The sequence below is a fragment of the Pinus tabuliformis genome, chromosome 2_2 (genome assembly GCF_031772625.1).
Source record: "Pinus tabuliformis cultivar Carrire ecotype Pingquan chromosome 2_2, CPIR1, whole genome shotgun sequence".
Lineage (NCBI taxonomy): Eukaryota > Viridiplantae > Streptophyta > Pinopsida > Pinales > Pinaceae > Pinus > Pinus tabuliformis.
In genome coordinates, this window is record NC_142300.1 from 510,254,662 (window position 1) to 510,326,750 (window position 72,089).

A 72,089-nucleotide genomic window follows, 5' to 3' on the forward strand; every position below is an offset into this window, starting at 1 on the left:
GCCAGTTATCAGTGAATTCCAAGATGTTTTTCCAGAGGAAATCCTAGGTTTACCTCCCCAAAGAGACATAGATTTCTCCATCAATTTAGTACTAGGTGCCACCCCAATGTCTAGAGATCCTTACCAAATGAGTATACTAGAGTTACTAGAACTGAAAATGCACTTACAGGAACTCTTAGACAAATGTTACATCAGACCCATTATCTCACCATGGGGGGGGGCTCTACTATTTGTCAAGAAAAAGGATGGAACATTTAGAATGTTAAATGATTATCTCCAATTAAATAAGTTAACCATAAAAAATAAATACTTGCTGCCTCGAATTGATGATCTGTTCTATCAAGTGAGGGGAGCAACTATATTTTCAAAGATTGATTTCAGGACCATCTATCAGTAAATGTAGATAGAAGATGAATATATTGTTAATAAAACTTTTAGAACTGAATATGGTCACTATGAGTTCATAGTGTTGCCCTTTGGTCTCACTAATGCACCAAAAAACTTATGTGCTTAATGAACAATGTACTCCACACATATCTTGATAGGGTTGTGATAGTTTTCATAGATGACATTTTAGTGTATTCCATAAATGTAGAAGAACACAAAGAACATTTGAAATTGGTATTAAAAACTTTAAAATAACGTCATCTATATGCTAAACTTAGCAAATGTGAGTTTTATAAAGAGAAAACACAATATTTGGGTCACGTCATTTCCAAGGAGGGACTGTTTGTTGATCTTGAGAATGTTAGGGCTATTATGAATTGACCCATACCTAAGGATGTGTTAGCAGTTTGTTCATTTATGGGAATCACATGATATTATCAAATATTTATAGAGGGCTTCTCAAAATTGTCTTATCCCATTACTTCCTTACAGAAGAAAGGAACAAAATTTGAATGGACAACTAAATGCCAGGAAATTTTTTACAAGTTGAAACAAATTCTAGCAGTAGATCCTATACTGAAAATTGCAAACCTAGATAAGGAATTTATAGTTTGTACTAATTCCTGTCTGGAAGGCCTTAGGGGAGTGTTGACATAGGAAAATGTTGTAGTGGCCTATGAGTCTACAAAACTAAAAACACACAAGAAGAATTATGTTATATATGATTTAGAATTGGTTGCAGTGATACATGCTCTCAAAAAGTGGAGACACTATTTGTTGTGAAATTTCTTTACCTTGGTGACAGATCACATTAGTCTGAAATATTTTTTTGTCCAACCTAATCTAAATTATAAACAAGTAAGGTGGCTAGTTTTCCTTAGTGAGTTTGGATATTAAACAAATGGAAAGAAAAGAAAATAGCATATGCTTTAAGTAGGAAGGCACATGATTTGATGGGAGTATCTATTAGCATAATTAGTACTGATTTTGTGGAACAAATAAAAAATTCAATAAAAAAAGATAAAAAATACTTGGAAATTCAATAGAAATTACAGCAAGTGGATGTTCCAGGATATGCTGAAAATTTTGAAAATTTTCTAACCTACCGAACTAGATTGTATATTCCTAATGTGAGTGTTTTAAAATAAATGATATTGGATGAATATCACAAGAAACCACATGCAGGCCATCCAGGATACCAAAATATGATAACAACATTAAGGAAATAATTATTTTGGCCATGCATGAAGAAGCAGGTGGAAGAATACTTAGAAAAATGTATAGAATGTCAACAGGTAAAGGTGGAACACCAACATCCTACTCAATTGCTCAACCCATTTCCCATTCTTGAATGGAAGTGGGAATTATTTCATTGGATTTTCGTGCCGGATTACCAATGACAAAAAGACAACATGATTCCATCATCATGGTGGTGGACACTTTGAGTATAGAAACGTGTCAGAGATAGATGCTAAGTTTATTTCCAAGTTTTGGAAAACCCTATTTTGGGGCATGGGGACTCAATTAAATTTCAACACTGCATATCATCCTCAAATGGATGGACAGACAGAAAGGACCAATTGAATCTTGGAGGATATGTTGTGAATGTACGTCATGGAAATGCCTACTAAATGGGAGGATTTTCTGCATTTAGAAGACTTTTCATATAACAATAACTACTAAAATTCAATAAGAATGAGCCCTTTTGAAGCTTTATATGGCATAAAATGTCATACACCACTCAATTGGAGTCAACCAAAAGATAGTTTGATATTAGGATCAGATGATTTGTAGGAAATTGAATAGGTGGTACGGAAGATTAGACATAATGTCAAAACTACATAGGAAAGAAGAAAAGTTACACAGAAAAGAAAAGAAGCCATATATAATTTAAGATTGGAGACCATGTTTACTTAAGAGTAAAGCTGAGGAAGAGTACCTTAATAACCAGGATGTGTGCAAAATTGGCACCACAATTCTCTGGGCCTTCTGAAATCTTGCACAACATTAGTCCAATAGCATATCTACTGGCTTTTCCTAGGCATATTGAAGTTCACAATGTCTTTCATGTGTCTTTATTCAAGAAATATTTCCATTATAATTCTCACGTGATTGATTGGAATTTGATACAAGTGGAACCCGAAGGTGATTTCCTTCGAGAGCCACTTTGCATCTTGGATCTAAAAGAGACCTTACTTTGGAATCGAGTCATCGCTCAGGTTAAATTGTAGTGTAGACACTTTACACCCAAGGATGCTACATGGGAGTCAGAGGATATAATGAAAGAATATTACCCAACATTGTTCAAATAATGAATAAAATGAACAATCAACACCAAGGATGGTATTAATTTAAAAAGAGGGGGAAGATGTAATACCCCTCCATTTCTATGTAAGTATTTTTTTGTTTTAGAATGAACTATTTTTAGTGGTGACAAATACAAATACATGATGGACTTGACTTAAAATGAACAATAAATTATGATGATGTAATAAATGAATTTTACTAATGAAAAGGAGAACTGGAAATTACTTGGGAAAGAAACACTTGAGTTAAGAGATTCTTGCCAAGATCAGGAAACCATTATTGGTGGATAAGATCAAGACAATATTCCCTTAAATCATTCCTAAAATATCCGTAGGGGTTGATTAATAAGATTTAATACAATGGGAGAGAAAATCAATTAAATTACTGAGTTATAGAAAAGCATTGAGTAAGGGTGAATGAAATGTCGTGGGAGAAAAAAGTGGGCTTCAAAGTAAAAGGAAAAAGAAAAAATACATTTTTCGAAAAAAGAGGGAAAGCCTAGGCCAGTGGGTTGTAAGATCAATTAAAGGCAGGACATCGCTAAGGAAAAATATGTCAGTGAAGTAATGTATTTTATACATTACCTACAATCACGAGAGGTTGTTGATTCCTTGGCAAGCACATCTCAGATCGATGGGAACTGGAGGCTTCAGTTCAAGGTTGGGAGGAAAGTGGTTCACCCAGGTGCAAATCTAGATCTAGTTACGATTAGAAATTCTGGAGGATTATTACTCGTTGGTTTATGAAAATTGTGAGCATATTATTTATTTTCTAAGCATGCAGTAGAATTTATAACACTCATAATTGTTCTAGTAGATTTACATTTTTTACAGAATTGGTTATGGACACGATTGTACATGGAAGTAGGGGGTGGTTATAGAATTATGTGCAATTCTATGTGTATATAAAATAAATAAATTAAGTAAAAATATATGGATATTTAGTTGGTTGTGAGCGCTTACATGGGCATGTTTTAATTTACAGAGATTCAAGAAGAGGAGAAAGAGTAATAGGGAAAAATTCTAAAGCCACTAGAAACTCTTATTTTTAATTACTATATTCAGGAATTGTCTTTAATTTCTATTGAATTTCTGGATGCCTTTATGTGCACAAACCGATTTGGGATGTAGCCAATTTCACATAATTTTTGTCTTTGGGAATAGTAGGATTCACTAAGCAAATGGTGAATTATTTATACTCTTCATTCATGACTATACAGTTAGACTAAAAGAAATAGAATCTATAGAGGCTAATGAGAAATCTCCAAAATAGATATGGTGGCCAGCTTGATTCTTGATTTCAAGTTAGAGGGTGAATTGAAGCTCTACAAATTTTATTAGGGAATTCTTAATTCTATGCCACCTGAAGGTTACTATTAGCAATATCGTCTTAGATGTTCTCCAAAGAAGAATAATCATACTAAGTTACCAGTAGTGGTATACCCAACTGAATCAAACTAATAATACACAGTAATAGGATTAAATGAAAAAAATAATAAAATATATCGCTCAACATAGACAACATTAAACTCTAAAATAGGAATTTGACTAGTAGGATTATATATAAATAACTTGGAAGAGGAGCATTTTCTCGCAAATGATTGATAGAGATAAAGAAGGTAGGGGGAAGACTACTATACAATTCTTCTAGTGTAGATGTTGAATTCTTTCTTCAATATGAAGAAAGGATTGATATAAAGGTATAAGAAAGGGATAGGAGTTATCTTAGTACAATGTTAGCATCAACACCATACGAGGTTGTGGACGATGGTATCATAAAATCGAAACCACAAAAGACTTGGCACAAATTGCTAGGAATGAAAACTATTGATACAAAACCGCCTAGTTGGAGAGTTCCATAGTGTATATATATATATATATATATATATATATATATATATATATATATATATAGATATAGATATATATATATATATATATATATTCTTTGATTAAGTAGGAAAATAAACTAGAAACTAGACTATATATTTCCTTATTCACATAATTAAATGGTTTTGTGAGATTTACTATTCATTACGTGTGTACATATACATAAATAAAAGGATAAATTTCATAATAGTAGTATTAAACACTATTTCCAAATTGAATTCAAAATTTACAAGAATTTTCACCATAATGCATCACTAGAAGTATTATCCAAACAAAATTCAAATAGAGAAAGAATATTGAAATCACATGATAAGACTAGAATGAATCTTCTGTAATACATGAAATTAAGGATCTATATTAATATAATCATAATTATGCGAAAAGTCAAAGTTTTCATCTCTTAAAAGAATTAAGTTCACTGAGACTTTCCAGTGGAAGTATGAGTCATGTTCTAGTTAGAAGGGTGATTATCTCTTAATATTTACATACACGAAGTAGATAAGAACAAACCCAATAAAAATAAAGGGTTTCCATTCTCAAATATGTGGCTAGATCTGAAATAACTAAAGGAAACCTGTAATGACCCTAGCATGGAAGAAACTACAATCAATAGAGAAAGAACACCATTATTTTCGTATGTGTGAAACAATCTATTGTGAAGCAAACGTTATGTAGATAACTGACATGGGTGTGAGTAAGAGCAGTTAGCCAAAGAATGAAAACATCTGAAGCATCATTGAAACTTGCATGAGAAAAAAACCCCTTGAATCTACAGGTGCTGGAGGTAACTACATAAGAGGAACCTAGGATTAGTGCCAACATTGCTAGAGAAACAAAGTAATAAAATAAGTAGAAAATGAAAAATAAAAACATCCGAAATAAATTGGTTACTTGCTAAAGGATAGTCTACTATTGTGAACCCATTATCTTTCCTAGAATGTGCAACGTAGGAAGAAAAAAATAAAATTTTTACTATGATTACAACTACTCTATAACTTCATAGAAAAACCAAGAATTCATACCGAAACTGAGGTGAAGAAAATTACTAAAAATAGAGTACTAGTGCCATGCTAAGGAAAACCAAAAAGCACACCTAGAAGGTTTACCCAATTTTATGCATAATGAAAAGATACGGGTAGAATTGTCAAAATAAGAATAGACAATAGATTGTATGTGTAACCCTAAAAAACTTCAATAAATCACTATGGGGATCCTTGTAAGCCGAACCAGGAAATACAAAAATACTTACCGCTATAAAACTAAGAGATAGAGTTAACCTAATCCTGGTTAAATTCATGAGATGAGAGAGAGAATCTATCTGATTTCCTATAGGGACATAGTCAACGTAGAAAAACCCTAGTGAGCATTTAGATGTAGACCAAATTAGGGCATTTAAATGAATTTGAAACCTAGCTTTGTTGAACAAATTACCTTCTTCAGTGAGTGGTGGAGGCATAGGAGTCCTAATGGATGCCACAACACTTTGAGAGAAACCCAACAATGTGTTTCTCTTTCTCCATCATGGCAGTGTTATAGGAGTCGACACCACAAAGCAAGATAGGACACTTCTTGAATGAGGCAAGTTACGGACCCTATCACTAGGGTACGATAAGGAGAAACCACAGTAGTCATCGGATAAATGCGCATCAAATACAATTGTAGAAGGGAGGAGAGTACAACAAGCCATGTGAAAATCATATGTGCCTGGCCTAGGTGGTGCAAGATCATTCCACGCAAGAATCAAAGTTCAACATACAAACGTTATCGTAGCGAGATAGGTAAATTGCAATAAAGTCTAAGTGTTAATTGAGAAGGGGGGCATTACTTCTTTCAACATTAATATACTTTCTATCAATACACAGTTTAAAACACCAAGGTTAAAAGTCATAACGCGCACCCAATTACACATAAATATATATCTATAATATATATATATATATATATATATATATATATATATATATATATATATATATATATATATATATATATATATATATATATATATATATATATATATATACATTCATACCTCATCATGTATATCCAGGTCATCAGTATTAACATTAGGGAATGAAACCATCCAACAGTATCATAAAGGAAATGGTATGTTGACAACATATACTTCTTCCTAACCATGCCTAATACATCACATAATAACCAAATTGATCAAGATTTGTTAACACCAAGATTTTATAGGTATACATAGCAAAAGTAGACCACATGATGTTCTCATAAACTAAGGAAGTGATTAATGTTGCCATGAAAAGTAAATCAACAAGGGAAGTAAGGGTAGGATTTGAGAATACATTTTAAGGGAATGTTCAAATACTGTTTATAAAAAAAAAATAATGTAGATGGAGGACTATTACAGATTCCTCTTTGTTTGGGATAGGATCAGATATTAAATCATTGTAATAGCGAAGACGTTCAAGCTCCATCTTCCTATGATCTTGAATTTTTGTGCTTGTGGAACATTTTAGAGATGCATTCTAATTATTGTGCTAGTATTGGAGCATAGATTTATGAAAGAATGATATATTTTTTCCACTTATTGAACCCATTATATACAATACTTTTGATTCCATAGGATTTTTTCTTACTTGTATATATATTCCAATTGACTTAATAGAGTGGTTTCTTATTGAATGAGTTCTTCCAATTTTACCTTGAGGATAGTTGTTTATTGAAGAGAGGCCATTTTTTCCTTTAAATATTTCTTGGGTTGGAAAATATTGCCAAAATACTTGTGGTTCCATTTTTTTACTTGGTTATTCACATTCTTGAGGTTCTTTTTATAGTTGACACATAATAAATCTTGCATGTTAATCATTTCATTTCACCATTCTTGCACCTTTTCTATGAAGGATGGGTGTCAAATCCATCATTTCTCAAATTTGAAAGGGTGATTTTTAGGGCTAGCTCTGATATCTAGGTCTATGATAATGGGTCAGTGATATGATCCTCTGTATGGTAAAAACTTCCATGAAAATGTATTTTTACATTAGAGATTCCAAGATTAAGAATCTATTTGATATAGAAGAAATTTCTTGCATGTCTCTTCATGGATGAATGCATGAATATGGGTTACACATTTGGGTCAAATGTGGCAATGAAATTTCAAAATTTTACTCTTTTATGAAATTGAAGCCCTAAAATTCATATAAGCATTGTGAATTTTCATTCAGAGTAAAAAGACAATTTGTGGAGAATTATGTTGTTGTTGTCCTAATAATATTTTTTGAAAAAAACTTTAGTGTTGTATAATCTGTCAATTTTCCATTAAATGAAATGCATGTCCTTGCAAATTTTCACATATCTTAAGATATATGTGTGTGTTCATGTAGCATAACTTTGATATATATATATATATATATATATAATAATATATATATATATATATATATATATATATTTTATATATATATATTTTTATTATATATATATAAGCATGATCTACATGAAGAGAACTAAGTTTTTCATATTATTATATTTTTTATTTATGTAAAATTATATATATATATTTTTTTTTATATTTTCGTAGTTGGCGAAATAATATTTCAATTGCATTTTGTAGACACATATGTCCATGTAATATATTTTCCAACTACTTCAATAAATTGAAAAACCAAGAATACCCATTTGAAGAATACCCGTAGACGAAGATAGTGGTGTTTTCTGAATTTTTTTCCTTGTGTATATTTTATGTTATTGATTTTTTATTCAACCCCTTTGGAACTATCTAAAAAAAAATTCAAAAATTATGTTTAAAATAAATTACATGAAAAATATTGTTTGAATTTGAAAGTGTCAAACTCATATGCCATTGGATATAGGATTCTTTCACAATTCCAACATGATCAATTCTACCACTTAGGGACAAATTTGTCCCTAAATCTGCTAGGGTACAAAATAGACTAGCTTTATCGAGCACTTAAAAAAATTGATCGAGTGCTTTAGTTCTAAATTCAAATAGCTTGATTGAGGGTTAAAGAAACCCTCGATTGATCCATGAATGCAGTGGCTCGATCAAGCTTATCACTCGATCGAGCCATTTAAAAAGTAACTATGCGACAACCGTGACTAGGTTCTGAATAATAAATAAGAGCTTGATTGAGCCCTAATGCTTGATCTAGCCCTAACTCCTGATCAATCCATAAATCTTGATGAATCACTAACTCTCAATCCAGCTCCTAACTCGAGTTACACATGATATTGGTAGAGGGTTGGTTTAAACACCCGATCAAGCTATGTTTAAGCCCTTAAGAAACTCGATCAAGATCTTAAAAATTTCTCAATGAAGCACTTAAAATGGCTCGATCAAGCTTTATTTTTCCACCAAAGCACACCCTCACTTTGTGAAAAAAGGTAACCGAACTCCATGCATAAACCCTCTTTTTTTGTTATAAGTGTGAGTACCATTGATGGTATTAATGTCCAAGAGATCAAGGTTGAATCATTTCTCCAAAGAGATGAGATTCATTTTATTCTCTTCTAATAGGTACCTTATTTTATAAGAGATATTTGATTAAAGCCCCCATCCATAATCCATGGACTTTCTTCTATAATGAGAGATATTGTTGATTGAATTCAAAAAACTACCTTTATCCCTCATAAGGGTTGGTCCATAGACATTGTTAGGTCCCTATAATACTAGTGATTCTACCATTAATATTGTCCTTGTATCCCATATTATTATGGTTGTGCCCCTATTGTCTCCATATTGTTATTATTGTGCCCCATAGAATCCCTCTATTGTTATTTATGTGGCTTTATATTATTATTGTTAGGTTGGCTTGGTTATATTGTGACGCCTTAGACTCCTTTATATAGAAAGGAGGTTTTTTCATTTGAATCATCAAATAATTGTTCATTTGTGTAATGTAAAGGAGGTTGCCCCCTCGAAGAGGCTGAATTCTAAGGACTTGATCTATCTTTTGTATCTTTTTGTGAGCTGGTTTCATAACACTTGGTATCAGAGCTTTGGATTCTAAGGTTTCACTACTCCAAACAAGTTAACGTGGCATTTGTGCTAAAAAAAAATTCTGTGATGTTTCAGACGCTAAAAAAAACCCATTTGGTTTGAAATATTCTAAACCTCGGGTCCAAATTTCAGAGCTTTTTGCGTTATATTTGCGGAGATATGTTTGAGGAATTTGGCCTTTTTGCAGCCTCCTGAATTACATTCCAAACAGGTGACCTGGGGAAATCATCATAACTTTTGTTTTGAGCATCAGATTGAAATTTTCTAAGTTACAAAAAGAGGACGGACTGTAGTTTCTTGTGTCTATTTTTCTGATACTAAGGTAAAAAAAGTGACACGTGGCACTTCATACAATTTCGCTCTTTTGAAAAGACATATAATTAGGTCATCTTGGGAGATTGTGCATAACTTTTTCTTGGAGAATCTAAATTGGATCAGACTGGTGGCATTGGAGAGAGGATGCAGAGGGCTACTATAGGATGGAATTTTAGAACTGGAAGATCCAAAATTACAGAGATACATTAGATGCAATATCGAGCTCCTACAAAGTGAAAAAAGGTGTGTATATTTTTTAAATTTTTGCATAAGCTTGGTTTGAAAGATTAGTTTGAAGGAATTCAAAGGGAATAGTGAAGAATTATTAGCATTAATTAATGCCCCGAAGAAAGAAAATGGAAACACCTAGTAAGGAACCTGAAAGCTCTAGCATGACTTGTGAAGAAGAGGAATAAATGCAACATGATATATCAAAATTACAAGACCAAGTACAACAAATTTCACTCTCACTAAAGGTAAATGAAGTCAAGATGAATGGCATGGAACCTAATATGAATGGCATGAAAATTAAGATGAATGGCGTGGAAGATAAGATGGATGGCATGGATGATAAGATGGAAGAATTGAAGATAAATTTGAATAAGTTGCTACAAGAAATGGTCACTAATGGTGAAAGGGTAGTAAAGAAAACTCATGATGAGAACAAAAGAAATGTTAATCATGATTTCATAGACTCTAATGTTGGATTGAAGACACACCATATTCCAAAAATTGATATGAGGAAGTTTGATGGCAAGGATCCGGAACATGGATACTACAGATGGAGCAATTTTTTGATCTCCATAATGTACACAACACACAAAAGGTACGTATTGCAACTTTATATTTGGAACAAAATCAGTTTGTATGGTATCGATGGCTTTGCTCTCATAAACAAATTGTCAATTGGGCAATTTTTACAGAAGAAATGACAGCACATTATGAGGATACAAAAAGCAACACCTTTTTTAGCCAATTGATAAGTCTCAAACAAAAGGGTTCAATGATGGAGCACATTGAGGAGTTCCAAAAATTGAACATAAGGGTAAAATATATTCCAAAGGAGCATAGGATTGATGTGTTCATAGGGACTTTAAAGGATAATATCCAACATGAGGTTCACCTTTGGGAACATGATTCATTGGAGAAGGCATTCAAGTTAGCAAGAAAAATGGAAAGCAAAATTATGGCAACCAGGAAGCCTACCACTCACAACTATAAAGATGGAAGTGTTGTTGCCCCTAGCCTTCCACAACCTATAAAGTTGACACCACAACAATTGGAAGAAAATAGAGCAAAAGGGCTTTGCTACAGTTGTGATAGAAAATACACTAAAGGTCATAAGTGTGTTGAGAAGAAATTATTCTACATAGATTGTGAAGAGGAGGAAGAAAAGGAACAAGAAATGTCAAAAGAAGAGGATATACTCCAGGAAAAAGCCCTAGATAAAGAAGAAATGAATCCAACCATATCTTGTAATGCATTGGCTAGAATTACCACTCCTAAAACTATCAAGATAGAAGGACATATCAAGAAGAAAAAGGTATAGTGTTGATTGATTCAGGAAGTACCACAATTTTATTCATTGTAAGATAGCAAAAGAATTGAATTGCTTCCTATATCCAACACCAAGGTGTCAAGTGATGGTTGCAAGTGGAGGAACCATAAATTTCTCTGGAAAGTGCCATAATATCAAGCTATCGATGGGAGAATATGTATTGAATAACCCAATGCTTTCCATTCCAATGGGAGGTGCTGATGTTGTACTAGGAGTCCAATGGCTACAATCATTGGGTACAATAGCTTTTAATTTTCAAGAACTTTTCATTAAATTTTCTGCAGAAGGAAAGGAAGTTGAATTAAGGGGTATTGCAGGGAAACCAGGAAAGATAATCAGCTCTAACAGTATGACAAAGTTTCTAAAAAAGGAACAACAAGGAGTAATTGCACAATTATATTCACTAGATATTTCCACATCGAAATCATCTATTTCTCCAGATCTCCAAAAAGTCTTGGACAATCATTCCAAGGTATTTGAGACTCCCAAAGGTCTCCCACCTATTTGTGATCATGATCATGCTATTCATTTGATTCCAGGAAGTGTTCCTCCAAACATCAGGCCGTACAGATATCCCTATGCCCAAAAGAGTGAAATTGAACGTATTGTTGCAGAAATGCTAGAGGCTGGTATAATTCAACCTAGTCAAAGTTATTTCTCTGCTCTAGTAGTATTGGTGCACAAGAAGGATGGATCATGGCGCATGTGTCCGGATTATAGGGAGCTCAACAAGCTCACTATTAATGATAAATTTCCCATTCATGTCATTGATGAATTATTGGATGAATTGAATGGATCAATTTACTTTACCAAGTTGGATCTTCATTCAGGATATCATCAAATCAGAATGAAGACTGAAGACATTCTGAAAACAGCATTTAGAACTCATGAGGGTCATTATGAATTTTTGGTCATGCCTTTTGGCCTTACCAATGCACCTTCTACATTTCAAGGTTTGATGAATTCCATTTTCAAACCCTTAGAAAATTTGTGTTAGTATTTTTTGATGATATACTAACTTACAGCAAGTCTTGGAAGGATCATGTTGAACATGTTAACGGGGTTCTACAACTACTAGAGGAGAAACAATTATATGCAAAAATCTCCAAATGTTTCTTTGGAGTACAAGAGGTGGAATATGTGGATCATATTGTATCTCATGAAGGTGTTAAGGTAGACCCTAGCAAAATTAAAGCCATTAAGGAATGGAAAATCCCCACATCCATAAAGCATCTGAGAGGATTTCTTGGGTTGATAGGGTATTATCGCAAGTTTGTTAAGAATTATGGGAGAATAGCAACACCTCTAACAACATTATTGAAGAAAGATGAATTTTCATGGACTCCAGAAGCAACAAAGGCCTTTGAACATCTTAAAGAGGCAATGTGCCAAGCACCGGTCTTAGCTACACCAAACTTCACAAAAACCTTTATCGTGGAATGTGATGCTTCAGGAAATGGAATTGGTGTTGTTTTAATGCAAGATGAAAGACCCATTGCTTTCAAAAGTCATCCAATCAAGGGAAAGTATTTACACAAAGCTATTTATGAGAAGGAAATGTTTGCAATACTACATGCACTTAAGAAATGGCGACCCTACCTAATGGGAGGACACTTCAAGGTAAAAACATATCATGATAGCCTTAAATACTTTTTCGAACAAAGATTATCCTCTGAAGAGCAATAAAAATGGGTCACAAACATGTTGGATTATGACTTTGAAATCATCTACAAAAAAGGGAAGCAAAATGTTGTGGCAGATGCACTGTCAAGAAAGGATGAGGATGTGGAAGCATTGTTGCGTGCCATTTCTATTTCCCAACCAGATTGGATAAACATAGCAAGGGAGGAATGGAAAAATGATGAAGAAGTGTGGGAACTTATTCGAAAGTTACAACAAGATTCCAATACATATGATACATTTAGCTAGAAAAATGATTCGTTATGGTACAAAGATTGCTTATACCTTTGTAAGAAATCCCAACTCAAACAAAATATTCTTATGGAATTGCACACTTCTCCCTTAGGAGGGCACTCAGGATTTTTAAAAATTTACCACAGGGTTAAGAAGGAATTTTTTGGGATGGCCTTAAATCAGATATTCAAAAGTTTGTGGCAGAATGTTTGGTTTGCCAACAAAATAAAGTTGAAACAATTAAGACCCCAGGTCTATTACAACCTTTATCCATTCCAAGCCAACGTTGGGAGGATGTTTCAATGGATTTTATCACAGGTTTACCCAAGTTTGAAGGAAAGAGTGTCATCATGGTGGTAATTGATAGACTTACCAAGTATGCACACGTTTTTGCATTATCACATCCATTTAAATCCAGTACAGTTTCTATTGCATGTATGGAAAAAATTCAAAAGCTACATGGAAACCCAAAGATTATTGTAAGTGACAGAGATCCCATTTTCACTGGAAATTTTTGGACAAAATTATTTTTTTTGTCTTGGTACTCAGTTAGCTCATAGCTCATCTTATCATCCTAAATCTGATGGGAAAACTGAGATAGTAAACAAATGTTTGGAAGGATATCTTCGTTGCATTGTATCTGATAAACAGACACAATGGGTCAAATGGTTGTCTCTAGCTAAATGGTGGTATAACACTTCCTTCCATACTGCAACAAAAATGACCCCATTTATGGCACTTTATGGATATCAGCCACCATCCATCACATCATATTTAAGAGAAAATTCTAAGGTTCAAGAAGTGTAACATCACATTGAGCATCAACAACAAGTTCTGCAACTCTTAAAGGATAACCTCGTGTTGGCACAGAATAGAATGAAACAACAGGCAGATCAACATCGCAGCGAAAGAAGTTTTGATGTAGGTGATTGGGTATTCCTACGGCTACAACCATATAAACAAATGTCCCTCAAGCAAGCTAAGAAGGATAATAAATTATCACCAAAGTATTATGGTCCGTACAAGGTGTTGCAAAAGATTGCTACTATGGCATACAAATTGGAGCTTCCTGCAGCTTCTCGAGTGCACCCAGTATTCCATGTTTCATGTTTAAAGAAGGTTACAAGCGACAAGCTCCCAATTCAAACAATATTGCCAAAACTTGACGAGGAAGGAAAAATTATATTGGAACCAGAAGCAGTCACAGAGACAAGAACTTGACAGCTATGAAATTGATCAATTTCGGAGTATCTCATCAAGTGGAAGAACTTATCTGCTGAAGATTCCACATGGGAGGATGAGAATTCTATACAGAAGCATCCAGAACTACTCAAGCATTGAGGACAACACTTTTTTGAAGGAGAGGGGCATGTTAGGTCCCTGTAATACTAGTGATTCCACCATTACTATTGTCGTTGTATCCCTTATTATTATTGTTGTGCCTCTATTGTCCCCATATTCTTATTATTGTGCCCCATAGAATCCCTCTATTGTTATTTTTGTGGCTTTATATTATTATTGTTAGGTCGGCTTCGTTATATTGTGACCCCTTAGACTCCTTTATATAGAAAGGAGGTTTTTTCATTTGAATCATCAAAGAATTGTTCATTTATGTAATGTAAAGGAGGTTGCCCCTTGAAGAGGCTGAATTCTAAGGCGTTGATCTATCTTTTATATCTTTTTGTGAGCTCGCTTTCACAATGGACATTCGAGAGGTAACCTATCTCAATTGACCCAATGAGTTGGAATGTCATTGTTATAATTCTATAAGTTTCTAACATGTCCAGTACTAGAAATTCCAAGAGTTCCAGAAGGTTGTCAAGCCACCATCTTGTCCTTAGGTATCTACGATCACTCATTGACAATTCTTCCATTTATCTAAAATTATTATGGAAATATATTCACTGGAGCATTTTATTTCTTATATAATCATCAAAGGAATGTTCCCTTCATCTATTTTTGAGGAGCCTTTGTTTGAATTTTTAGTTTAGGCCCTTATAATGCATGAGATAAGTGTCATTGAGAATAGGGGTTGCTGGAGGGTAAACCTTTGAGCTTAGCTTGATTATGCCCGAATGGACTAGTACCTCTCCTATTTATTCAAAAATTTTGATTAGATTTCCTTCCTTTTTTATTTTAATTTGTATTTGGTTTGAGAGGATCCTTAAGGCCTTGAGTATGGAATCAAAGTTTAGAGAGAGAGGCTGATATACCTAGAGTGTTGTTCAGAGCTTGAAGCTTTGCTTTGAGGCAGGACTTTTTTGACATTTCGCCTAATGTTCTAGGATAGAGGTAGGATTATTTCCCCTCCCATACTTGACCATACTCATGATTTCAAGGGAACCAAAGTCCATTTTCTTATTGGTATTAAAGTCCAAACCATTCTCTTCGTCTTCCATGTTAATCTCATAAAGTACCAACTCTATAACTATTTGTAGGATGGCTATAGATCCCTTTGCTTCTTGTGAAGCATAAAATTCCAAATCTTTCTCATACATGGTTTCATTTTTTTCTTAACTTGCATCAAGTTTTCTTAGATATGGGGGATCTATGAGATCGATGTTTACTAAAGAATCAAAGCTATTTCTACTTTTAGTTTTTTTCTATAGGGTGAAGGTGGAGGGGATTGTGACTCCTACACCTCAATTGGGGCCCAGTAAATCCCTCTTCTTCTTTTCAATCTTGTTGTGAATGGGTGTTGCAAGGTAGTAATAGGGGGAATTCATTAAAAAAATGACCATATTCATAGAAATGATGATAATGGAAAAGGATATCCTCATATTTCATTGTAAAAACCCTACTGAAAATTCCAAGTAATAAAAGTTAAAAAAAATAACCACAGATGAATGGGACACTTATTGCAAGCTAAATGTTGGGCAAGGCATCCTAGGGGGTGTTCATTTGGTTGTTTATGGCTAAGGAAATTGAAAAAGGAAATGACTAAGGCTTTGGAAAGGCAAAATGGAATTTTTGGCACAATTATTTATGAAAATAATGGAAATTAGGAGAAAAGGGAGGTGAAAGGTCACAGGTTGCATGCGATGAGGAAAATTAAGGAAAATAATGGAAAATGAAGAAAATATAGGCTTGATTCATAAAAATTCTTTTGAGGATCAGTTGGTAACATTTTTTCATTTTAGTTTTGGAGCGCTCTCATTATCTCTCTCTCTCTCTCTCTCTCTCTCTCTCTCTCTCTCTCACTCTAGTATACTTCGAGTTTTTTTGGGAGAACTTCGCATTGGAGCGAGAAAGGAAAATAAGGCAAGAGGAACAAAATATCAAGCAGAGGAAAGGCGGGATCAAGCAGCTACAATAGGGTTCATTGTAGGTATCGACTTGCATGTGTGTTTTCCTCACTCAATTTGGCATGCATAGTATTTCATGTGGTTCTTTTCTATCATGGCATGGGTTTTGCCAGGTGTAACAATGTTTTTCATCCTAGCCTTGCCATTTCTTTATAACCATAGTGTGATGGGATTCTCCTATTTGGTTGAGATGGATTACTAGATGGATTTGAGGCTAAGTGAGATGGATCTCCGAAATGATAGAGAACATGGCCTAGTGGTCCCTGAACCAGATTGTGGATTATGGTAAATCCACTGGCCTAGTGACCACTGAGCTAGACTGTGTGTGTGCAATAAATCTAGGATTGTGTTGCCTCGCTGGGCTTAGGAATCCTTGCCAATGAATTTAAGGATATATGATAATGCCAAGAGGTGTATTTCTCTCTTTTGGGCCTAGTAATACTGGGTTTGGAATATGTGGTAAAGTCTGGAGAGTGGGTCTGAGTTTGGGGCCTAGTGAGACAGGTTTGGATTGCGATAAAGCCTGAGAGACTGGGAGACAGGAAATTTCCTCACAATGCAGGTGGTGAAATCTGGTGGCATCCATGCTTGTTTGGCCTAGTGATTGGGTGGAGATCACGATAAAGCCTGTTATGATGTGTTCAATAAGTTGGCCTAGTGATTTAGGATGGATTACGGTAAAGATTGGCTTCTATTGATGAGGGTGTTGTGGTTTAGCCTAGGTATGCCCTGATTGAGTTCTTTTGGTTTGAGCCCCACACTCATGCTTGGAATATGGTATGGGGGTGAATGGTTGAAGAGAGATTTGGCTAAGCCATTCTATGGTCAGGTGGAATGTGGTAGTCCCATCTCTGGTTGGTTCATTGCATTGATTAATGAGAAATTCATTCCCTTGATTTTCATGAGACAATGTACTAATGTATATATGGATTTTGATGGCTGATATGTTTATGGTATTTATGTTACTATTATGATGGTTATATGTACATTTTGTGACAACAACTATATATGGATCTCAACATGTTTTTTGGATATTGTGTCTATGACCTAATAGATGAATATGCAACAAATGACATGAGGGAACAATGGTTTATAGCAATTCTCAAATAAGTATGAGATCCCTACATTTAGTTCTACTATTTACACCTGTAGGTTACATGTCGATGATATGTTTGACGAAATGTCTGTCATGGCTAGTACCAGTTTGGTTAAGGTCTTGCTGAGCTTAGTGATTTTGCTGCACTGTTTCCCTGTACTTTTGTTCACTTCAAGCTATTATTCCATTTTGGCTAGGGGCCTGGGCTTTGGGCCTAAAAAGAGTGGATTAAATCTGAGGGTCACTAGCACAGAACTGGTACTTATGGTCCACAGTCGCTAGCAGGTAGGCCTATGAGAGCGATTTTGGGTTTCTGTTCTCTCCCTTGCCCATAACATGAGAACGACTATGGCCTATGAGGTCCAGAACAACAATGGGACCCAAGGATAAGTTGTTTGAGTGGTTGGCTTGTTTCTTGAGGGTTTTGTTGATGATGTTGGATGAGGGTGTGTGATGTTCCATCAATTCTACTTCCTTAAGGTCACCTAAGAGGTCAAATTTGACCATAGTAGCCTCTCGTCTAATGTTTACCCCTATTGCAAAGGTTACTTGTGTGGATGTGGGAGGAGGGTGTTACATCCATGGTTTGTTCCTAGGGCTTGTCTCAGTAGTAGATATCTATTGATTCAGGAAATGGCTTAGAAATATTCATATGAACATAGATCTAGGCATATGAAATGAACCTTGCTTTTTTGGTGGCTCCAGAGACCTTGACAAAGTGTTCCAGGGCATTACCTATGCTAATGAGTATCTCCTCTTCCCACAATTCCATGGCGTGGAATACAAGTAGATCCATATTTGTGCTACTCAACAATCTTCTTTACCAGGGATGAATCTCTCTATCTAGTAATAAAGGTAGAGATTAACTAAGTTGAAGAAATACGAGGCACCTTAAAAAATTCTAATTTTGTCATCTAGACTTGTGATGATTACTACATAAATAATTCTTTTGCTCCTAGCTCTAGTGTGATTTGTTCTTTCGGCTGCCATTTTTTATGGATTCACCATGAAAGAGGTTTTCTAAAGGCTAGATCCCTAGAAATTTGTTGGTCAAGGCATAATCTTTCATATATTGAATGTAATTTCCTATATGGTTTGATTTAACCTCAAATTTTAGATCAACTGTTATTTTTGGCTAGCAATTTCTTGAAGAGTGCATTTGTAAATAAGGATTTGGGAGTGTGGTTACCCCTTTGTTTGTTCTTTCATTTGCTTTTGAGTGATTCTAGATTGATTTTCCTAGCTCTTGCTTGCAATCCCAATGATTGAGGTTGTCACCAAACACAATGTCACGAAAAAAGACAGAAGTGCTCCTTCCTACAACTTTGGCCACTATAATTTGTAAATATAATAAAAACTAAATTAAAAGCTCCCCAAATCAACTAACCATATTTCATTGATATAAATAAAATATTAGATAAATAATTTAATATACATATTCATATAAATCTATATAAATATAGATTTAATTTCAAATTTTATTTTATTAATTTTTTAATTTTTTAAATATTATATATATATATATATATATATATATATATATATATATATAGATAAATTTAAAGGAAAAAAACAAACGTGAACCTTTGAAATGCATTTTAACCGGTTGAGAAGAAGAATTAAAAACTATTATTATAGTTTCATAAGTTTAGTTTGCTATTTAACATTCTTTTATATTTTAAAATTACATATTGTATACCTTTTATATGGATAACATTTTAGGATAATTTATAGATTTAATTTTAGATTATTTTTTTTTAATTTAAATTTTATTTAATTATTTGTTAAATAATTTTAAAGTAAACTAATCTTTATCGAAATAAAATTTGTAATTAAATATTATTAATAATATATTTATAATTTTACTATAAAATAAATTTATAAAAAATTTAATTTATGAATTTAATAAATTAAATACTTTAACGATGGCTCGCAAAACTTTGAACAAAGAGTAATAGACTATATTAGTGAACCATCCGTTGATGTTAAAATGACCCAATCGTATTATGTAGAAAGTCTCACCCAATACCTATTATAAACCCTCACAATAAATAAATGAAACGAATATATTGAAACATAAGTTTATTTATTGAAAGTTAAGTTTATTTAAATAGTGATTTCTTAAAAATATTGAAAGATAAGTTTATTTAAATAGTGATCTTTTAATAATACTGAAAGATAAGTTTATTTAAATAGTGATTTTTGTTATTTAGTATGTTTTTTTTTATGACATATAGAGATGTAATACTCAATTTTTTTTATGTATTTAGATTGTAAAGAGTTTATTTATTAAATTTGTGATTTTAATGAATTTTTGGTTGATTTTAGACAAATTGGATTGGAAAATAAATCAGATTTTTTTTAGAAAGTTTTATTTATGGACAATTCTCATTTTTATTAGTGATTGCTTTTTAAGAAATTTAATCCAGAGAGTGTTTAAAATGTTTTTTATAGTGAAAATGGATCCAACATTATCAAGAACCTTGGAGCACCCAAAATCCTGAAACTCGATAGCTGTAAACAAGATTTCCAAAAAATTTACTAGATTTTATAAAAAAGCTTCCAAAATTTCGATTATTTCCTTAAAAAATAATGGCTATTAACGTTTTCCAGTCTGCTTGGCTTTGTGGGTTATGAAATTCAGTGCAAACATGTCCTTCCTGATGAGCTGTGATCTGGTTACTTTCAAGAGGCAAGGTCCACTACAATTATGTGAAAAAGGATTTTGCTGTACTTATGAGGGGGTGGCTCGTGAGTTTAAAATGCAGAGGTTTATAATCAAGAAGCAATCCCAACATGCAAGAAAGAGAAGAAAGGTCACCGTAATGATGACGTCGTCATTTCAAATGCGAGGGATACGCATAGATTAAACCAAACTTATTGTGCAACTTGTTTCAATGTGAAAGATATGGCGACGAATATGTATAATAATTCCAAGTTGCGAGAGGTTGGTATGCCTTATGCGCGTTTTAATCGCTTTGTTGTTGGTAGAACGAAATAACAATATACGATGACTTCCAGAAATAATATATAAATACGTATAATAATCCAACTTGCAAGAAGTAGGTAATCACATGCACCGAGTCCGTCTTTGTAGCGTTTGAATCACATTGTTGCTGGTAGAAGCAAATAAAAACATTAAAACTCCTTGCAACTTGCCCTGTTGCTCACCATGGCGTTATATATGCACATATATGCATCCGTGAGCATCGAATTATAAAACATAGAAATAGGGATAAAGTAGATGACATAATTTTGTAGTTAATATTATTAATAGGTCTTGTAGTTAACATCAGCAGTTCAATATATAACATGGAATGTTATGTTAGATGATATATAAATATTTAAATTGAAGAGAGTAAAATATATATTAAACATGTTGTTTCTAGTGGATTTTCTCAAAAAAAAATTCGTGGATTTATCCGGTTTAATTTCTTTAAAATCTTGCAAGAATTTATTGAAATCACAAGTTTGATGGGTAACCTTGCACAATCGAAGTGTCTTAAGAGTTTTTCAAGGCGCTGCTGAATCCGTATATACAATGAAAAAACTAGTTTAAATAACACAAATCAAGATTTCACCTCAATTTTTTCCGTGGAATTCTGACACCAAAAAGTCCAAAAAATCGCACTAAAGACAAGTCCTATATTAAAAACCAAACATAATTTAAAGGTAAGTGATCTTAACTTTACAAGTTTGAACTTTTCATGTGAAGTGAAACAACAAAGAAAGAAGTTGCCAAAGCCCGCATTGGAGTTTTACTTGTCAAAATTGAAGAACATGGGGGAAGAATAGGAACCTAGGGGAACCCAATTTGGGCTGGTCGTCCTAAATGGTAGTTCAATTGCCACATTTAGTGGAGATTTTCCATTTTAAACAATTATATAATACATATATAATTGGATTAGGTTTGGAGTATGTCTTAAAATTGCTTTTGTTTGGGTAATAGCTTGTTTCTTTAGGAGGTGAAGAAATAGGTTATCACCATAAGACCTAGAGGTTTTTGGTAGGAGTGAAAGTCTTCCCCCTTACAAACCACCAACGAGGTAGTTCTAAGTGACATGGTTTTCCTTAAATAAAGATGATGAGTTAGATTACATTCATAATAATTGTCTTGATAATGGTTTGACAACTAAGTTGTGATCAATGGCATGATTTTCCTTAAATAAAGATGATGACTTAGCTTACATTCATGATAGTTGTCTTGATAATGGTTTGAAAACTATGTTATGATAGATTTTCTCATGATATTATATATAAATATGTGGATAAAATTATTAACTCTAATTAAAAATTGTGTGCAATATATATATATTTTTAATAAAGTATATATGTTAATTATGAGTTAAAGTTGTTTTTTAGTGGGAAAATCAAATGGTTGGAACAATTGGATTTTATTCACCACTTATCGCCACTTAGTTCTAAATTACATGGAGAACATTTTTTATATTTAGAAATAAATATGTGGCCAAGTTATTAACTCTAATTTAAAGGTTTCAAACTTTAATTTAAAGATTTCCAAGTTTAATTTAAAGATTTGCACATGATATAATTTACATCCCTATATTTATATATGTGTGTTATATTCTCTACAAATTAAAAAAGTGTATATGTTAATTATGAGTTAAGTTGTTTTTTAGTGGGAAAATCAAATAGTAACTAGAATAATTGGATTTTATATTTAAAATGTGCACATGATATAATAACTAAGTTATGATAAATTTTCTTACAATATTTATATATAAATATGTGAGAAAAGTTATTAACTTTAATTTAAAAATATGCACATGATATAATTTATATATAAATATATATTCTGCACATTAAAAAAGTATATATGTTAATTATGAGTTAAAGATGTTTTTTAGCGGGAAAATCAAATGGTGGGAACAATTGGATTTTATAGATCGCTTAGTTTTAAATTGTGTGGAGAACATTTTTTATTTTTATATGTAAATATGTGGGGAAGTTATTAACTGTAATTTAAAGGTGTGCATTATATATATATATATATATATATATATATATGCTCTACAAATTAAAAAAGTGTGTATGTTAATTATGAGTTAAAGTTGTTTTTTAGTGGGAAAATCAAATGGTTGGAACAATTGGATTTTATCCACCACTTAGTTTTAAATTGCATGGAGAACATTTTTGGCCCTTTGTAATAAGGCTGAAGGAGTAACTTTATATATATATATATATATATATATATATATATATATATATATATAGATTCTCTAAAAATTGGAAAAATGTATATGTTAATTATCAGTTAAAGTTGTTTTTAAGTGGGAAAATCAAATGGTTGGAACAATTGGATTTTATCTACCACTTAGTTTTAAATTGCACGGAGAACATTTTTGGCCCTTTGTAATAAGGCTCAAGGAGTAGCCTCCTCCACCTTTGTCTTGGGTTGTTGGATATACTCTTGGTGTTATAGTGGCAACCGCTAGTTTTGATCTTAAGCCTAGCCTAGATTACTCCAACCAGTTACCCATTAATTAAAAAAATAAAGAATATAAAAAGGATAAAAATCAAAATTGATATATAAATAAATTGAATATATACATCAATTTAATATATAACTAATTTTAATTTTAAGTTAAGTTATGGAAATTAATTGGAAAAAAGGAAAGATAAAACGTAATATTATTTATAGATGTAAATTTTCAATTTTTAAAATGTGTTTTTCTAGTCCTTTTAAAGGCTATTAATTTTAAATTTAAAACTTGAATACAAAATTGTGTACATACTAATTAAATAGATGAGAAATATTTATTTTTTTATTTTTATTTAAATCAATGAGAAAATTGATCATAATTTAGTTGTCAAATCATTATTGGAGATCAGTATTCCTCATTACTATGACTTGATTCATCACTATTATTAAAGGAAAACCACATGATTTGAAATAATTTCTTAATCCATAAGAATAAAAGAAAAATAAACTCTTTTTATGAAAAAAAAAAAAAACATATAATAGATCAATTTGATATAAGATTGTACTTTAAATGAACCACTGGGACTTCATTGGATGAACAATATACTAACAAGTTTTTTCATATAGGGATTTCATAAAAATTTTCTTAATTATACATAACAATATATGTATTTTAGATGGAGGTTAACATTTTTTGCAATTGGGGGATTTAGTGGTATTCCATCTATAATTCCATGCCTCGACCATCCTTTCCATATTTAAAAAGCTATGAAATTAAAATGCATGTGGTAGGGAGTTAATATTGAAATATATTGGGTGGAGCATGGGAGGAGGTCAATAGGGGGGCTGCGATGGGGATGCAAGCCTAAACCACTTAGAATATATCAATGGACCAGAGTTACTGTGGGACCACTCCTTTGGAAAGTTCCAAATTTCCCTCTAGGGGTGTTACGAGTAGTTTGACAGAATTGGTTTTCTGTTGTTGGTACAACCGCACAATGTAGCATGGGATTCAGTGGAGAGGCAAGTGGCCATAGTGGAGTCATGTATGCCTAGAAAAATGGATAATGATGGCATGAAAATTGATGTGGATCTACAAGTCAACATAATGTCATGGTTAGATAAGGTTGTCATTGATGTAAAAACCCTAGCGTTATTGAAGAAAACCCCTATTGAAGAAAGCAGTAATATGCCCTAAATGAAGAAGTATATGTTGATAGTGTTGAAAGCCTAGGTGCATGCAAAAATACCTAACCCTTAAGACCTAGATATTAGTTACATTATCATAATAGGAATGACAAAGGATCAACTATTCAAGGAGCCATTGTGTTGACCATTCACAACTTTAGGAGCTCAACTTTGTCTCCCATTGGTCAATGGAAATGGAAATGAGTTTATGTTGTATGCATATATGCTTTGTGATTGGATTCTATGTATTATACGTATGAGTAGAATACATCATTGGCAAAAGGACTAGCATATTTCTATCAAGGTAGCCCATGTACCATTCACTCCACTTTAGGTAATTCTAACTAATGGAATAATTAATTAAAATAATATTTTAAGTAGTTAAATTCAATAGAAAACTTGTAATTTTGGACCTCCTATATTGATTATGGATTAAAGGGATTACAAGGGATTAGAATTTGACGCAAGCAACAACAAATTTTTAAAATAAATGTAATTTTATAGCCTAACAAGTCGACCTACAAGTCAGCCCTATCCAAGAAAACAAACAAGTTAGTCCAACATGTTCAAACAAGTATAAATATCAAGTCAGGATCCTCATTCTATATATGTATTTGGTTAAGAAAACATAAAAAAATTTAGATCTCAGGTGAGAAGGAGCAAAGGAGGACGAAGTATTGTGTTGGGAAATTCTTGTTTTTAATTTTTTGTTGTTAGATTATGGACAATATCTGTAGTTGTAAAATATTACTTGAGCATTCCCTCAGTGCTAATGAAGACTGATTTAAATCCACAAAACTCATATTTACTGTCCCTCAAGGAGTTTGTAGCCGTGGCAACATCGTCGAACCTATGGCAGGCCTGTAATCTAACCTATGGTATACATGTACCTGACCCTGTGGTAGACCTGTGCTCAAATCTGTGAACAAAGATTCTTGGACCTATGGCTTAGTTCAGAACTACGCAAATATTTCTGGAAATATAAATAATATTTTATACCTTTGATCAGCTCAAACCTATGACAAAAAACTCATATTGTAGTATATGTGAAGCTCAGAATTGTGGGCAATAATTTTAGTACCTTTCACCTGTAGCACAGAAGCACGAACCTATGGCATAATCACTAGCAATGATCTCAAGGTTGGACTTATGCAACATTAGAGGTATGAAACTTTGAAGCACCATTGGCGACACCTTTTTGAACATATCTAGTGGAGCATTGTTAACGCTTGTAGCAGCCTTGTTAGAGAACCATTGAATGCAATCTTGAAGCAATTACATGTTAGAGCCTAGATTTGGCTCAGGCTGAAAAGACAAGGTTCTAGGTCCACATCAAACCACGCTCAGCCTCGTAGCTAGCCCTACGAGGATAGGAGAGGGATCTCTTCGGGTCAGTCTCGGCAAAAGGTAATCGATGAGGCTCGAGACGACTAAATTTGCAACTGATCTTAGGCTAGGTATTAAGTGCAAGGATTTGATTTGGTTTTTTGAGGGTTTTGTTTGAAAAAATGGGAAAGGCAAATTTGGGCTCGGGGATGAGGCATAGTTTCTGCAGAGTTCCAACTGGGGCAAGGAAGGCAATCATTTTGATGCTTTAAAGAAAGTGAGATGGATAGATCAGACTGGTGAGGAGCTAAGGAGAGCAAGAAAGTCTCAAGAATTCTCCTTAAACAGATGAAAACATGGAAATTTAAACAAATTCAAAGGCAGAGCATAACAATTATGGATTCCAGCTTAATCACTCATTTGTTTCAAATTCAGAAGAAGAAGCAAGAAAATGATACACATAACACTAACGAACTTACAATTACTCAGAGAAGCACACCAAATCCACATGGATCCCAAACAGTGTTGCAAAACCCTGGTCTTTCCATAGCCAAAAATACAGAGATAGAATGTACAATAGAGTGTCAAGCTTTTCCCAAGAGTCCAACCTTGAAAATGACTTAGAAAATACATGATATAGACTAGCCCAACCCATTCCCTTGCCTCTAGGGGTCGAGCTCATCATTCTAGGAGTTGTTTCAACCAATTCTACACAAAACACTAAAATCTAGGCAATCAAAACAACTTGCCTCTATAAGGTAGGAAACTGATTCATTCATTAAATTTTCACTCTTTGGTGAATGAATCCTCTAGAACAAGTAACTAAGTGCCAAAATTACATCATGTTCATTCCATTACATCAAGATAGGTCAAAAATAATATCACAATGAAAAACTAGTCAAACTGGCCGAATTTCTGAGTTGGAAGGTGAAAAATTGGTCAAAAAACCTCTGTGCGCCGCGCCAATTTCTATATGTGTCGCGACACTTCTATGCTAATTTTGAGGCACTTTATGATGTCCAAATTGAGCCCAAGTGTGCTTATTGGAAATCCCTACCTGTCTACTTTGCAACCCAAGTGGAATTTCTGAATTTGGTGCCCATTTGCCCCTCCAAAACCTAAATCTCCCAAGACTGCTTCCTATGTGTGAAATTAGGGGCAGAGAGGTCATTTTTAGGGTGTTTTTGACCTCCTGAGGACTCAAAACTAGCCCAAACTTCTTGGCCATGCACCAACAGTCATGATTTTTCATGAAAAATCCAAAACTATAAAGTTTTTTACATCTGGAGCTTCCAATCGTAAGCGTGCACCATGTGGCGTGGCGCACAGGGAGAAAAACCCTATTTTTTGTACAAAAATTTTCCAAAAATACCAAAAATGCCCAAAATTTCTTGAAATTTGGGCTGGAGCTTCTTCATTAAGTATTATGTTGGGCTAAAGAGGCTTCATCCAATATCTAAAGACGATCAAGCTCCCTTTTTCCCTTTTGCTTCTTTACTGCCTTCCTCATTTTGGCCTTCAAATTCCTGATTCGGGCCTTGCACACTTTGTTTCATGCCATGTAGTGGAAAGCCATGTGCCTCAGCAATGCATGATCTTTGTCGGCCTTGTCCAACAACCTCTCTAGGTGCATGTTAACTCTCTCAAGATTGGGTTCCTGATCCTCATTAATCTCTTGCTCCAATGACGTGAGCTCAACTCTTCTCCTTTGTTTAGCTTGGTGATGCTCACGAATGTTTTGTAGCTCCATGATCGCTTGCTGATCCTCAAGCTGTTTGTTCCTCTGCTCCAAGTATTTCATGGTCCACTTAGCCCTCTCCAAGTCAAGGGATAAGGCTTCGATCTCTGATTGCTGCTCCTGGATGATCTCTCTAAGTTTGGCGCTTTGTGGACCTGTATCTGTATCATCATCATGAAGGAGAATGAAGTCAGTCTCTTGTTCACCTGATGGCTCACCTGAAGGCCCCTCATCCTGCATTGGCCTCTTGCCTTTGTCCTGTACCTGTGATGCTGATGGAGGAAGCGAGGCCCCTTCCACCCTGGGTGGAGATAACACTTGCTTTTCCACTGCAAACAAATGTCTGGTGCCTCTCTAATATGTGATGAAAATCAGCACACTGGCAGTCTCATGGCGCTCATACTGATGAGAAGGTTCACCTTCATGCTTAACCTCTGATACTCCCCGTGAAGCTCTGAAGAAGTCACGAGAGATGAAATCATCCCAAGTGATGCCCTGCAATCCAAGCTGATGAACCACCAAAATCTTAATAAGAGAAAAATGATATACACTGTTAAGTTGCTGCTGAGGGGTTTTATGCTGTATAAAGGTGGTCATCCTCTCTATGTTCTGGAAAATGAAATAGAATGTTCATCATTCGTACCCTGGTGAAATTCATGAGCAACCAGATGTGATAAGCATAAAGACGAGAGAACCTTCCCTCACAGCTGAAATATTTCATAATCAATCTTATTAATGGAGCATATTCATCTTTTAGATATCGGAACGGGAATACTTTCTTAAGCTGCCTCAAGAAACTGGTTTTAATGTATGGCTCATAATGCTGCCGATCAATCTTCTGTTTCTTATGCCATGGTTCACGAATGTTCGGTATACCGGTTGCTAATGAGATAGATTCTGGTGTAAGTGTGAAGGTGACACCAGCCAAGATAGCTTGATATCTGTGCAAGTGCAGCACAAAAAGACGAGCCAAGTGATAATGAAATTGGACACTAGCCACCCTTTGACAAAACTCATAGCATGACTGATGCTGAAAACATTGCATAGCAAGAGGGCAGGCCTGCAATTCTGTAAGGGTGGTCGATTCTTCCGTAACATGTTTGCCACTTTTATGTGGCCTTCGGGGTGCCTGTTCTTCCAAGGGAGAGTCACTTTGAGTTTCTACCTCATAGTCCGATGAATGCTCAGATGCCATGACTATTGTACAAAATACCTTGAAGAAAAGATGCTGCTATATATGAACTGTGCTTGGACTGGCCTTTAATGATGTATAAAACTGTTGTGTTGTGATTCGGCAACCAAGGGGAAAAAACAAATGCAACTAGGGAATTTTAGGGAGGGGAAAACAGTAGGGAATTAGGGAATATTGAAATAAATTTAATTAGGGAGAGGAGGGGGATTTTATGTATGGGAATAGGGTTTAGGGTTTGGGATTGTTGAATAGGGTTGAGGAGATTTTTATAAGGGCTATGGTTTTGGGGTTCTGGGATTTGAATGTAATGTAGGATTGATGAGCTTAGTGGGGGGGTAGGAAATGAGGAAACAAGGGAGAAATGGGGAAAAATGAGAATCTTTGGTGACAAATCAAAGATTAAAGAACCTACAACAAACTTCTTTTGAAGGCACTTTAGAGGGAGGGTTTGGATTTTTGTTTCAACCGCTACCACCCATAAACCACCAACACTTATCACAAAATTTGAAGCAATGTCAAAATAGCAACCCTACCTGACAAATTCACGCAAGGAATGAGAAATTTGGAGAAGTTTGAAACACTTTCGAGATTTGAACTGTGTGCGCCGCGCCAAGAACCCAGTGCACTGTGCACTTCCTGTGCGCTGCGCTCGTTCAAAATAACACTGGGCAGAAACTCCCAGTGCGTCGCGCCACTTGTTCTGTACGCCGCGCCGGCTAGTTGCAAACGACTTCTCTCCAAAACATGCACAACTCACCCAATTCTATTACAGGGAAAAGTGTCTGGACAGAACTGCTTATCCCACTAAGGTGTGGTAGCTACCTTAGAAACAAACAAAGTAAAGCTACTTTTGTTTTTCCTTTATGAAATATAGATGAGAGAAGAACAAAGAAGACCAACCTCTGTCTTGCGCTAATCTCCTAGTTCGATTCCTCTCTCTCTTGATAGCCTTTCGCCACTTGCTCCCTTGTACGCCCAGCTTCACAGAGTACCTGTAAGGTCACAGTAGCATAGCACTATACAAGAACATGGATCTATAATCATAAAAAATCTAGGATCAGATGTAAATTGACCATACAAATGCATAAAACATAAATGACACAAGAGTATGGAGGAAAACTTGAATAGCTTTTATTGATAAACGAAAGAGCCAAGGGAGTTACAACTAGTTGTTCGAACCCAGCATCATCCTCTCAGCAAGAAAGCCCCCTCTTCACCTCATATAAAGCTTAGATCACCAAACAATCTGATGTTGTCTCAAGAAACCAACAACAATTCCTTACAATATGCAAAATTCCAGCCTCTGGATCTCTGGGATGAGGGATCCATATATAGATATCTGTAAGGGAGATGAGTCAGCTTGTGATTTGATTAGTGTCTTCCCTCTGATAGTTCTTGCTTCCACTTGGAGATTGATGATCTCTTACTCATCCTTGGTCGAATTCAGAGAGGCAAGTGTCACAGGAGAAGTTTCTGGAAGTTTCCATGCCTCTCCACCTCGCGGAATGACACTGCCATTTGTCACTTCTCACCCATCACACCTCATAGAAGGGCTTTTTAAAATGCAACGCACTGACACAGTGTATTTAGGTGAGATGCAACACACTTTGCCTATGGAGCAGTTGAAATGATCTTGTTTTAACCAGTTCTTAGAAGTTTTTCATGAAGAACTTTTGGGAGGAGCTGTAATCAGTTGACCTTGTTCCTTTAGGGGTTAGAACAACACTTTTAGGGACTTAGGAGCCCTTGGTTTATGGACATTTCATGCTTGGGGTTGTAGTGCCCAAAAATGTCTATAACAGTTGCCCCCTAAAGCATGAGGTCGTGTTGAGGCCCCGAAAATCGGGTCGACAACAAGGGGCATACCCACCCGGTCCGGACCTTGGTTGGCAGCTCCTTATCCGTTTGGTATAGCGGGTCCGACTAGGGCTAATGGGACCAGTTTCCCAATCTAAGGGGTGTGTGTGTGTGTAGAGTTGAATAATGCTGATCTAAGAGTATTTTAAGCTAATTTAATTCAAACTTCTAAGCTAACTCTATGCTATTGTAATCTAATAAAGGAAAGACAACACATCTAATCTACACTAACCTGGGGTGTATTTCTTCTATTATGCGATCTAAAAAGATTTCGAACAATAACTGGTAATAAAGATCATTCAGCTATCATAAGAATAGAAATCAATTAAGATAAACCATTCTGCATAAAAAGTTAGGCAAAACAGTTCTGAACAGCATATTGCATAATAAGTTATTCATATATCAAGCACAAATAAATGACTCCACCATACAGAAGTGCCAAATGGTAACCCACACATTCATGCATTAACGTATAAACAACTGAAAACTGCATATCACTTTAAGAATATGAACAGAAACAGGTCAAGAGATAAAAGTACCATTTATGACTGGTTCCACTCATAAGCTTCAAGAAATAACGATTTATCTCTACTTGTTCTAACGTCTACTAAGAGTACAAAAGTGCAACATCAGTAGCAGACATTAAATGCAAACATTGATAAATCTCGATCCATCCATTCACCAAAAACCCCCTCCGAGGGTGCAAAAGTGCATGTTCTGAGGACAAGTTTTTTGACAAATTTCCAGACCCTTCTCCAAATGCCTGAGAAGGGTTTAAATACTGCTAACTAATTAATCTTAATTACATAAATTTAGGACACGGTTTCAAATGACCACCCTTCTACTAAAGCAAATTATTTCTAAAAATTGAATCTAATTTCTAACCATTTCTGTATTTGCTCCTTAGTGTTGTAAGCAATGCAACATTCGCCTGGGAAGAGTCGGCTAGTTGTCTTCTCCTTTCGTTTGAGTTACGAAAATAGAAACAACAAGAGCTGGCACCGCTTTCTGACAAACTGGAAGATATTTTCCTCTGGCTTGGTGTATTCGCTCTGTGTATACTTGGTAATATCCCAAACTTCTCTCAAACTGATTGTGCTGTTGCTATTTCGGTTTCCGGCCTAGCGAATGACTGAGCAAGTTAGGGACTTTGCTCTCTGAACAATTTTCTGTATTGAAAACTGCTTCCGTTCTTTGTTCCAGGCTTTTCTGGTGCGTTTTCCTCCTTTAGCGTTTTTCTTTTTTCTTTACCCGGTCTAAGCTTCAGGATCTTTTGAAAACATGCTGCTTTTGTGTGCCTTTGACTCTAAGTCTTGGATAGTCTATTTCCATCAGTCTCTGTTGAGTGATACTCTGGAATCCGCGGTCCTACTGCATGCGGCATCTGTTTGCGAAGGCATTTCTTCTCTGTTCTCCGATTATTGATGCTTTCCCCTTTTCCTTAGATGTTTCCTGCACATTGATTTATATTAGTTGCTGTCTTACAGTTTACGCAAAGGAAAAGAGTAACGATGAAAAGATTGACATGAAAGCTTTAAGCTCTAATGAATGCATAATCATGACACTCATAATGAACTGACTCTTCGAAAAACACAACACAATCCTTCTCAGATACTTTGGCGTACAATCATTAATTTCTTTTTAAGGTGCGCGCCCAATTTTGGTCTGCAGACAGCTTTCCTTGAACGCTGTGCCGAGGAACCTTTGCGATGAGTGATTTCTGCGACTCGCATCGCAGTGTCGAGGATTGCGTCGTTTAAGATGTGTCATCGCAGGATTTGATGATCGCATTCATCGCAGATCGCAAATATCGCAGATCGCAATATCGCAGATCGCAATATCGCAGATCGCGCTTAATCATAATCATTGTGTGCTGCTTATGCGATGTTGCGATATGCGACGTCGCATATCGGCCGTCGGCGATTCCTTAAGCTTTTCATTTAACAGAGCTTCAGAACATAAGCGATGCGATGAATTTAGCGTCGCTTCTTCGCAGCTCATTATGCGCATAGGAAAACGTCTCGTTCTCTTCTTGCGATGCGATATAGCTTTAGGGAGTCAAAATACAGAAATTTTGATAAAAAATTTTTTTTTGGATTTTTTGTTAAGGGTCCCCATTTGCTTGGTGTTATTGCTAATACCAATCAAAGAGGGGGGTTGTTGGTGACCACAACAATGGCGATTCACTGTGAAGAACCAGTTATCTCTGTTTTTCTATTGAATTTCAACTTCCGAAGCAGAAAGATTTTCATATATCTAAATTTTGTTATGGACAGATAGAGTATATTATGCCTTATCCTAGCATTGATACTTCGTCTCAACCTTTTCATATTCCAATCGTTTGTTTCCTCAGGCTTAGTTCTTGTATTCACACCAGACACTACTTGGTCTTTTAAAGATAAAATAAGGTCTTCTCTGCGCGCTGGCCTTTTAAAATATGCTCATTTGTCGTAGGTAGAGCCTCTGCTGCCCGCAAGCATCCATAGCCTCGACAGGGTTACCTATTACCCAGCAATGATCCTTTATCCTGCTTGAGGTTATTTACAACATTTCAGAAGAAAACCCCTTCTTGACACTTTTTCCTTTTTTATTCTCTAAAGAACAATGTCTTGGTTTGGTGGCCAAATTATGACACAGTCATTCACTTGATTTACACTTTTGCTGAACAAGCTGGCTCGTGATGAGACCCCTTGTCTTTTGATTGCAACAATCTTGAGTCGTTGCCCTGTTTTGGTAGACAATATTGGCAAAGTCAGCAAGTTATGATATCTGTGATCATGATAAGCCGGCTCGTGATGAGACCTCTTATTCTTTGAGACATAGTGTTTTCTCAGATTGTTCTTCTGAATGCTGCAATTTCCTTTAGCAGGGAGGAAGTCATTTTTTTTCCTTAAGAAAGATCTGGACGACAATAATAGTGTTTGAAAACAGCAGCTTTACAGAGAATATTTATTTTATTATTGATACCTTTCATTGCGCTGATATAAAACAATTTTTACCAAAGGTTGCTTTCATCAAATTTTTGAAGTTGAAACTAGCATCATGTCTAGGCTAAAGTTAACTCTACCTGTCAATAATAAAAATCAGATCTTACGAAAATTTTGCTACTTGTACAAGCGAAAAGCTCAAAATCTGATAGATAATTGGTGTCTTTTTCATGAACCTTTTTAGTGACCATCTACAACTGGTTTTATTTATAAGAAAGAGAAAACAAATAAAAACTAAAACTATCCTACAAAAATAGAAGAGTGATCTTCTATGGAAAATATTTTTTAAGAATCTGTCCATTAACAGGCAAAGAATCTCTTCTACCTGCTAAATCCTGCAACACAAACGTCGATGGGCCTATGACTTCTACAATCTGAAAAGGGCCAAGCCACAGTTTCTGAAATTTCGTATGTTTGCCCTTTTCTTCATGAGCCTTATCCCATTTCAAAACTAAATCTCCCATCTGAAAAAAATTTCTGGTCATTATGCTTGAGTCAAAAGAGGATTTTATCAGCGATTGGTGATGAGCATGGGTTTTCTTAGCTTGTTCTCGTCGTTCTTCTAATTTAATTATTTCCATTTGTCTTAGTTGTATGGAGGAAGTGGATACCTCATCGATGTGTTGTACTAAAGACAAAGAGGGAATGACTAAGTGGGTTGGAAGAACCACTTCTTTTCCATAAACTAAATTAAAGGGAGAAGTGCCGATTGAAGCTTTCTTCGTTATTCTATCTGCCCATAAAGCATTTACCAACGCTTTGTGCCAATTCTTTTGGTTTTGGTCGACTGTTCTTTTAATAATTCTAATCAGGTTTTTGTTTGTTGATTCAGCCAATCCATTACCTTGCAGAGAGTAGTTGGCCGAATATTTCAGTTTGAACCCTCTTTTAAGTGCAAACTCAGTCATTGTATTTCCAGAAAAGTATGAAGCATTATCAAATATTAAGGCCGTTGGCAATCCAAACCTAGTGATTATAAATTGATCTATGAATTCAATAATGTTTTCAGAATTAGCTGTCTTGAGAGGAACTACTTCTACCCATTTAGTAAAATAATCTGTTGCCGTGAGGATGTACCTATGCTGCTTAGAAGAGTGAGGAACGATCTCACCTATTATGTCCAAGCCCCACTGGCTGAATGGTTGTTCGATGTTTACCGGCTGTAGTGGCATGGACGGTTTCTTTTGTTTCCCTACAACAGTCTGGTAGACTTGGCATTTCCTCGCGTAACTGTGTGAGTCTTTGAACAGTGTGGGCCAATAATATCCTGCACATAATATTTTATGTGCAGTAGCATCTCCAGCATAGTGTCTGCCTGCTGGTCCATCGTGGAGTTCCTGCAAAACCTTTTCGGCTTCAATTTTTTCAAGACACCTAAGAAGCACAGAATCGTAATTTCTTTTAAACAGAACATCATTTATGAGCTGGTATTGTTTAGCTTTCAACCTCAGAGCTCTTTTCTTGGTGTGATCCAGGTGTGATGGAGCATACCCATTCTTAAGATAATAAATGGTGTCAGCATATGTACCTCGTCAGATGAATTCTTAGGAATTTGTGATGCTCCAGCCAACATTTTGCAGAATCCTTGGCCTCTAACAATGTTTGCTGGTTTGATCTCAAGATCGTATTCTTGTAAAGCGGTGATCCAATTTGCTCTTTTTTCGCCCACATCCTTCTGCATCAGAAGGTTTCTTACCGCTGGAAACAGTACTATGACTTTAGTATGGGCTTTAAGTAAGAAAGGTCTGAAATGTTTGATTGCTTTGAAAACAACATACGCCTGTGTCTCTACGTCAGAATAGCTGAGTTCAACACCTTGTAAATTCGAGCTAAAAAATGCAATTGGAGCTTCCGCTTTCTCTTGATTTGTTTGAGTTAGAATCGCGGCATAAGATTTCTCTGAGGAAAATGTGTATAAGATAAAAGATTCTGAAAAATTCGGGGTTGCTAGAGATGGAGCGTTAATGATGGCTTGTTTTATCAAGTTGAATGCTTCATGCTCATCTTGACCTCATTTAAAATTTGAATTCTTTTTTATCATATTTTGCAAAGGAGAAACAATACGTGACAAATCTGGGACAAATCTCTTCACAAAATTAATTTGACCAAGGAAAGATTGCATGGCTTTTTTGTTATGAGGCATGGATATTTTAGAAATTTCTTTGATTCTGTCAGGTTCAATGTGAATGCCAGATTTTGACACTATGAATCCTAGAAGTTTTCCTTCACTTAATGCGAAAAAAGATTTCTTCGGGTTAAGTGAAATCCCATACCTTAAACATCGTTGAAATATTTGTTTCAAGTCTTTGAGATGGTCGCTTCGCTTCTTGGAGTACACTGTTATATCATCCAAGTAAATCACTACAGATTTATTGACTAAACCTTTGAATGCGATGTCCATGGCTCTCTGAAATGTAGCGCTGGCATTGATCAAACCAAATGGCATCTTCCGATATGCGTATGTGCCCCATTTAGTTCGGAATGTGGTTTTTAGTTGATCATCGGGATGCACTAGCACTTGATTGTATCCTGAAAATCCATCCAAAAAAGACATTAATTCCGAGCCTGCTACTGCCTGTAATATCTGCTCCATAGGTGGGAGGGGAAAATTGTCTTTTTGACAGGCTTTGTTGAGATTTCGGAAATCAATACAAATTAGAATATCTCCATTTTTCTTTCTAACGAGTACCATATTAGAGACCCATTTGGAATGTCTGACGGGGAAGATTATTCTGGCTCTCAACAGCTTATTTAGCTCAGTTTTTATCTGATTTTCTAAATTGGGGTGGATTTTTCTGAGCTTCTGTTGGACAGGTTTTTCATTGTCAATCATCGGGATAGTGTGTTGAATGATAGAAGTGTCGTATGTTTTCAACTCATCGTAGTTCCAGGAAAAAACATGTCTGTATTGTCTCAAAAGACGGATGTATGCTAATTTCTCTTCAGGTGCTAGGCCGTGGCCTAGATTAACATTTTGTGGTTTCTCATCGGTTCCTAGGTTTACTAAATCATAGTTCAGAGTCGAACTGTAAAGTTTAGCATTGGTAGACCTTTTAAACCGACTTTTCAAATCATATAAGTCTTCTAACTTAACCACTGACCTAGGTATAGCATTATCAGTGCTATGCTGTTGTATTTGGTGATCGTGATGGTCTTCGTCAATTATTTGATTTGAGTAGGATCCTTCAGAAGTGAGGAAATTTACAATGTCTGGATCGTCGTTGAATACTCTCCAGTTTGTAATGTTGTCAGGGATGGACGGTCTAAAATTTAATACTATTGAGAATCTATCTGGACTAAAATCTTCGGAGGGAATAAGTCTAGAGGCTACGTTAGCTAACAGGTCTGCGCTCGCATTTTGGAGTCTTGGGATTGACGAAATATTGAATGCTATGAAATGTGTAGTCAGATCTTGAACTAAAGATTGATAGTGCTTCAAATGACCTGATAGGCAATGTATGGTGTTACGTACCTGTTTGACAACAATCTCAGAGTCTCCGAAGACTTGAAGGTGCTTAACGTTCAACCTGATTGCTTTGTATAGGCCTTGCACCAAGGCCTCGTATTCCGTTGTATTGTTTGTGCAATCGAATTCAAGTCTGCACGTAAGCATGGTCTTATTTCCGTCTGGGCTAATCAGAACGCATCCTGCTCCTGCTCCCTCGTTAGATTTGGAGCCATCAAAATATAATTTCCAAAACAAAGATGTATTTACAGAGTTATCTAAAAAATTAACACACTTCGAATCATCAGTTTGGGAAAAATTTTCGACTTGGGACAAAACTGAATTTTCTAAGTAAGGTGAGGTATGAGCATTAAAATTGTCGAGGAAAGAATCTACCGAGTAGTTTCCTATGATACTGTTGTTGTATGCTATTGCTTCATTTTCTCCCTCCAATTCTGTCACTATGTACTTCTGGTGTAACTCTCGTTCAACCTTTATTTGATTCGGTTTACCATTGTAGGGTAACCACATGTGCGACCAGTCGGTTGAGAAGTATCCATGGAGTTTTTCGGGCCAATCCCTGCTAAGAATTAAGCCATAGAATTCAGGGATATCAGCTACTAGAATGTCAATAACCTGACACACCTTCGGGTTAGATGACAATCTTATGGTCACTTGATTAAGTTCACCAATCACTTCGACTTGGGATCGATCAAGCTGAACTATGCGCACTGCGGATTTTTGCGGTTGAACATTCAACTTGGCACATATTGATCTGGGTAAAATATTCGTTGAAGCACCAAAATCTACCAAACAATTGTGCACGTTTTTGTTGAAAATTTCATAAGTGAGAAGAAAAGGGGGAGTGTGAGACCTTGATCTCCCTCCAATCAAGGCGATGTCATTTGGGTCAATCTTATTGATCATGTTGGTTGGAGGTCTTCCCGTGTTGTGGGAAGCTATAGCTGTAGGCAAAGATGTAGTAGGCACGGCATGTAATTCTTTCATCATTATCTTCTGTTGATGTTTCAATTTGCTCAACTCATAAAGAGTGATATTAGCCCTAGTCGTTTTCATGTCATCAATAATGTTATACTCCATTTCATCCGACACAATTAGTGTTCTTGATGGAGGTGTTTGATCTGGTTGGACTGGGGTAGATTGAGTCGCCTTAGCGGTTGTTTTCTTTGTTGCGACTTTATCTTTTGCTGCAGGGCTTGCGCCCTTCTGCTTTGGGGTAGTTTGGGGAGGATCAAGTTGATTTTTGCTTCGTGTACTAACCGGAAATGCTTCTTGATATTCTTCTTGTGGGAGGATGAAATCCCACATTCCTTGTAGTTCCACAACTTCTTCGTCATCGGTCTGCCCTTTAGTGGTATTCTCTTCTTCTTCTCCTTCTTCGGATTCGACGTTTGAGATAGCGTTGGGCGGTTTCACCTCCATTGAAGGATTTCTTTTAAAAGCTCTGAAGGGATTTCTCGAAGAAGTTTCTGCTACTTGTTTTTTTATGTCAATCATCTCATTGGACATGGTTTTTAACACTTTTTGTAATCCTTCCAAATCGAAAGGATCTTTCGATTGTTTCTTCTTGGGGTCTTCCTGGTAGGAGACTTTCTTAGATTTGCGTTCCTCCATCGTAGATCTTTTTTCTAGGGCCACTACGCGTTTTTCTACTGCTATCGCCTCTGTCAAGTTTTCAACTAAGGTTGTCTTATTTGCCCTATCCACGAAGATTGCCAAGTTCAATGGTAAGGCAGTAATATACCATTCACTTCTCACTTCTTCGCTGGGCTGGGAAGCAGCAGGAATTTTGTTGAGGATTTTATTGATCCGTAAATTAAAGTCTTTGATGGGTTCTCTAGCCTCGGCTTTAAGATTGGATAGGTCATTTATTAACGTCGCCGTTGATCTGTCATTGCCAAATTTGGTAAGGAATTGACTTTGAAAAATGTCCCAACTTGTGATAGACTCGGAAGGTAATGAAAAGTACCATGACCCGGTTGTTCCTTGCATTGTGTAGGGAAAAATCCGGACGACAGCATCCTCGTTGGTAACTCCATTGAGATTAACAGAGAGCATGAAATTATTGATATGTTCTTCAGCTAGCATGCTTGCTTCTGGATTGAATTTGGGTAGCCATTTCTCAGGATGGGCCGGTATTAGGCTCAGAGGTGGAGGCATTAGAACTGCCCCAGGATTGTTCCATGGAGACTGGGCCATCGTTGAGCTGCTAGTGAATGCAAGGGCATAGGATGATCCCTGATGCTGGGAAGATGAAGGTATTATGATCTTTGATGATTGAAGAGGAGGGGTTGTGGAAGATGGATGAATGGTTTGAAATGAAGACGTGGGTGGCTGACTTCGCGGTGAGGGAGTTGAGATGGACGACGTAGATGAAAGAGTCTCACTGTCAGACTCTGGTGGTGTTTTCCTTGCTCTTTTCCTGGTGGGAAGAGGGAATTCAGTTGGCTGGATGCCAAATTTTTCACTCTTTAATCTGGTCAGAGGATGAGCAGGATTGTACTGCGAAGTCACGCTGCTTTGAGATTTATCAGACCTCTGAGAAAAGATAGAGAATCCCTGGAGTTTGCGAATCAGAGTTTGAACTTCAGGGGGTTCAATGATAGATTGGTCTGAAATATTAGGGTATGTAGCAGCGGTTGATACCCGAGCGACTTCTGACTCTGGATTTAATCGTACTGGAGAAGTCGGGGGAGTTGGTGAGGGCGATTTACTCTCAGAATGGTATTTAGATTTTGATTTAGATGCCATTCATAGTTCGGGCCCTCCTTCTAGCGCCAAATATGTTGAGGCCCCGAAAATCGGGTCGACAACAAGGGGGATACCCACCCGGTCCGGACCTTGGTTGGCAGCTCCTTATCCGTTTGGTATAGCGGGTCCGACTGGGGATAATGGGACCAGTTTCCCAATCTAAGGGGTGTGTGTGTGTGTAGAGTTGAATGATGTTGATCTAAGAGTATTTTAAGCTAATTTAATTCAAACTTCTAAGCTAACTCTATGCTATTGTAATCTATTAAAGGAAAGACAACGCATCTAATCTACACTAACCCGGGGTGTATTTCTTCTATTATGCGATCTAAAAAGATTTCGAACAATAACTGGTAATAAAGATCATTCAGCTATCATAAGAATAGAAATCAATTAAGATAAGCCATTCTGCATAAAAAGTTAGGCAAAACAGTTGTGAACAGCATATCGCATAATAAGTTATTCATATATCAAGCACAAATAAATGACTCCACCGTACAGAGGTGCCAAATGGTAACCCACACATTCATGCATTAACGTATAAACAACTGAAAACTGCATATCCCTTTAAGAATATGAATAGAAACAGGTCAAGAGATAAAAGTACCATTTATGACTGGTTCCACTCATAAGCTTCAAGCAATAATGATTTATCTCTACTTGTTCTAACGTCTACTAAGAGTACAAAAGTGCAACATTAGTAGCAGAAATTAAATGCAAACATTGATAAATCTCGATCCATCCATTCACCAGAAACCCCCTCCGAGGGTGCAAAAGTGCATGTTCTAAGGACAAGTTTTTTGACAAATTTCTGGAGCCTTCTCCAAATGCCTGAGAAGGGTTTAAATACTGCTAACTAATTAATCTTAATTACATAAATTTAGGACACGGTTTCAAATGACCGCCCTTCTACTAAAGCAAATTATTTCTAAAAATTGAATCTAATTTCTAATCGTTTCTGTATTTTCTCCTTAGTGCTGTAAGCAATGCAACATTCGCCTGGGAAGAGTCGGCTGGTTGTCTTCTCCTTTCGTTTGAGTTACGAAAATAGAAACAACAAGAGCTGGCACCGCTTTCTGACAAACTGGAAGATATTTTCCTCTGGCTTGGTGTATTCGTTGTGTGTATACTTGGTAATATCCCAAACTTCTCTCAAATTGATTGTGCTGTTGCTATTTCGGTTTCTGGCCTGGCGAATGACTGAGCAAGTTAGGGACTTTGCTCTCTGAACAATTTTCTGTATTGAAAACTGCTTCCGTTCTTTGTTCCAGGCTTTTCTGGTGCATTTTCCTCCTTTAGCGTTTTTCTTTTTGCTTTACCCAGTCTAAGCTTCAGGATCTTTTGAAAACATGCTGCTTTTGTGCGCCTTTGACTCTGAGTCTTGGATAGTCTATTTCCATCAGTCTCTGTTGAGTGATACTCTGGAATCCGCGGTCCTGCTGCATGCGGCATCCGTTTGCGAAGGCATTTCTTCTCTGTTCTCCGAGTATTGACGCTTTCCCCTTTTCCTTAGATGTTTCCTGCACATTGATTTATATTAGTTGCTGTCTTACAGTTTACGCAAAGGAAAAGAGTAACGACGAAAATATTGACATGAAAGCTTTAAGCTCTAATGAATGCATAATCATGACACTCATAATGAACTGACTCTTCGAAAAACACAACACAATCCTTCTCGGATACTTTGGCGTACAATCATTAATTTCTTTTTAAGGTGCGCGCCCAATTTTGGTCTGTAGACAACTTTCCTTGAACGCTGTGCCGAGGAACCTTTGCGATGAGTGATTTCTGCGACTCGCATCGCAGTGTCGAGGATTGCGTCGTTTAAGATGTGTCATCGCAGGATTTGATGATCGCATTCATCGCAGATCGCAAATATCGCAGATCGCAATATCGCAGATCGCAATATCGCAGATCACAATATCGCAGATCGCGCTTAATCATAATCATTGTGTGCTGCTTATGCGATGTTGCGATATGCGACGTCGCATATCGGCCGTCGGTGATTCCTTAAGCTTTTCATTTAAGAGAGCTTCACAACATAAGCGATGCGATGAATTTCGCGTCGCTTCTTCACAGCTCATTATGCGCATAGGAAAACGTCTCGTTCTCTTCTCGCGATGTGATATAGCTTTAGGGAGTCAAAATACAGAAATTTTGATAAAAAGTTTTTTTTGGATTTTTTGTTAAGGGTCCCCATTTGCTTGGTGTTATTGCTAATACCAATCAAAGAGGGGGGTTGTTGGTGACCACAACAGGTCGTTAATCTTTTGATGTCGGGTGAAATGCTTTATTATGAGGATCCGAAGTTCTTTCAAGCTGGGAGGAGACCTATAATAAGATACAATACGATACATTATCTTCATAATATTTTTCATGATCTAGCTGAGGCGGGCATTCCCATGCTCAGCTTTATAAATTCATTTTCATGTACATAGGACAGACAATCGTCTGAGTGTAGACTGATGATTCTGGTAGAGCCATCATCCCTTTGATTGGATGATTATCTGTATAGAAATGATGTACATTTGATGTCTTTATTTCCGTGAATATATATCGCAGCCCGAATGGATGAAACTAGATCTGGGGTCTTCAATCTCGTCCGATCTTCACTCGAAGTACAAGTCTATCCATGTGAGAGATGTTCTGGAGTCGAACATGGAAAGACATCGCTTGATTACCAGCCAATGATGTAAGCTGTTAACAGGCATGAGAGGAATCACCGATAATGATAATGACCCTCAAGGTACTGCAGTACAATTCACGTGGTGTGAATAAAGGACTTAGCATCGAACACCACACAAAATCTTTCGGTCGAAGGCCATTGATGTAAACCTGTCGCTGGAAGTGAGAAACTTGCCATTGAGGCATGCAAGCTTCAAAGTACTGAACGGGGTGTTCCTAGATCGACTTCTTGGATAATGAGCTGATGTTGACAAGAAGTGATCCGTCACAGGAGGGCCTTAATGAATCCCACATCAATGACACGGAACGGAGAAAATGATTTTAATGGAGGTGAAAGCAATCTGATGACATAAGGTTCAGGGTGGCGGTCATGAAAGAATCGAGTGTAAATGTATTGTAGCAGGTGAGACACAGGTGAATTCTCTGAATGACTTCTCTTGAACATATCGGCGACACTGGCGTGATGGATTGGTAGCATTAACCCCAAATGTGGATGGTGTGATGGGACCATGGTGATGTGACTGGTGAATGAAACAACCCAACCCGACTTGGATGTGGAGTGAAAGTGTCATGTTCAAGAGCGACTTGCTACCAACAAAGTCTCTTCAAGTTTTCTTCCCAATTTTTCACCAGTCATTGCTGACCAGTACCTCTTTATTTTTGTCAAGCTTGAGGAGGATAACATATGCTTGTTCTATAATTTGCCCTTCGGGCAAACCCGTCGCTATGTTTTAATGAGCCTAGCGATAGTGAAACTCATTCTTGTCTGCTATGGACAAGTTTGTCGCTATTAAGTTTTAACGAGTTTAACGACAAAGATAACTCGGTCCTTTTCAATTTTAGAGAGTCTGAAAAGGAACATAAACGAAACTCCAAAATTCCTTTTTCATCATCTAATCCCTTAAGTCCGAAAAAGTATAAAACAATACAGAAGGGATGAATTTTCGATACTTTTAACGAGCCGAACAAAACAAGCGCTCAATCGTTTTGTGTAATAATCCCTCAGGTCCAAAAAGATAAAAATTTAGAGGAGGAATAGCACTTCCGGTCCCTTTAGCGAGCTGGAGAGGCCAATGGCTCGGCAATCTTTTCATATTTTACGAGTCAGTTGAAAAGAGCTTAAGGGAGACTCGTCTTTTGAGGAATGAGTGATAAACTTGGGTAGCAGTTGATTCCAGGTAAGGTTTGGAATTTTCCAATCACGGCAGTGTTACAAGGATGGCTAGTGGGATCACTCTTCGCAGCTGTTCCTCAAAAAGGGGTAAACAATTAAATGGAGGTGAATGATTGGCCAATACAGAGTGGAGGTGATGATGAGAACACGACCAAGGCTTTAAAGGCTGAAGTACTACATTCACGATGGTTATTTACCGGAAAATAGTTTATTTTTTAATGAGCTTAAACACGGGGGGAAACATTTGCTCATGGCTTATGTTTATTTTTTAACGAGCTTGAACTATGCGCTAAAACTGCTCGATTAATCCAGTCGTATAATAAGAATGTCTCATATATGAAAACGTAAATTTTTAGAGTTTTGCCCCACATCCTTTGTTTATGTAAGTTAGGAAACGACCAATCCTACAAGTTTAAAGGGTTAGAGGACCTAAACATTTAAAAAATAAATAGTCGCTCTTCGCTTGCATGCCCCCAGGTATAAAATAAAGCTTCAAGGTCACCTTTTGTTCAACAGACAAAACATTTGTTTTATCAGGAAAGGTATACCTCTTTCAGGTTACCAAAGATTGTTTTATTCACAGCGCAAACAAAACACTTCCTCGGGGATGTCTAACGAAATAGACAAAGGCGAGTGGTAGAGACCACTCCACTCACATAACTTTGAAGAGGAAATCTTGTTCCAGTCTAACCCCCTTTTCCAATCACGGACGGGAGTATAGTCCAGTCATATATCTCTCGCGAAAACCTAACCTATACCCGAAGTTTTCCTGCCGAAGCAGACCAAGGTGCATGCCCCCGTGGGATTCAGTCATGTCCCTCGAATCACTCGCGCCCATCAGGTGGATGGACTGGGGATTGATGAGACATTCCTTGTGTGAAAAGACCATTCAGGGATGGTATATGACTATTTGCTATGCGTGATCCGGGAAATGAAAGATGGTCTATGAGCTTGACCACTCTTCCTTCGTGCGGAAAACACATTACTCTAAAGAGTGAGGAGACAATGGCTCCCATGCAATAAATATAGTCTCGTCTAAGGAGTAGATTATAATCCAGGGGTCCTTGAACTACCATTACGTTCATGTGAACAGTTTTCCCTCTCAATGTTATGGGCACATTGGGAAGGATCCCTAACAGTCGACTGGTTCCTTTGTCAAAGCCTGTTAGATTTCTCATCTCAAGAAAAAGCGATGGCAAACCAAGCGCTTTCCAAGCAGTCGAGGAAAGGATACTCACAGAAGCGCCTTCATCTACGATGGTACCAGCCATAACCATTCTATATATTTGAGCAATAATTCAGAATGGTACACTAGCTGGTAAATGGGGTCTGCCTAGTTGATTCCAGTCGAAGAAGACAACTAGGTTGCTTGGAGGTGGGACCGAATAGACAGTCGGGTACGACTCTAACGAACTTCCTTCTTGCGGTAAAGGAATACCACTACAACCCCAAGCATGAAATGTCCATAAACCAAGGGCTCCTAAGTCCCTAAAAGTGTTGTTCTAACCCCTAAAGGAACAAGGTCAACTGATTACAGCTCCTCCTAGAAGTTCTCCATGAAAAACTACTCAGAACTGGTCAAAACAGGATCATTTCAGTTGCTCCATAGGCAGAGTGCGTTGCATCTCACCTAAATACACTGTGTGGGTGCGTTGCATTTCAAAAAGCCCTTCTATGAGGTGCGATGGGTGAGAAGTGACAAATGGCAGTGTCATTCCGCGAGGTGGAGAGGCATGGAAACTTCAAGAAACTTCTCCTGTGACACTTACCTCTCTGAATTCGACCAAGGATGAGTAAGAGATCATCAATCTCCAAGTGGAAGCAAGAACTATCAGAGGGAAGACACTAATCAAATCACAAGCTGACTCATCTCCCTTACAGATATCTATATATGGATCCCTCATCCCAGAGATCCAGAGGCTGGAGATCATTTTTCCTTTATGAAATATAGATGAGAGAAGAACAAAGAAGACCAACCTCTGTCTTGCGCTAATCTCCTAGTTCGATTCCTCTCTCTCTTGATAGCCTTTCGCCACTTTCTCCCTTGTACACCCAGCTTCACAGAGTACCTGTAAGGTCACAGTAGCATAGCACTATATAAGAACATGGATCTATAATTATAAACAATCTAGGATCAAATGTAATTTAGAGGAGGGATAGCACTTCTGGTCCCTTTAACAAGCTGGAGAGGCCAATGGCTCGGAAATCTTTTCATATTTTACGAGTCAGTTGAAAAGAGCTTGAAGGAGACTCGTCTTTTGAGGAACGAGTGATAAACTTGGGTAGCATCTGATTCCAGGTAAGGTTTGGAATTTTCCAATCACGGCAGTGTTACAAGGATGGCTAGTGGGATCAGTCTTCGTAGCTATTCCTCAAAAAGGGGTAAACAATCAAATGGAGGTGAATGATAGGCCAATACAGAGTGGAGGTGATGATGAGAACACGACCAAGGCTTTAAAGGCTGAAGTACTACATTCACGATCGTTATTTACCGGAAAATAGTTCATTTTTTAATGAGCTTAAACGCGGGGGGAAACATTTGCTCATGGCTTATGTTTATTTTTTAACGAGCTTGAACTATGCGCTAAAACTGCTCGATTAATCCAATCGTATAATAAGAATGTCTCACATATGAAAACGACAATTTTTAGAGTTTTGCCCCACATCCTTTCTTTATGCAAGTTAGGAAACGACCAATCCTATGAGTTTAAAGGGTTAGAGGACCTAAAAATTTTAAAAATAAATAGTCGTTCTTCGCTTGCATGCCAAAAGGTTTGCATGCCCCCAGGTATAAAATAAAGCTTCAAGGTCACCTTTTGTTCAACAGAAAAAACATTTGTTTTATCAGGAAAGGTATACCTCTTTCAGGTTACCAAAGATTGTTTTATTCACAGCGCAAACAAAACACTTCCTCGGGGATGTCTAACGAAATAGACAAAGGCGAGTGGCAGAGACCACTCCACTCACATAGCTTTGAAGAGGAAATCTTGTTCCAGTCTAACCCCCTTTTCCAATCACGAACGGGAGTACAGTCCAGTCATATATCTCTCGCGAAAACCTATCCTATACCCAAAGTTTTCCTGCCGAAGCATATCAAGGTGCATGCCCCCTGGGATTCAGTCATGTCCCCCGAATCACTCGCGCTCATCAGGTGGACGGACTGGGGATCGATGAGACATTCCTTGTGTGAAAATACCATTCAGGGATGGTATATGACTATTTGCTATGCGTGATCTGGGAAATGAAAGCTGGTCTATGAGCTTGACCACTCTTCCTTCGTGCGGAAAACACATTACTCTAAAGAGTGAGGAGACAATGGCTCCCATGCAATAAATATAGTCTCGCCCAAGGAGTAGATTATAATCTAGGGGTCCTTGAACTACCATTACGTTCATGTGAATGGTTTTCCCTCTCAATGTTATGGGCACATTGGGAAGGATCCCTAACGGTCGACTGGTTCCTTTGTCAAAGCCTGTTAGATTTCTCATCTCAGGCAAAAGTGATGGCAAACCAAGTGCTTTCCAAGCAGTCGAGGAAAGGATACTCACAGAAGCCCCTTCATCTATGATGGTACCAGCCATAACCATTATATATATTTGAGCAATAATTCGGAATGGTACACTAGCCAGTAAACGAGGTTTTCCTAGTTGATTCCAGTCGAAGGAGACAACTAGGTTTCTTGGAGGTGGGACCGAATAGACGGCCGGGTACGACTCTGACGGACTTCTTTCCTGCGGTAAAGGAATGGGTAAATTGCCCCCATGTTCATCGGAGTCTGTGCTTACGAAAGGAACTTGGACGGTGTCATCCTTATTCTCTTCTGTGACTGTATCATCTAAAGATGGAACCTCTGAAGGTAAGACCGGGTCAACTGCCGCCTCGACCTTTTGACTTTTGTCTGGTATGGGTTCAGATGGTTTGTCTTCAATTATAGACCGTTCGGCTAACCACTTGGGCGGGTCAGCCGGCTTTTCAACTAGTGAGGGACTCGGCAAGAGTTTTTTATATCCAGGAGGAAGTCGTAACGGTGAAACCGGACGATCGTCCAAAACTCTTTTAGCCTCGTCTAAGAAGGGATAACGGTGGATGACATGGTCACCTTCGCACAGTTTACAAGGAAATCTATATTTTCCTTTTTGTCCCGGGGCTTCACTTTCACTAGTCGACTGTGTGCTTTCAACATGATCATCAGAGGTTGACGACACCAGGTTGTGCAAATGAGGAGACCAGTCCCTTATGATCCGAGGGATGCAAGGACAATCTCGATGATAGTGGTCTCCTTTGCAAATGACACATGGCAATTTAGGCCTAGTCAGTGCAGTGTGTGGATTTTTGCTAGACGACGCTTGGTTGCCCCCTTTCGCTCTTAGCTCCTTCTTCTTCTTCTCTTTCTTCTTCTTTTCCTTCTTCTTCTTAGGTACTTGATTTTTGGCTTTACCAACCCCATAAAGCGAAGAAGAAGGAGGAGAGGAGGAATTGGAGGAAGTAGAAGGTTGGTGGGTAACTCTGGATTCGTCTAGTTGCTGACTCGATTGTTCAGGAATTGCGGCGTTCTGAATGATAGAGGTTGAGAAAAGCCATACGGGCAAGCCGATTGTCAATCCTAGAAGCGACAATGTGGCCATATGGGGGGCACCAACATCTCCCCAAGAGGAGAAGGGACTAGGATTTCCTCCAAGGGGAATTCCTTGGTTGGTGGGTTCCATTTTCTCAACCTAAGATCAATGTAGGAAAGGGTGATGATTATTCTCTTTAAAATAAATTTTAGGCACTTTGACACAACTTGTTTTTTCAATTTTTAAGAGTCGAGAAAAAACAAAAAATGACTCTAGTCGCCTTCGATTTTTAATGAGCCTGAAGTGACAAGTGCTCAGATGGACCTTTTCCGTTAAGGAGTCTGAAAAGGAACGAAAGGGACTGCTCTGGAAATCTAGGTAGAGGGATTACCAAACCAATCGCAAAACTGCAGAATAATTTTTATGGTATGGCAGTCAATCTTCCCGAATGCTGTGTTCAGTGCATTGCGATCAATAGGGCGGCAAACATGGCTTCCTATGGATAAAGGATTAAGCCTATTGTGGTCTCCCAAAATATACTCGACGGTACGTGGGAGCACAAGTCCGTACTGGCACTTATCGTCTCAAAGTGGAGGAATCACCCAACCATCAGTGAGAACAATAGTTACCAGGCTTTACGACGCCGAAATACGTCTCTAGCCTAGACTTCTAAATGTTGTGTGTTAGGTTCCAAAGTGTTGTTATATTCATTGAATTTATTTTATAGTTGATCTTGTTTATGAAATTTTCCTTTCAGGTTCACCACGAGATGTAGATGTATAATTCCTAAAATGCAATCTAAGAGGATAAACAATCTTTTATCTTCTTTGTGCAATGAAAATCCTAGCTACTAAGGAAAGAGAGACAGTATTATTTCACAAAGAGCAAAGAGCACACTCTAAATGCACCATCCTAAATCAAACCAATCAAACAGTCTAAATGAAAATGCACATGCATGTATTTGTTTTCGACTTTCTTAGTATGTGAATGGTAAAAAGAAAGTTGATGCACAAATCTGAATTACTTTTCAAGTGACAATTATTAACAAGTTTCTTTTCAAAATAAAAAATGGAGACAATCACAACATTTTACAATTTGGAAATGAATACTTGTTTTTGACACTAGAAAAACTACAAATTCAGACCAAATACAATAGTAACAGGATAATCGACTATCTACAGCAACCAAACTCTTTCCTATGATTGAAAACGACACTTGCGACGCTTTCAAATCAAAGGACGACAGTACAATTACGTTACTTTTTGCAAAGGAGAACTAAAAATGACTCAACAAATACACAAAAACATTTACAACTCTTTTACACAAAGGAGGCAGAATAAGAGCAAGGAAAAGGGTTTTCAAACAGAGATATACTGATTACAGGCAGCAAAATTCATGAATAGAATTGGAAAAAATGAATCACAGAAACCAAAATTGAACAATGCCTAGTCTGATCAGCGCACCTGTAACACAGGGAATTTGAAATGCAGCGCACCTGCTACACTTGGGAAGTGCGCTAAATTTCAGATTCACAGAATAGTACCTGCACTGGGCCAGAGACGAGACTTTTCTTGGGTTCCGAGTCACAGTTTGCAGTTCAGTTCATGGGTTTTGGCCGAGCAAATGGTAATCAGTAATGCAACAATTAGGGGTAGATCTAAGGAGGTTCTGAGGGCTACCACAAGGGGCAATCAGAGAATTTATGAATCAGTTGTTTAAGTTATAAACAAATCCCAGAGATTGACTGAAGCGACATTTATCTACTTTGCATTTTCATAGCAAATGCAGTTCGAAAGTTACCTGGCTCGACTTCAGGCTCCGTCTATAAGTTTATAAAATAGACAACAAGGAAGATAAACAAACAAACTAATTCGTCCCCAGTGGAGTTTCCATTTTGTTACACGGAAAGTTGTCTACACAGAACTGCTTATCCCACTAAGGTGTGATAGATTTGGGTTCCGGGTCACAGTTTGCAGTTCAGTTCATGGGTTTTGGCCGAGCAAATGGTAATCAGTAATGCAACAATCAGGGGTAGATCTAAGGAGGTTCTGAGAGCTACCACAAGGGGCAATCAGAGAGTTTGTGAATCAGTTGTTTAAGTTATAAACAAATCCCAGAGATTGACTGAAGCAACATTTATCTACTTTGCATTTGCATAGAAAATGCAGTTCGAAAGCTACCTGGCTCGACTTCATGCTCCGTCTGTAAGTTTATAAAATAGACAACAAGGAAGATAAAAAAACAAACTAATTCGTCCCCAGCGGAGTTGCCATTTTGTTACAGGGAAAACTGTCTACACAGAACTGCGTATCCCACTAAGGTGTGATAGCTACCTTAGAAACAAACAAAGTAAAGCTACTTTCATTTTTCCTTTATGAAATATAGATGAGAGAAGAACAAAGAAGACCAACCTCTGTCTTGCACTAATCTCCTAGTTCGATTCCTCTCTCTCTTGATAGCCTTTCGCCACTTGCTCCCTTATACGCCCAGCTTCACAGAGTACCTGTAAGGTCACAGTAGCATAGCACTATACAAGAACATGGATCTATAATCATAAACAATCTAGGATCAGATGTAAATTGATCATACAAATGCATAAAACATAAATGACACAATAGTATGGAGGAAAACTTGAATAGCTTTTATTGATAAACAAGAAAGATCCAAGGGAGTTACAACCAGTTGTTCTAACCCAGCATCACCCTCTCAGCAAGGAAGCCCCCTCTTCAACTCATACAAAGCTTAGATCACCCAACAATCTGATGTTGTCTCAAGAAACCAACAGCAATTCCTTACAATATGCAAAATTCCAGCCTCTGGATCTTTGGGATGAGGGATCCATATATAGATATCTGTAAGGGAGATGAGTCAGCTTGTGATTTGATTAGTGTCTTCCCTCTGATAGTTCTTGCTTCCACTTGGATATTGATGATCTCTTACTCATCCTTGGTCAAATTCAGAGAGGCAAGTGTCACAGGAGAAGTTTTTGGAAGTTTCCATGCCTCTCCACCTCGCGGAATCACACTGCCATTTGTCACTTCTCACCCATCACACCTCATAGAAGGGCTTTTTGAAATGCAACGCACCCACACAGTGTATTTAGGTGAGATGCAACGCACTTTGCCTATGGAGCAGCTGAAATGATCCTGTTTTGACCAGTTCTGAGTAGTTTTTCATGGAGAACTTCTGGGAGGGGCTGTAATCAATTGCCTTGTTCCTTTAGGGGTTAGAACAACACTTTTAGGGACTTAGGATCCCTTGGTTTATGGACATTTCATGCTTGGGGTTGTAGTGCCCAAAAATGTCGATAACAAATTCGCTTTGAAATGCTCTTCTTTGACCTTGGCATGCAAAAATGACATTGATCTTCATGGCAAAAGCTTATAAAGACATTGATTTGATTTTTGGTTCTTCAAAACCCATTTTTGTAATGTTTTGAAATTGGCACTTTTTGACAATTAATAGAACTCAGACTTTTTGTTTCCTCCTTGATTTTTTGGTTGAAATGATGAATTTCTTGGCAGATTTTTGCAGGAATAGCTAACATGGGATTTGGCAAAGGAGACCAGGGCTACGCCTGAAGAATTCAAGAACTGAAAATTTTGGAAAATTATTACAAAAATCGAAATGTTGACTTGTCTTTAAAACAAAGTTTTGAAGAAAAGTCATAATCCATCTGTATGACGATAAAAATATTTGAAATAACAACTTATCAAGAACCTCCCTCTGGCCTGCTGGCTTTATTAGACCTTGTGAAGACACAGCTTGACTAACCCTAGACCTAATGACTAAAATGACTGTTATGACCTAGAAACTGAAACAGGACTGCAAATGACTTTTAAGACTTGATTTTGATGGACAGACCTGAGCCAGCAGTGCAAAGCATGAGGGGGATGAATGACAAAAGCCCTTCCGACATATTTATGGCATGCTCCTAACGGAATGCAACTGATCGAGCGAGATGGGACACCTAAACATGAAATGAAAAAAGAGTTTTGATCTCTGACGGAGGGATGACCAGACCGACTCTAACATTACAAACGTTTTGGAATCTCTTGTGAAAGTAGAAGAGCAGTCTTGGTGAAGGATTGAACAAACCTTATTATAGTTGTTATAACAGACTCAGGTTATCATTTGAACATGCATTAAAGATAATTAAAAGTGTCTTTTGAAGCACCTATGAAGCTAATGCATTGATGTTCATTGAAGGCATAGTTTGAAGTAGGAAATTTTAAAGTGCTTTTGAAGAACCTTTTGTAGATTTGTTGAAGGACATCCTCTGGACCAGCTCTTGAAGCCATTTCTTATAGCAATGATGTTGAAGCCCTAATGAAGTAACTTCATATAATTTTGTTTGTGAGACATAAAGAGCCTTGGAGATAATTTATATTGAACTATGAATATTTTCAAGAGTTGACCTTCATCTTTGGAGCATAGTTGGAGAAGATCATTTACAACAACTATTGAAGATTTGAAATCTTGTTGAAGCAATCCTTATAGCATTATTGAAGCCTATTGGATACATTCTTGGAGACACTTTTGAAGACTTTGTATAAGATTTCATTCAAGACTCGTTGAAGAAGATATTGGAAGACCTGAAGCCGTAATAAAACCTTTTTGAAGAATTAAAGAAGAGAGTTGGAGCCCTAGAGGATAAGAGTCGTCACATAAGTTTGAGCCTTGTGAAAAAATATGTTGGCACCTGGATTATTGAGAGAATTAGAGTCCTCAAGAAGACCAAGTTGGAGCTTGGAATATTATAGGTTGGAGCCCCATTTAAAATTGAACAATGGATTATTTATATAGGGTTGGATCCTTGAAGGAATTACAAGTGTGATTTTACAAATTATTGTTGTAAAAGAGGATTGTAGTCCTCATTATTCTTATTAATATATTTTTTTTCTTTTTTCAACATCTTGTGTTCTAATTTTACTAATTTTTTATCTTAACTACTATAAAATAACAATTGTGAAAGAAATACTAAGTCACCCTTGTCATAGTATTTCTAGAAATTGGTATCAAAGCTAGTACATTCAAGCAAAGCATAACAACTGAAAGTTAGATCCTTAGAACACAAATGGTAATAGACAAGAAGAAATTATAAAATCCTTTTGAATATGTAAATTATGTTAGCAAATCCCCCTTGTGTGATGGGAAAAATTATGTATCATGGAGCACAAGGATGGATTTCTTTTTTATGGCCCTTGGCAGTGAAGTCTAGGAACCAATGACTACATGAGGTTCAAAAGAGTCATATATATTTGATACAAAAGCTATGAAGGCAATTATGAGTAGTCTATTAGAGCCAGTAAAAGATAATATAAGTCAATTCTCCTCAACCAAGAGTCTTTAGGAAAGGCTACAAAACCTTTATACAGAAGAATCTACTTTTATGTCAACTATACTAGATCCATAACACAATGATAATCAAGAGTCAAAAGTGTTAGATGAAGGCACCAATTTCTTAAAAGAGGATGATGACGAAGATAATCTTGAAGTAAAAGCTAAAATATACATCTAGTAAAAACATATGGCTTCTCTAAAGAAGATAAGTAGACTGGAAATTTTAAATGAATAAATCAAGAAGCAAGTAGAAGGTGTTGATCATGACTGTGTCAAAACAAAGGAAGAAGTTGTCATTTTAAGGCATCAAGTACAAGAAAGAGCTGAAAATCTCAACAAGATTAAGGAAGAATTCCATCAGAATGAGAAGAGACATAATGAAGAAGTCATCTCCATGACAACTCAATTAGAAGAAGTATAGTGAAGGGAAGGTATTTTGACAAGTCATCTCAAACAAAGATGTGAGAACTTGAGTACATTTGAAGAAAAAATTGGTCAACATGAAGAAGAAATTAACTTCCTTAATGTTCAGGTAGAGGAATAAAAGAGAGTAGAAAAAGAAATGAAGATCCAGTTGACAAATAAAGAATAAAACAATGAAATACTTGAAGAATATATTTTTTCCTTGAGAAATAAAGTCAACAAGCCATCTAAGAGTCTGAAAATTTCTCAGGCCTTCGATGACATCCTAAGTAGTCAAAGATCACTCCTTGACAAATTTGGTATTGGATATGTAGGTGAAGCTTCTAGCAAAAGTGATACAAACCCTGAAGCATCAAATAACAAGAATGTGGAGAATCTTGAAAGTTGTACCCCCATCTTTAGTAGAAGCAAAGAAAGGAGTCAAATTAACATTGGAAGAACCTATGCTCCAAGAATATATCTTGATTACATAAAAAATACAAATAATAATGAATATCATCGAACAACCTCAAGGCAAAACCACTTAAAAAATACACCAAGGAAATCCTCATTTTCGAGGTATCAAACTATAATTTTTGGTTATTGTTACTCTTATACAAATTTTGGGCACATGGGAAAGGATTGTAGGGAATATGGAAAATAAATTTATGAGGACTTCTATAAGTTACACAAAAGTAAAATTTCAAGAAGATACTCCAATGTTTTCACCAACAGAAATCATGCTCCCTTACTCAAGTCCAGAACATAATGCTTCAAATTCCATAATGTTGGGCATATAATGCAAGATTTCAATTTGTATTGGGTTCTTAGACAATTTGAAAAGTTATTAACAAGGAATGGAAAAAGAGTCACAAAAGTTTGGACAAAGACTCATGTTGAACCAAAAAAAGAACGTCTTCATTGTGCCTTGAATGCTTAAGGCATTGATCCTTGAAGTTGATAAAATATGGGCATCATAGGCAAAAATCATGTTCTTGCAAGTTTTGATGCTAAGGGAAGAGGAAAATCATACTTATTAAGAAATTCATAATGTTAGGGGGAAAATAATGATGACAAGGGAAGTTATCCTTGATGTAGACAGGGTGAGTAAATGATAGGGGGAGCACTTGATGGGAAAACAATGTTAAGGAAAATACCCCATTTTCCATTTATGTCAAAGGGGAAGAGAAGGAAAAGGAGTCTCATTGTTAATAAGATTTATGCATGTATGTTGCTAGGGGATAATCTTGGTTAAGGTTGTCATTGATGTAAAGACCCTAGCATTGTTGAAGGAAGCCGTTGTTGAGGAAAGACTCAATATGCCCTTGATGAAGAAGTATATGCTAATAGTGATGAAACCCTAGGTGCATGGAAAAATCCCTAACTATTAATACCTATAAATTTAATGGCATAATCACAATAGGAATGAAAAAGGGTCAGTTATGCAAGGAGACATTATGTTGATCATTCACAACTTGAGGAGCTCAACTTGGTCTCCTATTAGTCAATGAGAATGGAAATAAGTTTTTTTTGTATGCATATCTGCTTTGTGATTGGAGTCAATGTATTATATAGGAAGAATACATCATTAATGAAAGGACAAGCAATGAACAAGAAGACATCATTGAGGAAAAGACAAGAATATCTCTATCATGGAAGCCCATGAATCATTCAATCCAAGTACCATTCGCTCCTCTTAAGGTAATTCTAGCAAATGGATTAATTAATTAAAATAATATTTTAAGTAATTTAATTAAAGATCAAACATGTCATGTTGGCCCTCCTATATTAATTATGGATCCAAGGGATTATAAGGGATTACAAGTTGGCTCAAGATATAAATTTGTTTTAAGACAAAAATGCATTTTTTATAGCCTAACAATTCGACCTACATATCGGCCCTATCTAATCCAACAAACACATCAATTCATCATGCTCAAACAAGTATAAATAGCAAGTTGGGCTCCTCATTCTAGATATGTTACTTAGTCAAGAATACATAGAGGAATTCATAATTGAGGTAATAAGGAGAAAAGGAGGACAAATTCTCATGCTAGGAAATTCTTCTTTTTATTTTTTTGTGATTGGGTTATGGACTATATCTATGGTTTCAAAATATTACTTAAACCTTCCTTGAGCCTTGTTGCATACCAATGTAAATCCACAAAACTTAGATTCGTTATCCCTCAAGTAGCTTGAACCTATGGCCACATCCTCAGACCTGTGGTAGACCTATACTCAGTCTTGTGGCAGACCTGTACTAAGACTTATGGAGACCTATGAATAAAGATTCTCAAATCCGTGCCTTAGTGCAAAATTATGCAAAGATTTCACACATGTGCCTAATATTTCATACCTTTGAGGAGTTCTCACCTATGATAAAAAACTCAAATTGTAGCATATGTGACATTTAGACTTACGGGAAAGACTTTTAGAAACTTTCACTTGTAGCAGAGAAGCATGAAATTATGGCATAATTGACGATATTGATCTCAAGGTTGGCCTTATGCAATGATATTAGTATGGATCTTTGAATCACCATTGAAGACACCTTTTTTATCAAATATAGTGGAGCATTGTTGAAGCTAGGAGCAACCTTGTTAGAGAATAATTGAATGTAATCTTGAAGCAGTTATAGAAATTTTGGGATCTCTTGTGAAAGTAGGAGAGTAGTCTTGGTGAGGGATTGAATAAAAATTACTATAGCTATTATAATAGACTTGGGGCATAATTTGAGCAAGAATTAAAGAGAATCAAAAGAGTATCTTGAAGCACCTTTGAAGAAGTTGTGTTGAAGTCCATTGAACACATATTTTGAAGAAGACAATTTTGAAGTGCTTTTGAAGAATCTTGTGTAGATTTCTTCAAGGACATCCTCTGGACCAAATTTTGAAGCCATTTCTTAGAGAAACATTATCGAAGTCTTGATGAAGTAACTTTGTAGAAGTTTGTTTCTGAGACATGAAGAGCCTTGTAGATACTTTCTATTGACCTATGAATCTTTGTAGGAGTTTACCTACTTCTTTAGGGAACAGTTAGAGAATATCCTTTGCAACAACTATTGAAGATTTGAAATCTTATTGAGGTAGTTCTTAAAGAATTATTGAATCCTATTAGAGACATTCTTGGAGGAATTTTTGAAGACTTTGTAGGATATGTCATTCAGGACTTGTTGAAGAAGATATCAGAAGTCATGAAGTAGTACTAAAACCTTTTTAAAGAATTGAAGCATAGGGTTATATATCTAGAGGATAGGAAACCTCACACAAGATTGGAGCCTTGTGGAATACTAGGCCAGTGCTTAAATTGTTGTGTTATGCAACCAACTTAAAGAATTGAAGAAATGTTAGATCAAGGACTTGAGAAATAGCCTCATCGAGGGGAAAACCTCCTCTACATCACATAAATGAACAATTCTTGGATGTTAAAAATTATTAGACCTCCTTGGTATATATAGGAGTCTAAGGGGTCACACTATAATTAAAGCCTACATAAAAAAGATAATGTAAGGGAAAAATAATACTAATATGGGGGATACCTGGGTACAATGATAACAATATGAGCCTACACTAACAATAAAAATAAGGGGGTTACACTACTATTATATGGATCGAACATAACCCTGTCCTTCAAAAAAGTGTTGTCCTCAATGCTTGAGTAGTTTTGGATTCTTATGTATAAAATTATCATCCTCCCATGTGGAATCTTCAATAGGTAAGTTCTTCCACTTAATGAAATACTCTTAAATTATTCGATTTTGCAGCTGTTGGGTTCTTGTTTTTGTGACTGCTTCAGGCTCAAATATGAATTTTCCTTCTTCGTCAAGTTATGGAAATACTACTTGAATAAGGATCTTGTCACCAATAACCTTTTTTAAGCATGAAACATGGAAAACTGGGTGGAATCAAGATTATGCAGACAAATCCACTTTGTATGCCATAGTGCCAATCTTTTGTAACACCTTGTAAGGACCATAGTTGTTGGGTGATAATTTATTATCCTTCTTAGCTTGCTTGAGGGAAATTACTTTGCATGGTTTTACCCATAAAAATACCCTGATGCATACATCAAAACTTATTTCACTGTGATGCCAATATGCTTATTGTTTCATTCAATTTTGTGCCAGAGTGAGGTTATCCTTTAATAGTTATAGAACTTGTTTTCTATTCTTGATGTGATCTTCCACTACTTGAATCTTAGAATTATCTCTTAAAGATAATGTGATGGATGGTGGATGATATCCATAAAGTGCCATAAATGGGGTCATTTTTTCTATAGTATGGAAGGAAGTGTTATACCACCATTTAGCTAGAGGTAACCACTTGACCCATTGTATTTATTTATCGGATACAAAGCAACACAGATATCCTTCCAAACATTTATTTACTATCTCAGTTTTCTGGTTATATTAAGAACGATAAGATGAGCTATGAGCTAATTGAGTACCAAAGAAAGAAAATAATTCCGTTTAAAATTTTCAGTGAAAATGGGATCTTTGTCACATATAATAACATTTGGGTTTCGATGTATCTTTTGAATTGTTTCCATAAATACAGTAGCAACTGTATTCACTTTAAAATGATGAGATAATGCACAAAAGTGTGCATATTTGTTAAATCTCTCAACTACAACAGTGATGGCACTCTTTCCTTCAGAATTGGGTAAAACTCTGATAAAATCCATTTAGACCCCCTCCCAATGCTGACTTGTAATGAATAAAGGTTGTAACAAACTTGGGGTCTTAATTGTCTCAACTTTATTTTGTTGGAAAACCATACATTCTGCCAAAAACTTCTGAATATCAGATTTAATGCCATCCCAAAAGAATTCCTTCTCGACCCTACGGTAACTTTTTGAAATTCCCGAGTTCCCTCTTAATGGGGAGGTGTGCAATTCCAAAAGAACTTTTTTTTGAGTTTGGAATTATTATAAAGATATAAGCAATCTTTGTACCATAATAGATCATTTTTCTAGATAATTGTATCATATGTATTTGGATCTTGTTGCAAGTTTTGAATGAGTGCCCACATGTCTTCGTAATTCTTCCATTCATCTCTTCCTTCACTTATCTAATTAGGCTGGAGAATATAAATGGCACAAAGCAAGGCTTCCACATCCTCATCCTTTCTTGAGAGTGCATTTGAAATAATATTTTGCTTCCCTTTTTTTTAGATGATTTCAAAGTCATAGCCAAAAATGTTTCTGGCCCATTTTTGCTACTCTTCTGAACATAATCTTTGTTCCAACAATTGTTTAAGACTATGATGATCTATTTTTACCTTGATTCTTATTAGGTAAGGTCATCATTGATTTATTACATGTAGTAGTGCCAACATTTCCTTCTCATAAATAGGTTTGTGTAAATGCTTTCCCTTGATTGGATGACTTTCAAAAGAAATGGGTCTTCCTTCTTTCATTAAAACAACACCAATTCCATTTTCTGATGCATCACATTCCACAGTAAAGGTTTTTGTGAAGTCTAGCATAGATAAGACCGGTGTCTGGCACATTTCCTCTTTATGAGTTTGAAAGACATTACTTGTTTCTTGAGTCTAAAAAAATGCATCTTTCATTAGTAATGTTGTTAGAGGTGCTGCTATTCTCCCATAATTCTTAAAAAACTTGCGATAATACCCTGTCAACCAGAGAAATCCTCAAAGATGTTTTAGGGTTGTAAGGATTTTCCATTCCTTAATGGCTTTAATATTTTTAGGGTCTACCTTAAAACCCTCATGAGATACAATATGACCCAAATATTCCACCTCCTGTACTCCAAAGAAACATTTAGAGGCTTTTTCATGTAATTATTTCTCCTCCAATAGTTTGAGCACCCTATCAACATGTTGAGCATGATCCTTCCAAGACTTGTTGTAGATTAGTATATCATCAAAAAATACTAACATAATTTTTCTAAGCAAGGGTTTGATAATGAAATTCATGAAACCTTGAAATGTGGAAGGTTAATTAGTAAGGCCAAAAGTCCTGACCAAAAATTCATAATGACCTTCGTGAGTTCTGAATACTATTTTTAGAATGTCTTTAGTCTTCATTCTAATTTGATGATGTCGTGAATGAAGATCCAACTTGGTGAAGTAAATCTCTCCATGTCATTCATCCAAAGGGAAGTACTATAAATTGATAGTGCCCATACCAGGTTCAGAAAGTCATTTTATGAATATCTAAATTTACTGTCCTTCTTTTTAACAAATAAAGCTGGTGTACCACACGATGAAACACTCAATTTGATATCCCTTTATTTAATAACTCTTGAAGCTACATTTTTAATTTCATTAATCCTCACACACTTATAGGTAAGCCACTTTAGAGACTAGTGCAACCCCTAATATTAGTTCTATAAACAAATAAATGTCTCTCTTAGATGGAAAATTATGAATCTTGTCTGAAAATTTAGCTTGGTAATCTTGAACTATTTCAAGATCATCCAAGGGTCTAGATTTTGTTTCTTGTGGATGACCTTCTACTTGAATGGAAGAAAACTCACACCCTTTTCTTGCACACTTTTTTCACTGTAAGTCACATATTTACTTAACAAAAAAGGGTCTAGGGATACATTTTACTATTTTAATTTCTCCATTATCCATGGTACAGGTAACAATTTGGATAACTCTATGTCACTCTAGCTGATTCATCCCCACTAGAATAGCATAATCTCTTAAAGGAATAACGTTTAGATTCATAGTTTTTCTACTTCCATTTAAATCAATGAGACATGTTTTCACCCAATAAGTGACTTTTCTCTTTGTGTCGGTAGTCAACTGAACCAGCTGAGAGTTTTTGTATTCGTGAGTTTAATTTACATTTTTGTACAATTCAAGGACTAACATAACTCAAACTTGCACCTAGGATCTATCAAAAGAAAGGTAGGTTGGTCCCAAATTTTACAATCTATCTCCATCATGGTAGATGGATATTTTGCCCAACATTATTCCAATTCTTCATTGATCCATGGAGTGTTCCTGGCTACATAATTGATTGTGGATGCCTCTTGAATATTTAGTAAATTATGCACAATTTTGTGTTCTATGTGTAGTTTGAAAAAAGATGAGGCTCTCTCCAACCCCAACACTTTAACGATTCCCTTTCCTTCCCACTGAATCCTTTATTGTTCAAGTCTATTTGTTTAGACCTAGTTTGAGTCTAATTTCGTTGTGTTTGATTATATTTTTTTGTTGAAATTCCAATTCTAGTTTCCCTTAACAATGTTCTTAAAAAAACTATATTTTATTCCTCCCCCCTCTTCAAATATGTCTTTATTTTTATTGGTCCATAATTTCAAATTTTCATTTATAATTTTAGCTTGTTTGTAGCAAATTATTTCCTTTCATATGGCCTCATCCATCATTTTAGGGTTATCATATTCAATTCTTTCCTTAAAAGAAAGTGGGTTCTAGTTAATGAAACATTCTACCTTGGCCTTTTCTTCTCATATATATGAAACATATCTCAAAAGATGAGTAAATTGCATCACTAACTCATCCATTGTCATTTGGTGAAGTTTCAAATCGTGAAATTATTTGGCCTCATCATCATAAAGCCTTTTAGTTATATACTTTTCTTTAAAAATTCTTTGAAATTACTCTTAGTTAATGCTCTTATCTTCTAAATTGCGAATTGTTCTTACTTCTTCCCACCACAAGGAAGTGTTTCCCTATAATTGATATGTAGCCAATTTATCTTTTAAAGTACTAGAGTAATCATAGAATTGAAATTGTTGATTAATATTAAGAAACCATGCCTCTGCTCCTTCTTCAGATTCTCCAACGTAAGTTGGGGGACTAATTTTCTTGAATTCCCCTTGTAATTCTATTTTTTTATTTCTTTCCTTGATTCATATGAAATTTTGTTTAATTGCACTCTTCTTCATCATCATATTAGCTTCCTTACTCTCAGTCGCATCATTATGATTCTTCCTCTCAGAAGTATCCCCTTTTTCCTCAGCCTCTATTACTGGTTCTACAGTCTTAGGATTTGATCTATCTGTTTGATTTTTAATGAGTTTTTCTTGTTTCGTCCTAGCCTTAAACAATTTTTCATTTTTAGCATGAAGGTTTACTGACCCTATTCGCAAATCCTAAACTATACTCATCAATTCCATTATAAGAAATGGCGCTTGTTCCCCCAAATGTATCTAGATCAGATCATCACTTATGTGTGTTTCATCCTAAGGTTTTTCCATTTCTTCTCCTGGTCTTTACTTACACTTCTTTTGTATAAAACATGGTGCTAATTTTCTTAAACAAAATTATGATCGAGCTCCTAAGTCTTACTGTTGCAACTTGTTTCTTTGATACCATATGTAGCATGTCTATAAAATTCATCCAAGTAACATTAAGTGTTTAGCCAATAACAATTTTTTTTAACAACTATTAGCATTAGCGTTGATAGTAACAACTTGGATTTTTAATTAATAACACATAAAAGAATCATTACACTTACCATCTTAGTTGTACACACATGATATCAGTTTTACACTTATGTTATGAGGCATTAATTTATATTTCCTTCTCGAAATATTACACATTCGTCATTATTTGATTGGTTATTGCCACTGGACCTTGTAAAATGTATCCTAATGTTTTCATATCATTTGAGACTTTTCGTGTAAGTTAATTGTCGTGACCACATTGTATTGATAACATGTATTAGGTTTAAACATAAACTTGGTAACGATTATATTGTTACTTATTCGACCTTAAACTTGACCATGACCAAAGTAAATTTATCATACCCCGTCGTTAGACATTAGAACTTCATAAATGTGTCTTTTATGATGCTATGCGAAGGAAGCTTCTCATGGTACTCTGGTTTAAATGTGGAGGATTATAATTGTGCTTCTATCCACATGATGGGGGGGCACGTGGTTAGAGGGCTCAAGCTACCCACGCCCTTGTGATGTGAAGTTTCACTATGAATGGTGATGATCTAATCTAACTCATCGATAATGGAGATTGATTCAATCACAATTACGGTAGCTAACTACCTGTCTCCTCCGTCGGCTATGCCATTTTCTTGTTTTTAGTTTTCAAAGCAGAGCTCTGCAACCATGGAGAAAACTAAGACACAAAGGTATATCTTCTATTTGAATGAGCTACCAAAGTGAATCTTGTTCTCATATTAATGGTTTGAATTGATTATTATGTCTATCGCTACCAACATAGGTAAGGTTTCATGGCAGGTTTTATTGCTAACTTTGCCTTCTCTTAATTTTCATTTTTTAATCTTTTATTTAAGTTGTAATATTCTTATTAACATGAATTTCAGCATTGGGTTAGTTCTTATTTTCCATAGTTTTTACACTTTTCCCCTTCCCTGACTTTCTGAGGTATAATCAATGTTTGTTTTAATTTTTATTAATAACCCCTAGTTAGGTTGTCTCTTCCTATCGCAATTACTTTCTTTATGATGAGGGTTTCTGAGCATAAATCCTTGTTGTGCTTCATAGAGATGAGGATTTTTGCAAACTTCTCTTGAGGTAAGTTATAGCTCATCTACTCTAAAGTTTTATTGGGATTTTCCTTTCTCTTCATTCACAAATTCTAGCATCTAATTAGGGTAAATTTTATTTTTTCAGGCTAGTCTCCATTTTACCCTTGGAAAACTTGAAGGGAACGAACATTTGAGGGTTTTCTTGTTATCCTTCTTGTGACTTCCAGGTACTTATTTACTCTTGCTTTATGCCTTATCACAACTCTTGGAGTTAATTCAATGATATATGCTTGAGCTATATTATGTCGAGCATTAGTCCATTTTAATTAATTTTATGTAGAGTTTCTAAGTAGCTTGAGGGCTACCACTTAATTTTATATATGTTTCTTGAACATTTTCCTGTAAAAACCAAGCACAGGTCCAATCCCCTGTAATTAGTACAATTATGGAAAACCTAGTTAAGGGTTTTTCCCTTTTTGGCTCGAACACAATGCTTATTTACTTTGTTTATGACCGTAAGCTACCCTCGCTTGGATTCTTATAAATTTAATTATTTAAATAGTGGATGTTTTCATAATATTTTAGCTTCCTGGATACAACATTTACTATAATGAGATTAATTCTTTATCATGAATGATGAAAATATATTCTCTTGGTATTTATATCTATGCATAGTCTACTTCTCCCAAATTTCTTTCTACATGTATATAAATTTTGTTATGTTATTTTCTCAATGTTATGAAATTTGTTGTCTTTTTACTTTAGGTATTATACTTATAGAGATTGATCTTAATAATATATTTATAGGTTGGGATAACCTGTAGACTCCTATTATTGGGTTTCTACATAATGTTCTCGCAGAGCGACTATTGAGATGAGAAAGGTCTACATGCACTAACAGGTCGACGAGGAACTTATTTTCTTATTGTTGGCATGTTTGCATGTTAATCTTGTCTCAACATTTTTTCTTACTTTGTTCATAGCTTATCCCCTGTAACATTTGGAAACCTAATATATACTATTATGAACCATTACAATAAATGTCCACCTATATATATATATATATATATATATATATATATACCTTTGGTTGAAGTGAAATTTAACCCAAAAAGTATGAAAGGTATATATATCTATATCTATATCTATATCTATATATATATATATATATATATATATATATATATATATATATATATATATATATAGATATAGATATAGATATATATACCTTTCATACTTTTTGGGTTAAATTTCACTTCAACCAAACCCCTTTCTTTCTTAATCTTTATGTTAAATATTGACTCATTCTCTTTGTACAAATAGGAATCAATATCGTCCTCCTAGTTCTAGGTCACCTCACTCGTATTTCCATAGTCAAATAGATATCTCAGGTTTGAATTTTTGAAAGAACAACCTTAGGTCTTCTGCACATCATTTCTCCATTCTTCAAACATTGTTCAATATGCACACACACACACACACATATCTCTTCCACGAAAATCATTAATATTAAACTAACACTAACTCATTAATATGCAACAAATTTAATAAATATTCATAATATTATTTATTTATACATTCTCATTGTGTTCCTACTTCAAACCATAACCTAACCTTAAACTTCACATGCTTAATACAAATCTCAAAATAACTCAAACACTTGTCTAAAATTTCTTGAAATACAATAGAGGTTATTGCATTCCTCCCCACCATCAAACTATAGTTTGAGTAGTCGCCCCAAGCTCTAGGCTCCTTTCTTCAAGAAAACTAATCAAAAAATGTTCCAAAAATTTACCACTCCTCATCCCAAGCAGCATCCTTCTAATTCTGGGCACATGACTAGTCTTTATCTTCCACTAATACTTGTTTCTTTTATTCAGACTGCCCTTATCTCCTACAATTTTTTTCCTTTAAAACAACTTCCACCCATGACATTTATCTCCAGTCATGCTAGCTATGGTGATCATATCAACCAAAAATGGTCATCTCTCTTGGCAAAATAGAGGATTTTCCTTTTTCTGCGTGATGTCATTTCTTAGGCTATAACTGATTTTTAGCTAAATATCAAATTTATAAAATCATAAAAGTCCTGCAAAAACTTATTTCACTAGGAGTACTACAATCCAAATCTAGGCTACACACCAAGAAGTACTAAAGATCCCAATACTCTTGAAAAGCTAGATTCTCCTAAAGCTTGTTGATACAATATGTATATTTACTATTGATTAATTTTATTTTAATTTTTCTTAGTATCATAGTTATACTATCTCATTACATCTTAAATATCTTAATTTCGATTTCTCAAAACAATATCAATTTATTTTATATTTTAATTTTATTAATTTTTAAAATATCATTTATTGTTATTTAGAAAATAATATATATAGATATATGCATTTTGTTAACTTTGATATTAACATCCTTTCAAAAATTGATCACAAATATTATATATTAACTACATATTAACCCATTGAACATGAAAATAAAAGAATATCATAATTCTTTAAGTTCACTTTGTAATTTAAACTTGTTTTACATTTAAGAATTATATATATATATATATAATTTTTTATTAAATAATTTTAAATAAAGTTTATAATTAAAATATTATTAATAATATATTTATAATTCTTTTATATATAATCCTAATTAAATTTTAAAAAACTTAATTTATCAATTCATTAAATTACTTATAAATGGCCCACAAAACTTTGAATATACAACAATGGGCTATATTAATGAACTAGTTGTGGATGTTAAAATTACCCAATCATATTATGTATGAATTCTCACCCACATGTGCCCAACAAAACAAAAAACGGAACAGCTTACTATGTTGATGGCAGTCCTGGATAGAAGTCAATGATGACTATACTCACTAGGTTAATAGTTTAGAAACCCTCACAACAAACATATGAAGAGAAGAATATTGAAAGATGTGATTATCCGGTGGATTTCTTGAAGGATTATAACGTTTTCCAGCATGCCTGGCTGTGTGGGTTACGAAACTCTGTCCAAACCTGTTCTTAATTATGTACTGTGATGTGGTCACTTTGAACAGTGCAGGGTCCACTACAATTATTTGGCTGTACTTCGTGCTAAGCAGGTGACTCGTGGGTTTACAATGGAGATGGTTATAATAACGAAGCAATCCCAACATGCAAGAAAGAGAAGAAAGGGCACCATAATGATGACGTCGTCATTTCAAATGCGAGTCGTCATTTCAAATGCGAGGGATAACTCAGACTTATCCTTACAGGACACCAGATTGTGCAACTTACTTGTCTCAATCTGAGAGATATGGTGACCTCTGCAAATAGTAAATGAATACGTATAATAATTCCAAGTTGCGAGAGGTTAGTAATCCTGATGCGCGTTTCAATCACTTTTGGTGCAGGTAGGATGAAATAACAACAGACGCTGACTTCCAGAAATAATACATAAATACGTATCATAATCCAACTTGCAATAGTTAGGTAAGCCATATGCATCGCATGACTGACTCCGTCTTATTATAGCGTAACTTGCAATAGTTCGTTAAGCCATATTCACCGCATGACTGACTCCGTCGTTTGGATCACATTGTTGCAGGTAGAAGGAAATAAAAACATTAAAACTCCTTGCAACATGCCAAGTTGCTCACCACGGTGTCACAATTATTCAGGGATATCAATATTTTTAGAGCTAGCTTTATTAATGTGGTGAGGTAGTATATGTTAAAAGATTGTATTTAGCCTTGTGTAAAATCTAAGGGTTGATATACACTTTCTCATTTTACTAATGGAGTTATAGCTTAAGAAATATTAGTTGCGATAGTTGCGAAGGTTGTGGGTATGAGAGATAATTATAAAACATAAAAATATGGATAAAGAGGATGTTGGCATAATTTGTAGTTAATATGATTAGTGTGTTATATAGTTAATATTATTAGTAAATTATATGATATTGAATGTTATGATAAATTACATAAAATTAGAATAGTTTTATAAATCATTATAGATTCATTTTAATTGAAGATCTACCAGGAACCAAGAGGGATCAAATTTCATTATATGCAAACCTCTTTTTAGAATATAAAACTTGGAAAAAAAAATTACACACCAAAAAATTTAATCCCTTTTAGTGCTTGACAAATATAGTGGTCATTTGTCTCACTATATAGACCATGTGTAAGTTTTTATTGTTTAAATTGTATTTTTGAATAATTTATTATTATTAATATTTTATTTTAAAAATTGAAATAATTATACATTTTCCTAATTTTAAAAAATAACTAAACTATTTTAAGTTTAATTACTTTTTCTTTTAAATATTGAAATATTTACTAAAATAAATATTAACATATATATCCTATCCTCGATATCCTCGTTATATCCTTCTATCCTTGTACACAGTTGCCTACCGTAGCTATTATGAAACCAGCAGGTATTTTGTTTTACACAGATATCTCATAATTTATAGAATAACAATCTACACAATTTATTGTTTCAACAAACATATCTACAAGTCACTTGTCAGTCTACTTTGCTCTCTCGAAATTGATTAGCGGTGCCACTACCATAAGGAAGTCCAATCCCCTTTGTTATTAGTTTATTTCTATAATCGCAACAACAATGCATAATTTTATATTCATGAAATAATTTCCCTTGACCAACAACAATTTCGTCACACAAATTATAATATTTGGCTATAACCCATTCTACATACATAAGTGTTATAATCATTCATCTTTGTAGACATTCTACGATAGTTATCCTCTCTATAGCAATATTTCTGTACTATAATGATAGAAATTACTAAGTTCCAGAATCCAATTGAGAAAATATACTTGAAATTCCCAGGGAATATAGTTCACTCCTCCTGACTATCAAGAATGGTAGTCTTAGAAGTTTGAGAAAATATACTTGAAATTCTCAGGGAATATAGTTCACTACTCCTGACTCTCAAGAATGGTAGTCTTACAAGTTCTCCCATTGTTTTATTTCTAGAATAATAATGGACAGAGACCTTATTTCTAAATCCTCTAGAACCAAATAAATCTAATTTGGGATATCACAGAATCCAAGTCTGATTCAAGGTTCCACTGGTTTAGAATAATAATGTACAGAGATTTTATTTCTAAATCCTTTGGAACTAAACAAATCAAGCTTAGGATATCACAGACTCCAAGTCCGATTCAAGGATTCCACTGGCCAACCAACTCATGAATAACCTATTTGGTAGTGTATTTCCCTTCCTCATAATGACTTATTTGAGGAATCCAATATTTTTCCTTCTTTCTCCCGGATGCCTCAGGTATTTCCTTCCATACCCTCCCAACTGATATGATTTATCTATAAGGATGAGAGGAATTATCCTCTAACTCTCTGGTAAATGAGCTTTCACTTAATGACTTATCCCCGTAATTTCCTTGGATTTCATAACTAACTTATATAATGTAACTTTAAAACATTTTATCATTAGGCTTTCCATGAAACCCATAAATTATAAAGCTATATCAGTGAAAGTAATTTAAACTTTAAAACATTTTATCATTAGGCTTTCCATGAAACCCATAAATTATAAAGCTATATCAGTGAAAGTAATTTAAATATTTAATTTTCACCGGGGGTGTTACATCTTCCCCTTAATCGAAACACCATCCTCAATGTTTTCTCATCTTCCAACAAGTTGATCGAAACACCATCTTCAGTGTTTCCTCATCTTCCAACAAGTTGAAATATGTCTTGTGCATAAGGTCTTCATTCTCGTTTCCTAGGTAGCCTCTCTCAACTGAGCTGACCTAGTTAAAAGCTTGCTTTTGTAGCACTATACACATATTTGACCGGTTTGACCTACAGCCATAATCATTATGATTATTAGCTTCCCATGAATCTTCATTTAAGAGTGTGTATACATTGTTCCAATATGCATTACAAACATTATCAATACCCATTAAAACTCGTTATCATGCATTACAACCCAACAAGGGTCAGTGACCTGTATTAGAAATCTTCATTTTAGAAACCTCTTGTTGGTAACAATCTTGAATAATAAAATCAGTCGAACTCTGTAAAAAATATTTTTAGCAATTTTTTCCACAAATCAGTTATGGCTAAGTTAAAACATTTTCACACATCTTTGTTTAATTCTCAAGAACTGATTTTTCGTATCATTTAGATGGTTCGTCATTTCAGAATTATAGTATATGTGTTTGAGCATTTTTTGTAAATTCCCATACTGTTGATATGTATGAAATGTATTTCTCCAATCTGTTTAATGCTTAAAATAGTTCTTTTATTTTTTTCAGAGTTGAAACTTCGAAGGGGTGTCTTCAGAACATTATTGTTTGCTTCGATTTATGATATGACTTTTCCTTAAGGAACATAATGTATTGTGTTGATGCTTACTTAGTGCTTGAATCGTATATTTAGTAGATGGTTCTGCGATGTGTGCAGTAAAGTAAATTTCCCTTATCTGGTATGAGAACTATGAGTGTACTATTATCATATCTAGTATTACGCTTTTGAATGTTATATATGTATTAGTCGTTCTTAAGTAATATTCCAGATTATCTTTCTTCTGGTCAAATTCGAGGAAGCTATATTGCTGACCATTTCTCTTAGTTATGTCTCCTTGGGTTATTTTTCTAATTATTATTACTATTTATTTTATCATTGTAATTATTTTCGGCACCAAACCAGGGTTCCGCCTTGCACCATTCCTTCAATCTGGTCTTAAGTCATCGTCATCTTATGTTGTAGATGGTTGATGAAAGTTGTACACCCCTCTCCTGCCATATATAGTTATGAAACTTTTCTCTTTGCATTTGCATGGTCATCACACTCACTATGCTAGCATGACAATTTTTTTTCCTTATACATTAGTTTTCAATATAGGTCTTACTTCATTCACTTAGTTAGACATTTCAATAATTGATCTATAACACATAAGAATAACTAGTAATTTTTAGTAATCATACTTTCTATTTTTCCTTTTTTTCTTTCATATATATACATATATATATAAATATAAATATAATTTTGGTTATTTATAGTATCCTTAATGAATTTCCACCCATGATTATCATCCTTTCATGATATCCAATGTCATCATTCGCTTATTACTTTCACAAGAATATGATCTTTGTCCCTATTGAGTGGACCAAGTCATGTCCATGTTAGTTACCTGTGAAGGTCTTCATCAGGGTTTATATTTCAGTTTTAATTTATTTCCAACGTCCTCGGGTCTTAAAGGAACAAGGTAATATTAAATCAGAGCATCTATAACTATTCAAGAGCAGAATCATACATAAAATTAATGAAAAAAAGAAAACAAGAATTTCATATCACCAAATCTTACCATAGTATTTCTCCAATATATTTCACTCAGATGTTTTCTCTTAACTTCCTTCTTGAGATTTACATTTTTTTTTCCTTTCTCTTCGTTTTCCCTACCTATTAATGTAGATATCTGGAGAACGCTTCCCCCCCTTTCTTCCTCCATACTTGTCAACCTCCTTGACATATGGTGTTATTATGGTTATCGTAGATAAATTAATTTTGTAAGAATAAGTTTATTCTAGCCAACCATCTTGATCCAACTTTTCTTGTGTCTAGGAAAGTCTTATCATGGTTCCTTAAGGCACTTATCTGGAAGAATATTAATTGATGGTACATTTAACCCTCCATGTCAACACATCACCTAACAACAAGCATATGTATGCTTGTGCTAACATGTTACTGGTGTTTCTTTACCACAAATTTACTTTCCCATGACCATGTGTTACTTTCTCTTTGGTTACTCTACTCAACTATCTATGGATTCATGAACACATTCTACATGTACCTGCTAATCGCTCTTCAAACTATGACATGACAATAGACTCTCAGAAGTATTTAATATGCATGTTTTCTGTGAAGTTCCAAACACATATTCAACCACATATTTTCTTATGTTGTTCCTGCCAATTTATGATTTTGGCTTAAATCTCTCTTCTTTTTTTTAACAAAGAGCATCAGGCTAGCAAAGGCCCAATGAAGAGTTTTCCATCATAATATATAAGTATACCATCTGGTATAATTATGTATGTAGATTCATATATTATTATTATTATTATAATCCAATTTTAACACCAAATTGGTGTATGAGACCCCCTTGTTTGTGGGACAAGGGACCCACTTCCACGTAATGGTTTGACTGCTAAGTCTATGAAGGAATACATACTCTAACCCCCTCTGGTTTTGAACATGTGACCTCTTAGGAGGAAACACATGCTCTTAACCATCAGACCCACTACATAATTTTCAACAGTTCTATCGAATTATCCTCAAAATTTAGTGTGCAACTATATTTGTTCCTTTATGGTATCAACTCCATCTTAACCCTCCATTTATCACTCAATCAAAAATTTTCATCGTCTTGTTCCCATCATACTTAACCTTCCCAATCATTTAATGAATCATTCCTTGATTCCTTATTGTGAGCCTATAATTTGCAACATTCTTGAGCCCGAGGTGTAAAATTTGTTTAGAGCCATTGCACTCCTTTTTCAATACATTTTTATATTCTTGAATACATTTTTGCTCTTAGCTAGTTTTAATGCCGAGGGGATATGCTTCTAAATATCTATTGAGTGGCAGGAAATATCCTCGATACAATCTCCATGTTTCTTCCAACCAAAAGGTCCCAATTATTTAGTTTATTTTATTGTTTCCTAAACTAATCTTCTTTAATCATTTTTCCACAACCTAATTCCATTTCATTGGTTATTGATCAGGTTTTTATTTAGCAATCTACT